This window comes from Lepidochelys olivacea (assembly GCF_965140295.1).
Source record: "Lepidochelys olivacea isolate rLepOli2 genome assembly, chromosome: 13".
In the NCBI taxonomy this organism is placed as follows: Eukaryota; Metazoa; Chordata; order Testudines; family Cheloniidae; genus Lepidochelys; species Lepidochelys olivacea.
In genome coordinates, this window is record NC_140423.1 from 34,902,351 (window position 1) to 34,972,642 (window position 70,292).

The 70,292-nt window shown below is 50.7% G+C and overlaps 2 protein-coding genes, 1 long non-coding RNA gene and 1 pseudogene across 6 annotated transcripts; all 4 read left to right on the forward strand.

Moving 5' to 3' along the window:
• The first annotated feature begins 2,275 nt into the window (after positions 1–2,275).
• On the forward strand, positions 2,276–7,497 carry LOC311529554. The gene is made up of 2 exons (XR_014713838.1): positions 2,276–2,596; positions 4,520–7,497. It is a non-coding gene; the product is annotated as an uncharacterized lncRNA (long non-coding RNA).
• A 7,785-nt stretch (positions 7,498–15,282) lies between these two features.
• LOC311529649 (uncharacterized protein) lies at positions 15,283–19,375 on the forward strand. The gene is made up of 2 exons (XM_084645780.1): positions 15,283–15,300; positions 16,790–19,375. The coding sequence occupies exon 2, from the start codon at positions 16,801–16,803 to the stop codon at positions 17,830–17,832; it is 1,032 nt and encodes a 343-aa protein (XP_084501906.1). The 5' UTR covers positions 15,283–15,300; positions 16,790–16,800; the 3' UTR covers positions 17,833–19,375.
• A 9,262-nt stretch (positions 19,376–28,637) lies between these two features.
• LOC311529602 (ribonuclease-like) lies at positions 28,638–37,849 on the forward strand. Of its 3 annotated transcripts, XM_084645658.1 has the most exons (5): positions 28,638–28,695; positions 30,850–30,936; positions 35,147–35,307; positions 35,785–36,002; positions 37,046–37,849. In XM_084645658.1, the coding sequence occupies exons 4-5, from the start codon at positions 35,988–35,990 to the stop codon at positions 37,499–37,501; spliced, it is 471 nt and encodes a 156-aa protein (XP_084501784.1). In that variant the 5' UTR covers positions 28,638–28,695; positions 30,850–30,936; positions 35,147–35,307; positions 35,785–35,987; the 3' UTR covers positions 37,502–37,849. The 3 variants fall into 3 exon arrangements, 2 of the variants coding, with proteins under 2 accessions (XP_084501784.1, XP_084501785.1); XR_014713847.1 differs by lacking the exons at positions 28,638–28,695; positions 30,850–30,936; positions 35,147–35,307 and adding an exon at positions 36,897–36,965 and having other exon boundaries at positions 35,616–36,002; positions 37,046–37,134; XM_084645659.1 differs by lacking the exons at positions 28,638–28,695; positions 30,850–30,936; positions 35,147–35,307 and having other exon boundaries at positions 35,639–36,002.
• A 4,638-nt stretch (positions 37,850–42,487) lies between these two features.
• LOC311529709 (ribonuclease pseudogene) lies at positions 42,488–45,230 on the forward strand (annotated as a pseudogene). Its single transcript, XR_014714550.1, has 2 exons — positions 42,488–42,625; positions 43,582–45,230. The product of XR_014714550.1 is annotated as a ribonuclease pseudogene (transcript).
• Positions 45,231–70,292: the final 25,062 nt, after the last annotated feature.

Here is a 70,292-nt window from a genome sequence, read left to right on the forward strand (position 1 = left end):
TTCTGTCTTCTGTTTGTCTTGTGGCCAGAATTGCTGTTTTTAATTTTTCATAGGACAGTTTAGTTTAAAACTAAATAGAAGGGTTAAATCAAAATGCAGATACTTGTTTTATTCAACTTGGAATACAAAGTGTTTGGATAATATCAGGAAAATGTGATATACTAAAGTTTAATACATTTGCTTAAGTAAGAAAAAGAAATTTCATTGGCCAGATCTTTTAATTGAAAAAATTGTTGTTAAAATTCGCACACCAACAGTCTTTGGAAGCAAGGACATGAAAGGTTAACCCACTCCCCATATTACACATGGGATGCTTCTGGCTACCTCAAATTTCTAGCCAGAGGGCTGGGGAGGGAGGAAAGCTACTGAACATCAGAGGTTGTACCAAGTGGATTCCTCAAAAGTGGGTGTGCTTGTCCTGGCTTGTTGCTCCAAAGCTCCGTAATAAAGTCATTTTCCTAGAAGGGTGTATGTGGCATACATTGAACAATAAGACTAAAGTGCTGTATAATGTTCATTTTTGAACAAAGGTGTGTGAGTGGAAAGTGAAAGTTTCCTTTGCAGGTTAATAGAAGCCAAGAAGGGGAGAAGAAAAAGAATGGAGGACGAGTTAACACGACGCTGTAGCTGGCAGGCTCGGTCCAAAGATAAGATGCTGGCCTGCCCAAGGACACTACTCACAGCTAGGATTTGGCTGACAGCCAAAAAAGAGGGGGGCTTGAATGTGCCCAAGCACCTGTGAAATCTGCAAAACACTGCCAGACAGTAACGAAATGTGTTAGGTCTCTGTATTTACAGGTGAAAGAAGTCCTGCTCCAAAGATCCTGAGCAAACCTGCCATTTGTTAAAACCAGGTGACTGGGTCTGCATAAAGGTCCATCAACAAAAGGCTACTTTGGCTTCACTTCGACTACTGATCAGCCTGTCCCTCCTTCTGGGTTTTTTCTTTCCTCCTTTTGGACAGCAGGGGAAAGGACAAGGTGAAGTGCTAGTAACCTCTCCCTTGTCCACTGACAGAGCTAACCTGCATTCAGTATTTGCTAAAGAAACCAAAGCACTACAGGGTGATGTGCTAGTAACCTCTCCCCTGTATAATGCAAAACCGCGCCATAAAACAGGGTGTAAATCGAACGCAGTGTTGGATTTGTATTCATACTCCCACATATTTGGGTCAGGGGGTCCCGTTGGTAGGGGTACCTATCCCTCTTAATCGAACACTCCAAGCTAAGCTTATGGGCAAACACTACATTTAACTGGAATGTTACGATCCAAAGATGGTCTATTGATATGGTGGCCCAGGGTAATTATGCTTTATGCACAACGTAAGGGCATGGAAAATACAGTTTTTGTGGGGAATTTTGTGGGGTGCAAGGACACCACCCAGGTCAGCTCTGGTGCAGCAGGCCCCTCCACCTACTCCGGGGCCCCGTGGCTAGTCCCTGAGGGGGCTGGCTGGTATTGGTTATGCAATCACACAGCCTATAAGGTTCTCCCGACAGGATGGCGTGGTACATGTACCTTCGGGGCTATAGTACCCGCCGTGACAGTACACCAAACCCTGACCCAGGAAGAGATCCGCAATCTAGTAGGGAGAAACCGACGAAGTATTCCTTTAAACTCCCTTTCTCAATGGCCCACAGGCTTTCACTCTTTTGTGCATTGGTTTCTGCCATGGTTAGGAGTAAGCGAGCTAGAAAAAGCCATAGTTAACATTCCAGCTGCTTTGGAATTAATGGCAAATGCTACTGCAGACGCCTTATCTGCCCTTCAAATTGAACTAAATCAGCTATCCCAAACTACATTGCAAAACCGCCTAGCCCTGGATTATCTCCTTGCAAACCAGGGCGGGGTTTGTGCTCTGGTTAACTCAAGCTGTTGTGTATTTGTAAATCAGCACCATAGGGTGGAAACTGACATCTTTTATAAGAAAGGGCTTATATGCTATTTTATATGAATGTTTAATAAGTTTGTTCTTATAACTTAGCATAAGTTACTAGCTTAGCATAAGTAATTAAAGTAGTTGAAGCCTTAGGCCAAGGTTAAGCTGACCTGAGAGGAAGGCTGAAAAAGCAGCTGCAAAGCCAGTTGAAACTGCCTGTTATCACTGAAAATAAGGAAGAATGCAAGGAGTAGAACTAACTGTCTCCCGGAGCAAATCCAGCACCCGACAAATAGACTGTCCACTCAGCAACAGAACTGTCCAATGGAAAAGAGCAGAGACCCCTACTCAAATTAGGGGATTGGACTTTGGACATGGGTGAGGGCGGTGTTACCAACTGTAGAGGGTATAATTCCTTGCAATTTCTGAGGGGCGGTGTTCCCTCTCCGGAGGCACCCAGCTCGAGCTGTATTTCTGTACACCAATAAAAGATGCCTGTATAAACTGGACTCTGAATCTAGAATTCTGTGGGATCCTAGAGTCGAATCAAGCACCTAAAGTGGTATGAGAGGGGGCTAATTGTTCTTTTTCCCTAACACTTTGGCAACCACGGCAGGACTCTAGGCGACCATCGTCGGGGCCTCTCGCCTCCAAACATCCACTTGGCGCCAACGGGTGAGTTCACCTGGGACCTTTGGCAGCAGGAGGCACCGAAGGGTGAGCCTTAATTTCCCACATTCTAAATTCCAAAATCTGGTTTCTGGTTAAAGTGCACTTGGGAAGGGTGCGTGGCCTGATCAGCATAAGGCGCAGCCCAAGGAGAAAATATAGGATGGGTAATTCTTCAGGCGTAGAAAAGGGGATGCCCTTGTCTGAAGTGCTGGAAAATTGGAGGAGGATTGATGATACCAAGGGGCTAGGGAAAAAGAAATTGGTACACCTGTGTCAGGAGGACTGGCCGCTTTTAACCAACGGCGGTAATCCTGCGGAGCGATGGCCAGGCATAGGGACTTTTGATTTACAAGAATTAACCTTTTTATGCCAACAATTGGAAGATAGGTTTCCTAAACGGATGGATTATTGGTATGTGTGGGACAACTGGGCTTATGCGCGTGTGAAAGGACGTCCTCTTTCCTCCTCCTTTTCTTATTCATCTCCGGGGTCTCCAGCTCCACTCTGTGCTATGCCTGATTCTGCCCCTCCTCTGGCTTACCCTCGACTTTCTGACTTATGCCCCTCACCTCCTTGCTTGCCAATTGGCCATGCATTCTGTCCAGGTGACAAGCCTCACGGGGGAGGACTCGGGTAGCCCTTGTAAGTGAGAATATTTAAGAGAAGAGACCAGTAGGGCTGGGGGCTAGTTAAGAAGCCCACCCTCCTTGTTAAATTGGTAGTGGGACAAAGCTAGTGCTCATGGAAGGGACAGTTCAGAGAGAAAAACAGGATCGGGCCCAAGCGGGCAGGCAACAAATAGAGAGATTGAAAAACAGGTTGGAAACTTGGAGGCCATAGTGAAAGAAAAGGTCGCTGCGTGTTTAACAGCTGGAGTTAAAAGTAAAAGTCAATCAAAAGTTTGGTAAAGTTTATTGTGCCCTTTTTAAAGTAAAAATCTTTACTGATAGATCCAAAAATAGATCCAAGCTGTAGATCCAAAAGCAAGCCGGAAAGCATTTGTTTTAATGTAGGTTTCAGAGTAACAGCCGTGTTAGTCTGCATTCGCAAAAAGAAAAGGAGTACTTGTGGCACCTTAGAGACTAACCAATTTATTTGAGCATAAGCTTTCGTGAGCTATAGCTCACTGATAAGGTAAAAGCCACTGAAACCTGAGCTGCCTATGAAACAAATACAAGAAAATATGTGTAATTCCTCTGTTTTGCCTGCAATTAACAAGGGTATTTGTATAAAAAGGAAATATTTTAAGCAATGACTGACTGCCCAGAAGGGGTAAATCTGTGTTCTTTTTGTCTTTCAAAAAATCAGAGAAAACTGATGCCAGCTAAAAAGCAATTCAACATATCATGAATTTACTGGCACAATAGGAATTATGTTCTATGTTCTATGTTCTGTCTTGTGTTTGTCTTGTGGCCAGAATTGCTGTGTATAATTTTTCATAGGACAGTTTAATTTAAAATTAAATAAAAGGGTTAAATCAAAATGCAAATACTTGTTTTATTCAACTTGGACTACAAAGTGTTTGGATAATATCAGGAAAATGTGATATACTAAAGTTTAATACATTTGCTTAAGTAAAAAAAAAGAAATTTCATTGGTCAGATCTTTTAATTAAAAAATTGTTGTTAAAATTTGCACACCAACAGTCTTTGGAAGCAAGGACATGAAAGGTTAACCCACTCCCCATATTATACATGAGATCCTTCTGGCTACCTCAAATTTCTAGCCAGAGGGCTGAAGAGGGAGGAAAGCTATTGGACACCAGAGATTGTACCAAGTGGACTCCTCAAAAGTGAGTGTGCTTGTCCTGGCTTGTTGCTCCAAAGCTCCGTAATAAAGTCATTTTCCTAGAAGGGTGTATGTGGCATACATTAAACAATAAGACTAAAGTGCTGTATAATGGGCAATGTATATGTGTTCATTTTTAAAAAAAGGTGTGTAAGTAAAAAGTAAAAGTTTCCTTTGCAGGTTAATAGAAGCCAAGAAGAGAAAAGAAAAAGAACAAAAAATGAGCTAATTTAACTCTGTAGCTGGCAGGCTCGGTCCAAAGATAAGATGCTGGCCTGCCCAAGGACACTACTCACAGCTAGGATTTGGCTGACAGCCAAGAAAGAGGGGGGCTTGAATATGCCCAAGCACCTGTGAAATCTGCAAAACACTGCCAGACAGTAACGAAATGTGTTAGGTCTCTGTATTTACAGGTGAAAGAAGTCCCGCTCCAAGGATCCTGAGCAAACCTGCCATTTGTTAAAACCAGGTGACTGGGTCTACATAAAGGTCCATCAACAAAAGGGTACTTTGGCCCCACGCTGGAAAGGCCCTTATTAAGTCCTGCTAACTACCAACACTGCTGTGAAGTGCCAAGGACTGACTGCCTGGACCCATTCTTCTTACTGCAAAAAGACCCCTCCGCCTCGAGATGACTTCACTTCGACTACTGATCAACCTGTCCCTCCTTCTGGGGTTTTTCTTTCCTCCTTTTGGACAGCAGGGGAAAGGACAAGGTGAAGTGCTAGTAACCTCTCCCTTGTCCGCTGACAGAGCTAACCTGCATTCAGTATTTGCTAAAGAAACCAAAGCACTACAGGGTGACATGCTAGTAACCTCTCCCCTGTATAATACAAAATCATGCCTGTTCCAAGAGAGAAGAAGGAACGCCTGCTCTGCTGAAACCACCAAGATCCAAGGATTCCTGACTGAAAAAGACACTAAGAATTGGCCTTGGTGGCAAAGACGGAGCATTGTACACTGGCAGGGAGGGAGCTGCGGGATGTATTCTTGCGAATGTGGAGTGAAGTGGTGGGGTGAGTTTATTCCAGGAGCTGGAATCTGTGCTTGTGGGCAAGTACCATCAGAATGCACTGTCCTCCCTAACTGTTTTCCGGATAATGAATACCAAAAACACCTTACAGCCACGAACATTACTCCCACCATCTGCCACCACTCCTTTGCAGGTAAAGGTTCCTGGATCCATCATAGCTACATTAAGTTGGCGCTGGGACCCCCACCTGACCCAGACAAGCCATCGGACAAGCCACTTCAGGAATGAACGCCACTACCAACCCATGGACTGAGCTTTCCAGTTATTGGGACCTTTACAGCCCACCAGGACTTCTTGTGTTCCTGTTTATTGGACTTACATTGGTGGTTTTGTTTTTTGTATGGTATAGAGGAGAATGCCGACATTGGTATGGTTTGCCTGGGGGGTCCTCTCCCTATTCCCAAGTCCAGTACAAGGATGGGAGGGCAATAGCTTTTTGAATTTAACCCGCGCCATAAAACAGGGTGTAAATCGAACACAGTGTTGGATTTGTATTCATACCCCCACAGATTTGGGTCAGGGGGTCCCGTTGATAGGGGTACCTATCCCTCTTAATCAAACAGACTCGCCCTTTTGGGATAGAACGTCTTTACAGCAAGCCACCTATCAGGATCGGGAGTATTCAATTGCAATACTAACTAAGGGAGTATTTTGTTTTACCTGGAATCAATCTGACCAGTATGCGCGTCCTGTAGGGAAGAGTTCTTGTATTATCATTCAGTGGGCAAATGGGTATTAAATAAAGACCGAGGGAGGAGGCTGGCAATGTGGGAGTAGTGATTCTTCCCCTTTCAAAGAGACTCTTACAAATGACCTCTCCACAATAGGGAGTCGGACAGGTATAACTTGTCGTTTGATTAATGTCTCTGATATATCAGGCCAATAGTGGGTTTGTAGTAGTCCCTATAAAGAGTATAATTTAAATGGTACAACCAAAAACACCCCTACCCATAGTCAACAAGGAGGATGGGAAGCCCCATTGGGAGCATATAAGCTGTTTGGAAAAGCAGCATTAAACAGTGAAGGAATTTCCCTGAGAACCAGTCCTTATTGGGCCCTACAGGGTCATTATTTTGGGTGTGGCCAGAAAGCTTATAAGGTGTTACCAGCTAACTGGTAGCTGTTATATAGCCCATGGAATTCCCCATCTTTATGTTACTACTAGTTACCTAAAGGCAAAATTAGAAACATCCGGAATACCCCTATTGAATCACGGGGGGAAACTCTTCAACAGCTAAATGCTGCGTTGGAGGGCAACGCAAAGAATCCCCTCACGACAGGGAAGCTCATAGGGTGTTCCATCCATTCTGGGGATAGTACCACTACTAACAGGGCCAGACATGACATGCATAGGCCGTTACACCGTGAGACTTCAAATGGTACTTAAAAAGGTTGCCTTGGAGTTAAAAGACTCAATTAGTGGTTTGGAATCAGCGGTAAAAACATTAAATAAGAAAGTGCAACAACTCAGAACGTATTCCCTCCAAAACAGGTTGGCCTTAGACTACCTTTTAGCATCCCAGGGAGGGGTCTGCGCTCTCATTGGGTCCCGTTGTTATGTGTATGTAAATAATAATAGCTATAAAGTCTATAAGGAAGTGGTACGGGCAGAGGCCCATGCCCAAGTCGGGGCACAAGCTGCCTACACCGCTCCTGAAAGTGATTGGTTGCAAACTCTATTTTCGGGGTGAGGTTTATCATCATGCCTTAGTAGTTTATTCAGTTTACTACTTAAGATTCTCCTTCCTGTATTAATTGTACTAATAATATTATGCTATACAGTGTCATGTATTAGGGAGCTTTTGCAGAATATGTTAATCCATTCTTTTCAAGGCTATCGCAAAATGCTTATGCAAAATAAATTGTAGAATAAGTAGGCAGGGATGCCTACAAAATCAAAGGGGGGACTGTTACAAGAAAGGGCTTATATGCTATTTTATATGAATGTTTAATAAGTTTGTTCTTATAATTTAGCATAAGTTACTAGCTTAGCATAAGTAATTAAAGTAGTTGAAGCCTTAGGCCAAGGTCAAGCTGACCTGAAAGGAAGGCTAAAAAAGCAGCTGCAAAACCAGTTGAAATTGCCCGTTATCATTGAAAATAAAGAAAAATGCAAGGAGTAGAACTAACTGTCTCCCGGAGCAAATCCAGCACCCGACAATGGACTGTCCACTCAGCAACAGAACTGTCCAATGGAAAAGAGCAGAGACCCCTACTCAAATTAGGGGATTGGACTTTGGACATGGGTGAGGGCGGTGTTACCAACCGTAGAGGGTATAATTGCTTGCAATTTCTGAGGGACGGCGTTCCTTCTCCGGAGTAAGGTGTGAGCCATCTCTGTGCACCCCGTTGTAGCCAGGCATGGTGCTCCAAGTGTGACACGCTTTAATCTCTGCCAATTGGGGCAGTAATAGGGTCACTTTCACAGCCCGGGGCAAGGAAGGACCAACACGTACAAACAAACTAACATGTCCCCCGGGTAATTCAGCTTCCGGAGCGGAGTAATGATGAACAGGTCATAAGGTCCTCACCTCAGCTCATATCCAAAACTTAAAGGCCCCAGAACAAAGCCCCTGGTTAGGCTGGTCTCCTGGGGCTAGAGTCACAAAGGGACTTAGGTACATCAGAGGTAGTCAGGTGCCTGAATCCCAAAATCAGGCCCCAAAATCAGGCACAAAACCCCCACTCAGCTGCCTCCAAACCCTATAGGCCCTAAACTCACTCAGCACCTAGGGTCCCAGATATTATTGGGACCCTCCCACTATTCAGAGCTTTGACTTATATAGGTACTTAGTACCCCTCCACACACATACTGATTTTCCACACTTGCCATCTGGTCATCATAGCAACACCCAGCACCAGGGGGGGCCCTCTTCTAGTCAGGGTCTGTGCAGTGCCCCACTCTGGGGTGAGCTTGCAAACCTTGAGAAGCACTAGGAGTGGCAAAGACCACCAATGGTCTAAGATAAGAGTGATAAGTGAAGCACTTTTTCCTGGTGGTGCAGACGTCGCTCTGGTTCCAGGCGATGGAAGCAAATGCACCTGCTCTGGCTACGCAAGGTCTGGCTGATCACAGCCTCACAGGCACTTCCCAGACTCACCCTGGACAAAGGAGGGACTCTCAGCAGCACGAGTGTGCTGGTTCTCAGCAAAAGCGGTGAGCACAGAAACCCCCGGGAGGGAATCCAAAGATTGTTACCCGGCTCACATCGTGGTCGGAGCAAGACGTGAACTCGTGCACGTCTTACTTTCCTGTTCCTGTTTCTTGGCTGATTCCTGCCCCCTGAACTCAGTGTTGCGGTTCGTATCTTTCAGCAGGGGAAAAGGGTGTGTACGTAATGTTTAGGGGGCCCAGAAAGCATGTGTGCAAAGCCGGGACACTTGTTTTTCCTGGCGGGGGAATAATGGCATATATAAGACACAGCCCGAATAGCGGGATGGCACCAATAATATCTGGACATCCGGTCATCCTAACAGCATCGGGTGGGTGCAGCTACTCAGGACCTGCTGCTGCCTACCTGCTGGTGGGGCAGGTTTTGGGTTTCCGATCTGTTTTCTCTGGAATGCTTTGACCTTAAGGATAAAGGTGCTTCTTAGAAAGAAGGGAGCGGTAGTTTGACTGTGGTAATTATACACTTCACCCTCTCTGAGGAGCACAGTGAAGTAGGCTGACATTCCTGGGGATAGAGCTAGCAAAGGAGGGAGAGAGATGTGGGTCTCCACCCAAGGGAGGCAACAGCTGAGGAGCCAGAAGGCTGAGGGTGGGTGTCCTTGTTGGACCACGGAGTGGGGGACACAAATTGTGACACCCACACAACTTTACCGCTGCCCCCCTGGAATCGGCAAGCACCACAGGGAATTAGCCGTGTGCATGGCAGCTGCAGTCCCTGGGTTGGGTGCAGCCGAACGGTGAGGAGGTAAGACGGAGCGGCTTGGCAGAGCGGTGGTTGTGATATGAGGAGATTTGGAGATCAGTTTGAGGAGTGGGGCAGAGCTTGGTGATGGAGAAAATATGGAGGGGCCCTGCCCATCTTGGCTGGCCTCAGGTCCCTCGCCATGTGCATGATCACAGGACAGAGGCGCATGTGCAGCACCAGGGACCCGGAACCCCTTGTCCCAGCACAGTGTTGCGTAGGTGTCGTCAGCAGAGGAGTACAGGGGTCTCCTTGCCAGGGGACTCACCAGCAGAGGGCCGGACGGTGCAGAGGGCAACAGAGGGTGGGGGTGGGGATGGGGAAGGGGCAGCTATACTGTATAATGGGCACGAGGGGCAACAGAGTGTGGGGGTGGGGAAGGGGCGGCTATACTGTATAATGGGCACAAGGGGCAGCAGAGTGTGGGGGTGGGGAAGGGGCGGCTATACTGTATAATGGGCACAAGGGGCAGCAGAGTGTGGGGGTGGGGAAGGGGCGGCTATACTATATATTGGGCACGAGAGGCAGCAGAGGGTGGGGGTGGGGAAGGGACGGCTATACTGTATATTGGGCAGCACAGAGTGGACACCCCATGTCGATAAGCCGGCCTGGAGCAATAGCTCTGAGACATGTGAATGGCTCCATTCTGCTCAGCGGTTGTTCCCATTCCCCACCCCCAGTGGCACTGCTGCAGGGCCTGTTCCATGCACCGATGACGCCTGTTCTCAGCTCCTACCCCCGCTCGCAGCCCTGTGTGCCTGGTGCCGTTCCCTGCATGCCCTTTATTAGTGCACATCAGAGCACCGGAGCATCCTCACCTGCTGGGGAACCCGCTCTCCTCTGGAAACGGGGGACTTATTGCTGCTCACGGCTGTTGTTTCAAAAGTAGGGGCATTAGTCCGGGCAGGGAGCCAGCTGTACAAGGGGACGTCCGCCCTGTGTCGGGGCAGTACGTGTAGAGCTGTGGTTGAGCTGGGCCCCTGCAAAGATCAGTGTAGCCACGGCCAGAGAGGTTATCCCCCTGCGTATGTCTTCAGGGTCCCAGCTGGGATTGTGCCAGGGGCTGCCCATGGCGCCCTGGCTACACTGCTATCTTTAGCGAGCGGGTTTGATCAAAGCTAGTGTCTCCACACGCTGCATCCCGATTGCTCTCTGGACAGATCCCAATTGTACAGTAACTTCGAAGGGCTCGGAGCTAAATGAGGCCTCCTTACATTTCCTGGATAAGTAACTCTAAGAAGTAACCACGACCTGCACAAACCTCATGGCTCGATCACTTGCTCTGTCCGTTAAGAGCCAGATTTTTAAAGGTATTTAGGCTTGTAGTAGGATTTTCAAAAGCATGTGGATGCTTCATTCTGATTGATTTCAATGAGTGCATTTGAAAATCCCACTAGGCAATAAAATTCCTTTAAAAATCTGCCCCTTCCTGACTTGTTCAATTGCTGATTCAATATAACAGGACTGTCCATTTGTTCATTGACTGGCTCAGCCCCAGTTGTTTTCCCATTTTGAGCAATGTATCTTCTAATATTGGGTTAGTTTCATAAAGCTGAAAAGGAGCCAGCCTTAATGAGAAGTTTAATTGCTTTTAAAGGCTTCCTTGTTTACTGATTTTTAATAACCCCCATAAAAAGCACACAGAGCTGGTTTTTCTTTCACATTCATGGCTGGGCCAGTAACTCTGTGTATTTGAGGGCCCCCGCAGACTCTAGCTCTTACTCCAGGGTAATCCACGTGGCTTCGCCATCTCCTTAGACTGGACCCCTGGGCCTGAAGCCCCCCTGCTGCAACCCATGAGCTCTGCCCAGCAAGTCCATGAGAGACAGCCCCCGACGGAGACTTGGCCGCGCTGCTGGGATGAACGCACCTAGCCCAGCATTGGCAGTGACGGTCACACGGCGCTATCAGAACAGTCGGGTTCATGAGTCACCTGGACACAGCCTAGGACGTCCTTAGGGTAGCACAGAGAGATGAAGGGTGAAGTGTAGACCGTGCTGGGTAGTCCAGAGCCCTGCCAAGCTGAAGGGAACCCCTTGGTTCAAGCGCTACCTGACCTCCAGGTGAGAGCCCCGACTTCTCCCAGGCCCCAGCTCTCATCCTCCACCTCACACCTCCCAGTCCTTTCTTCTCCTGCTGGGGGGTTGTTCAACTTCCCTGCAGAGAGGTGGGGCAGTCCATGCCCCTCGCGGTCCTTGGGTGCTAGGTGTTGGAATCTATGCGGCAAAGAAGCTCAGGTTTTCTAAAGCCAAACTCTTCTCTGCCCTGGAGGTCGGGGTTGGACTCCCCAGTTGGGTCCGGGTGATCGGTGTCAATCAGTTAATCACCGACATGGCCCCTGGAGGACATGCTCCTTTGGGGATGCCGATGCCCCTCCAGAGTTCAGCCTCTCCCTGCGCTGGGGTGATGCAGCTGCCAGGGAAGAGGATAAATATTCACTGACAAAAAACCGACAGCAATGCAGTGTTCCGGCTGCGCGGCAGTATACGGCGCCCTTCCGGAACACCGCTTGCAGCAAAACCGGCACCTCTGACGAGTTAAGGGACCTGCCTCCCCGGAGAACGAAACTCTCACGCAGGTTAGGCTTTGATTCCTGCTCCCCCAAAGACCTGCGGGGGGTGCCATGCACTCACAGGGGGTATTCCTCAAAGGAGCGAGACCACCATGCCAGCACCAGAGCTGTGGTTCAAACCCCCAGGTCTGGGCAAAAAAAGAATAAGTTGCAAAAATACATCAACGGTGAGAAAAGCTGGTATTTTTTTCCAGGCAGCCTGTATCTCAGGAACGTCTGGGTCAAATAACCCCAAATTTGGATCAGTAACCCTAAGGGGTGCGCCTTGGCAGAGGGTGAGATTCCACCCTTGGAATCAGAGCTGACCCAAATGCCCCAGCATGGTGCTGGGGGGCAGAGAGTGGGATGGGTGACTCAGGAAGGGGTGCTGTGCCCTGTTCTGTGCTGATGTTTGTGCATTTTTCTACAAAGCGCCCAGCCACTCCATTAACTCTGCCCTGGCAATGTGGGTTAATTCTGCTGCCTGGGTTGCATCGCAGAATTAAGGAAATCTGCCTCCCACGGTGCCATGAGGATGTGACATCCTGACCCGGAACCGGGACGCCACCCAGTGCTAGTCACTGCCCCCGCCCAGAATCCCGGAGGGCACTGGGATGGGGACCCTAGTGCACAGCGAGGGGCAGGTCATTGTGAAAAGAGTGAGCAGAGTATGTCCCAACCACCCTGCCGTGGGTCAGGGCAAAGCTTCCCCTTTCGATGGGGCATTGCCGCATCTTGTGGGCCTGGATTATGAAATACTTAACGTCAGATATTTCTCTGCCACCAGTTCCCTCTTCTTTTAACTCCTATGCAGCCAGGGGGAGGCCAGCTCTGCAGACAGCTGGATCAATTCTCCGGAGGAAACAGAGGCACCAGCACTAGGGTGAGTGGGAGAGCATGGGAGAAGGGCACTGGTATAATCCAGGCAGGATTGTTCAGCAGTTTAGCTAGTAGAGAGGAATGGTAGGAAATGCACCAAAGAGGAGTTCAGACAAGGCTCTTCTCTCCTATACGTTCCAAAGGTTTGTACAAAGAAGGTGGGTGTTGTTTTAGGGGGGGGGGAACTGAGGCAAACAAAACTGAAGCCGCCTATAAGAGGTCAGTGGTTGAGCCAGGATGAGAATCTAGGGCTCATGAATCCCAGCCGGGGTCCCCCCCATCCCTTGTTCAAGGCTACTTGGGATCCTGAGGGAATGGGGGTCCCCAAGAAGGGGGGAACCTGAAGGATTGGGGAAAGGGGAGGTCCCTGGGAAGGGGGATGCTGAAGGGATTGGGGGAAGGGGGTCCTCTGGAAGTGGGATCCTGAGGGGATTGGGGGAAGGGCAGTCCCCAGGAAGGGGGATCCTCAGGGGATTGGGGGAAGGGCAGTCCCCAGGAAGGGGGATCCTGAGGGAATGGGGAGGGGGGGTCCCACATGAGGGGGGAACGAAGGTTAAGCCATAGCCCATGCTGCCCATATCCCCCTGTACCATGGGAACAATGCTCCTTTATCTTGTTGGGAACATTTACCAGCCTGACTCCTGATCGTTGGGGTGCTCTCAGTACCTTGGCTTGCTTTCTTGGAGCGCTGATCCCCCATTCTCCAGCTAGCATCGGGGAGCCTTGAGTGCGACTATCCCCCCCAAAATCAAGTTTTGAGCTGGCCCCCCCAAACCCAGAGGCCATTTCTGAAAACTTTGGTTTGTTGTTGCAGTGGGTTTGGGAGCTAAAACATCAGGGACTGAAGAAGGGCAAAGTCTTGTTCTTAAAGGTATCTTTTAGAGCTGCTCCTCCCCACCCTGATCTCAGCTCCCCAGCCCTCCTCCTGGAATAGAGTCCTGTTCATTGCAGGTTCATGCTGGTTTATGGAGATTGTAATCTCTTCTCGGCTGGGACCCTCTCTTACTACATGTTTGTAAAATGCCTAGCAGAATAGGGCCACGATCTCAGCTGGGGGGCACCTGGTGCCTATAGCTCTGGGCCAGGGGCAGCAGAGCCCGGGGCTGGGTCCAGCTGGAGAAAGTCCCCCCGGGGTGGGCACACAAAGACTTTCAATGAAAGTCTGTCCCTGGTGCAGGCCCCAGCTGGGGAAGGAGAAGCTGCTGAGCCTGGGCTCCCAGCTCCTCCTGGAGGCTACAAAGCTCCACCCCCGTGTCTCTGTTCATTCTTTTTCCTGCTTCCTTTCTTCCTGACGGTCCTCGTTCCCCCAGCCCATTCCTGGCTCCTTCTGCACCGACTTGAGCCGGGGTCCCCCATGCCCTTTTAAATTGCCTGGGCCTCTGGGCAGTTGCCCCCTTTGCCCCGCCCTGTCAGCGGGGCCTAGTTAAGGGGCTGATATGTATACTAAAGATTGCTAAAGACAGACTCTCCTAGCTTCTCCTGGGGATCTGGTTTCCTGTCTACTGTAGAGTCATTGTCAAAGATTGGGACTGGGGTTATTACCCGGTGTGTCTCCAGGCAGTAGAACAAAGAGGCGATGTCACATGTACATAGATGTTGTGACTAGAAACAACGCAGTGCTGCTCCTCCGTTACAGGTTTCCCTCGCCGCTGGTTGGCTCCCTTTTCTAAACCTGACAGGCATGAGGCAGTGGCCTCGTTTGCCTCGTTGGACTGGTCTGACTCCGCCTGTCCATGCCATGGAATTGCAATCTCAAAGACTTTGCATTTGCACACAAATCGAAATCCCCAGATGGAACAGGGAGGATTCTGAATTCTTCCGCTACCCTAGCTGTGCCCTTTGGGGAGGTGGATGAATTTCAGCGATGGGAGAACCCCGATGGAGAATTGCATAGCCGCAAGCTGTGGGAGTGGCGGGCCATTGGGACTGAGGTTATTACCCGGTGTGTCCCCAGGCAGTAGAACAAAGAGGCGATGTCACTGCGAGAGGACGACAAAGCACCAAGGAACCTTAATGCTGTGCTGACCTCATTGTTTTGGTCTGCTTTCCCCCACCGTGCTGTTCTCTCACATTAGAATCATAGAATCATAGAATATCAGGGTTGGAAGGGACCCCAGAAGGTCATCTAGTCCAACCCCCTGCTCGAAGCAGGACCAATTCCCAGTTAAACCATCCCAGCCAGGGCTTTGTCAAGCCTGACCTTAAAAACCTCTAAGGAAGGAGATTCTACCACGTCCCTAGGTAACGCATTCCAGTGTTTCACCACCCTCTTAGTGAAAAAGTTTTTCCTAATATCCAATCTAAACCTTGAGCTATTTCACAAGGCGGGAGGGAACAAAGACAAGATACACTGGGGTTGTGTCCTGGTACAGGCAGGGAGTGCTGTCACGTCCAGACTGGTATAGAATGTGGTTACCAAATCAGAGCCAGAAAAGGCATGCAACAAGTAACGGCTGGTGGGGGATATGTGCCATTCCCTCCAGCTAGTGGATATCAATACAGGCCTCCTAGATGAATGTGTGTGCAGCGCATTTGCTGTGGACGGTGCACACGCCACCAGATTAATTGCTTCCCAAGAAGGGGGGTATGTATGTCTCCGTCCTGCCCTGTGCTGCTTTCCTTCAGCTCATCTGGTTAGCTGGTTAGCATGGCAGTTTGGGCTCATGGACATTTTTAATATTGATTCGCAAGAGCAACTGGCTATATATCTGTCAGTCATCCTGAGGGGACTGGGGGAGAAGGGGGTCCCAGGACAGAGGGGATCCTGAGGGGATTGGGGGAAGTGCAGCCCCTGGGAACGGGGGATTCCTGGGACCCCCTTCTCCTCCTGAGAATCCCCCGTTCCCAGGGGCTGCATTTCCCCCAATCCCCTCAGGATCCCCTCTGTCCTGGGACCCCCTTCTCCCCCTGAGAAAGGGGGATCCTGATGGGATGGTGGGGAAGGAGAGTCCCTGGGAACGGTGATCCTGAGGGAATGGGGGAAGGGTGGTTCCCCGGGAAGGGGGATCATGAGGGGAAAGGGGGGTCCCTTGGAAGGGGGATTCTGAGAGGATACGGGGAAGGGGAGTTCCTGTGAAGGGGGATCCTGAGGAGATGGGCGAAGGGTGGTCTCTGGGAAGGGGTGACCCTAAGGAGATTGGTGGAAGGGCGGTCCCCAGGAAGGGGGATCCTCAGGGGATCGGGGGAAGGGGTTCCCGGGGAACAGGGATCCTGAGGGGACTGGGGGAAGGGGAGTCCCAAGAGAGGGGGGAACAAAGGTTAAGCCATAGCCTATGCTGCCCATATCGCCCTGTACCATGGGAAAAATGCTCCTTTATCTCATTGGGAACATTTGCCAGCCTGACTCCTGATCATTGGGGTGCTCTAAGTACCCTGGCTTGCTTTCTCGGAGCGCTGATCCCCCATTCTCCAGCTAGCATCGGGAAGCCTTGAGTGCAACTATCCTCCAAAAATCAAGTTCTGAGCTGGCCCCCCCACACCCAGAGGCTATTTCTGAAAACTTTGGTTTGAATGTTGCAGCGGGTTTGGGAGCCTAAAGCGTCAGGGACTGAAGAAGGGCAAAGTCTTGTTCTTAATGGTATCGTTTAGAGCTGCTCCTCCCCACCCTGATCTCAGCTTCCCAGCCCTTATCCCAGGATAGGGTCCTGTTCATCACAGCCGTAGGTAGGGTGACCAGACATCCCAATAAAATCGGGATTGTCCCGATTTTTAGGTCTTTGTCCCACATCCCGACCGACGCACGGTCGGGATGCCATTTGTCCCGATATTGTGGCTTTGGCCGTTCCGGTGTTTTTTTGGGTGTTTTTTGCTTCGGGAACTCCGGCCATTATTTTTTTTTTTTTTTTTTTTGCTTCCCCCATGTGTCCTGATATTTTCTCCGTTTCATCTGGTCACCCTAGCCATAGGCCCCACCATGCTGTCTTATGGAGATTGTAATCTCTTCTCAGCTGGGACCCTCTCTTACCACATGTATGTAAAATGCCTAGCAGAACAGGGCTGTGATCCCAGCTGCGGGCTCTAGGTGCCACTCCAATACAAAATAATTAATGGGAAGAAACTATTTTATCTTCTAGTGCTGAACACCATGCCTGCAATAGTCCCCAAGAGCAAAGCCCAGGGGGTCGATTTCTGCGGAGTGGGCGAGTATTACTACATCGTCCGCTCAGACCTGGGCTGCTACATGAGGTCGACCAATTTCAACCAAGGAAAAGATCTGAACGTGTATAGTCTGCACCCCTCCTGCCAGGGCGGGGAGCACTATCTCGCCTACCAGGATGACCTCTTCTACATCATCAAAGGAGGGTCTTATCGCCGTGTGTCCAACATGAACATGGACACAGCAGCCGTAGTCTACAATCTCCACCCCAATTGCCAGGGAGGAGACCATTATCTCTCAGCCTTTGGGCACTTCTACATTGTCTTCCAGAGCAAAGGTGTCTACCGCAAGGTCACCAACATGAACACCGATTCTGATGCTGTCGAATACAGCCTCCACCCGTCCTGCAGAGATGGCCTCTATTACTGGGGTGTCAGGGGCTATTATTATTTTGTCAAGCCCCATGACGAATGGGGGATCCAGTATTATCGAACCACCAATTTTCACGAGAACGTGGATGCCGTAACCTATTCCTTCCACCCGGATGTGGTCAACTTCCTCCCTGGTGGGTTGGCTATCACCCAGGGTTCAGCTTTCGGCACCTGGGAGGCCATCAAGACCATCTCCAATGATTCCAACACGCCCATCACCTGGAACAAGAAGATCACCAGGAAGGTGGGCTATGCCAAGGAGAAGATGAGCAGCATAGAGCACAACTGGAACGTGAGCATCTCAGCATCATACCAGTCAGGAGCCCTCACCGAAGCCATTGCCAAGTACCAGTTCTCCCTCACTACTCAATACGGCGGGAAAAGCGTCAACACGGAGAAGGAGAACTGGAGCGAGGCCACCGACGTGGAAGAGTCTGTCAGCCTGACCCTGCAGCCAAGAGAGAAGATCTACATATGGCAGTACCAGCTGGGCCTGGGCAAGAAAAGCGTCTTGTTCTGCCGTGACATGAAATTCAACGACAATCCAAACCCACCTACTGAAGTCCCCCTGCCGCCTTCTAACCAGTGATCTGAAATAGGGAGCTCCCAGGAATACCTAAGGGCCCGCTCGCTGCCTTGCAGTATTGCTAAGAATTGGGGTTGTCGGGGGTATATTTAGGGTTAGTATTTTACAGTAGTCGTAGTGGCTTTGCAGTGCAGGGTGTTTAGTGAGGCCCAGTCTGCCCTTAGGAATAGCAACTAGGATTAAGATACAGAGACACAACCCTGCAATCTACCATAATGATCGTACCATGGGCTTCCAGAAAACCGGTTGCCAACGGGTTTGCAGCTAACATGGCTGGAAAAGCATTTCCTGAGCCAGCATGGACAGAGCATTTTTTCACTCTTTGACTAGAAGGATCAACGCTGCAGCATCCCCACCCAGCCGAGCCATGCTGAGCACATACTATTACTCCCAGGGGGATTCTGCACCAAAAAATTAAAAATTCTGCACCAAAAAATTTAAAATTCTGGGCAGAATATTTTAAAATTCTGCAAAATATCACATATATTATTTATCAAAATAACACGATTTAATCACACCAGTTTCAATTATTTTCATAATTTATTTCAAAATACCTGTAACAACACAGACACACAAAAAATTCCCCGTTTCTCTGCCCCCTTCCCGGCAGAGCCAAGGAGAGGGGCCAGACACTCGCACCCCCTCCCCGCAGAGCCCAGGAATCCAGAGGGACAAACAGCCTGATGCTGGGTCCCGAGCTTGTGTGGAGTTTCCTGCACGCTGCCTCCTTCTTACACGGGGTGCGGGGAACTGCTGCTGCTGGGAACCCTCCAGTTCCTCCCCCACCTCTTACCAGCAATGTCCTCTATGTGCGAGCTGGGCTCTGCCGGGTCCAGAAGCCCGTAGTGGTGGCCAGCAGCTCTGCAGCCCATTTCTACTCGGGGGGAGGAAAGGAAATTCTGTGTGCACAACATTAATTTTTGTGCAAATTCTGCATTGCACAGTGGTGCAGAATTCCCCCAGGAGTAACATACACACCAGTTTCAGGCGGGTTTGTACTTAACAGGGCTCCACCGTGCCTCCGCTGCTACTCCCCGGGCTAACACAGGTGCATTGCTATTTGCACTCGCAGGAGTATATGTGCATGAGCGAATGACACCCCTACCTCATAGTGCTGCCGTCGCTCTGGTTCCACTCTCCTGTCACATGGGATCAAGAGGTTTGCTCAGGGAGCGCTGTGATTACGCCTCTGCAAGCTGGGATTTTAGGCAGGAGTTCGGTGGCTCACTCCCAGACATAAAATCAGCTCTGGGATTGGGAAGTAACCCTTACACAGCAGGCAGAGATCACCACCCTTCAGTGATCTGCACAGATCACAGGTGAAAAGGGTGGGGGAAGAGCCTCAGTGTGTTTTCTCAGTCACATAGGATTGTGTGTAGTTTTATTTTGTGCCTGTTGTTACTTCTGGCTATGAATTAGCCAAGTCAGTTTTCTCAAGGGCTCGTCTTTACTAGAAGCTGCGACCAAAGACTCCAATTTCACATAAATAACTTTGTATCAACAAAATTATCCGAAGCGTAAAATAAAGTGACTCCTGCCGTGTTTCTTCCTTTTGTTCGTGTGCATGTTACTTAACGGGAGGTGTGCTGGAGGGGAGGGATCGGGACTCATTGCCCAGACGGCTTCATAAATTCCGTTCCTAAAAACTGGACAATGCGTTGCAGCACGTGGGGCAAAACTGTCCACTAGGCAAGAGAAATGAGATCAGGACGAAGGACAAGTTTGGGGCTCTTTCCAATGAGCTTCAGAGCTCAGGGCATCTGGGGAATGGAATATGGAGCCTTTCATCTCTAGGTCCCCAACCTAGCTCCAGATCAGGGTGAAAGGCTCCTCCAGAGAGACTGGGCAGCAGACTATGCAGCCTTTCACCTCTAGGATGCCAAGTGAAATCCAGCCCAGCTGAGGATGTGCTGGCTCAGCGGAGCGTTTGTGTCAAGGAATGGGATACAGAGCCTTCCCTCTTACAGGCACCACTTCCAACCTGGCCCTGTGTTAGTGGCATTGGCTAGCTCAGAGGGGACTGAGGAATGGCATGTGCAGCTGTTGCTCCTTTTGCCCTGAGTGCTTCGCTAATATTGCAGCTGTGGCCCATTAAAATAAATCGGGGAGTTCCCACGTCAAGCTATCGTTTCAGGCTCTCTGCAAACTCAAGTAGACTTGGCTGCCTCAGTTGCTCTCAGGTCACATTTGGAAGGTTTCCTTCTGAACCATAACAGCTACAGACATAATTACACAAATATAGCCCTACCACATAATTAACAAACAAACAGAGGAACGCTAGCTCCAGCCTCGTTGCCTTTCTGGACACACATAAAAATGCAGCATGCATCACAAAGCATTAGCAAATCACACTGTACTCATTTTTAAAAGCAACACTACCCAAACTATTTCATAACGCTCTTCTTCCCCGTCATTCCCTAGATCATAGAATCATAGAAGATTAGGGTTGGAAGGGACCTCAGGAGGTCATCTAGTCCAACCCCCTGCTCAAGGCAGGACCAACCCCAACTAAATCATCCCAGCCAGGGCTTGTCAAGCCCAGGGCTGGCAGAATGGAGCGGGTTGTGGTCGGGTGGCTCCACTTCTTGCCACCTGGTGAGTACAGGGCGGGCCTGACCCCACACTCACGGGGCGGCGGGAAGTGGAATGACCCAGCCCCAGGCCGCTCTGATCTGCTCCCCTGGTTCCCAGCCTTCGGGTTTGGGGGGCAGAGGGAACCGCCCCCCAGCACTCACCAGCAGCTCGGCTGGGAGCCAGCGGCACAGAGCGGGCTGGGGCCGGGTCGCTCCAATTACCGCCGCCCAGCGAGTGCAGGGCAGGCACGACCCCTGCTGCAGTCCTCAGTGCAAGGGGTGGAGTGGCGGCGGGGCTGGGGCGGAGCAGAGGTGGGAAGAGGTGGGGCTGGGGCAGAGCAGGGGCCAGGGCCATGGGGAAGAGGCGGAGCAAATTTCCAGGAAATTTGGTGCCCTACACAGCTGCATATTTTCTGTATGGGTAGGGACGGCCCTGGTCACGCCTGGCCTTAAAAACCTCTAAGGAAGGAGATTCCACCACCCCCCTAGGTAACCCCATTCCAGTGCTTCACCACCCTCCTAGTGAAATAGTGTTTCCTAATATCCAACCGAGGCCTCCCTCCCCACACCGACCCCCGCAACTTGAGACCATTGCTCCTTGTTCTGGCGTCTGCCTCCACTGAGAACAGCCGAGCTCCATCCTCTCTGGAACCCCGCTTCAGGGAGTTGAAGGCTGCAAGCAAATCCCCCCTAACTCTTCTCTTCTGCAGACTAAATAAGCCCAGTTCCCTCAGCCTCTCCTCATAAGCCATGTGCCCCAGCCCCCTAATCATTTTCATTGCCTTCCGCTGGACTCTCTCCAATTTGTCCACATCCTTTCTGTAGTGGGGGGGCCCAAAACTGGACGCAATACTCCAGGTGTGGCCTCACCAGTGCCAAAGAGTGGGGAATAATCACTTCCCTCAATCTGCTGGCAACGCTCCTGCTAATGCAATCCTGACCCACAGGCACCTGCAAACACACCTCTTTTTTCTCCGCACTGCACCCCAGTGTACTCAGCCACTCATTCCCTCACCCCTCTAATCCCCCACCCCTCCCCTGGCTCCCCAACAACAACCTTTTCATGGCATGACCAGCGGCCCCTCTCCTGTGCCCTGGTGCCTGAAGCATCCATGTTCCCTCCTTACCTGGAAACATCAGCTCACAAGCACTTTTCTTCCTCCTCCCATTTACAGGTTGTGATTTTCAAAGGGATTTGAAAATCTCAATTCTCATTGGGCCTTCGAATTCCTTCAGCAGCTTTGCAAGTGGCAGGATTCACCGTGGAGGCCAAGGAATAAATAAACTTAGAAAACCAAGGAAATTAAAGGCAAAAAACATTGTGAGAGTGAAAATGTTATTCTTTTACTTCACAACTTCCTCCCTTTTCTCTGGGTCTTTTGACATCAAATGATCCCAAATCATGATTCATGCCCTGGGCAATACTAATTGACAGGAACATTTAATGGGACAACGTAAGTCATCAGGAGAACCTGTGATGGCACTAGAAGCAGTGGGGCTCTGTCAAGGTGTGAGCCATCTCTGTGCACCCCCTTGTGGCCAGGCATGGTGCTCCAAGTCTGACATGCTTTAATCTCTGCCGATTGGGGCAGTAATAGGGTTGCTTTCACAGCCCAGGGCAAGGAAGGACCAATACGCACCAACAAACCAACGTCCCCCTGTAATTCAGCTTCCGGAGTGGAGTAATGATGAACAGGTCATAAGGTCCTCACCTCAGCTCATATCCAAAACTTAAAGGCCCCAGAACAAAGCCCTGGTTAGGCTAGTCTCCTGGGGCTAGAGTCACAAAGGGACTTAGGTACATCAGAGGTAGTCAGGTACTAAAGCCCAAAATCAGGCCACAAAATCAGGCACAAAACCCCCACTCAGCTGCCTCCAAACCCTATAGGCCCTAAACTCACTCAGCACCTAGGGTCCCAGATATTATTGGGACCCTCCCACTATTCAGAGCTTTGACTTATATAGGTACTTAGTACCCCTCCACACACATACTGATTTTCCACACTTGCCATCTGGTCATCATAGCAACACCCAGCACCAGGGGGGGCCCTCTTCTAGTCAGGGTCTGTGCAGTGCCCCACTCTGGGGTGAGCTTGCAAACCTTGAGAAGCACTAGGAGTGGCAAAGGGCTCCCACCAATGGTCTAAGATAAGAGTGATAAGTGAAGCACTTTTTCCTGGTGGTGCAGACGTCGCTCTGGTTCCAGGCGATGGAAGCAAATGCACCTGCTCTGGCTACGCAAGGTCTGGCTGATCACAGCTTCACAGGCACTTCCTAGACTCACCCTGGACAAAGGAGGGACTCTCAGCAGCACGAGTGTGCTGGTTCTCAGCAAAAGCGGTGAGCACAGAAACCCCCCAGAAGGGAATCCAAAGATTGTTCCCCGGCTCACATCGTGGTCGGAGCGAGAGGTGAACTGGTGCACGTCTTACCTTCCTGTTCCTGTTTCTTGGCTGATTCATGGAGCAGGTCCTCAAAGAATCAATCCTGAAGCACTTACCTGAGAGGAAACTGATCAGGAACAGTCAGCATGGATTCACCAAGGGAAGGTCATGCCTGACTAATCTAATCGCCTTCTATGATGAGATTACTGGTTCTGTGGATGAATAGAAAGCAGTGGATGTATTCTATCTTGACTTTAGCAAAGCTTTTGACACGGTCTCCCACAGTATTCTTGTCAGCAAGTTAAAGAAGTATGGGCTGGATGAATGCACTATAAGGTGGGTAGAAAGTTGGCTAGATTGTCGGGCTCAACGGGTAGTGATCAATGGCTCCATGTCTAGTTGGCAACCGGTGTCAAGTGGAGTGCCCCAGGGGTCGGTCCTGGGGCCGGTTTTGTTCAATATCTTCATAAATGATCTGGAGGATGGTGTGGATTGCACTCTCAGCAAATTTGCGGATGATACTAAACTGGGAGGAGTGGTAGATACTCTGGAGGGCAGGGATAGGATACAGAGGGACCTAGACAAATTGGAGGATTGGGCCAAAAGAAATCTGATGAGGTTCAATAAGGATAAGTGCAGGATCCTGCACTTAGGACAGAAGAACCCAATGCACAGCTACGGACTAGGGACCGAACTAGGGACCGCAGTTCTGCGGAAAAGGACCTAGGGGTGACAGTGGACGAGAAGCTGGATATGAGTCAGCGGTGTGCCCTTGTTGCCAAGAAGGCCAATGGCATTTTGGGATATATAAGTAGGGGCATAGCGAGCAGATCGAGGGACGTGATCGTCCCCCTCTATTCGACATTGGTGAGGCCTCATCTGGAGTACTCTGTCCAGTTTTGGGCCCCACACTACAAAAAGGATGTGGATAAATTGGAGAGAGTCCAGCGAAGGGCAACAAAAATGATTAGGGGTCTGGAACACATGACTTATGAGGAGACGCTGAGGGAACTGGGATTGTTTAGTCTGCAGAAGACAAGAATGAGGGGGGATTTGATAGCTGCTTTCAACTACCTGAGAGGTGGTTCCAAAGAGGATGGTTCTAGACTATTCTCAGTGGTGGAAGAGGACAGGACAAGGAGTAATGGTCTCAGGTTGCAGTGGGGGAGGTTTAGGTTGGATATTAGGAAAAACTTTCACTAGGAGGGTGGTGAAACACTGGAATGCATTGCCTAGGGGGGTGGTGGAATCTCCTTCCTTAGAAGTTTTTAAGGTCAGGCTTGACAAAGCCCTGGCTGGGATGATTTAATTGGGGATGGGTCCTGCTTTTCAGCAGGGGGTTGGACTAGATGACCTCCTGAGGTCCCTTCCAACCCTGATATTCTATGATTCAGTGATTCTATGATTCCTGCCCCCTGAACTCAGGGTTGCGGTTCCTATCTTTCAGCAGGAGAAAAGGGTGTGTACGTAATGTTTAGGGGGCCCAGAAAGCATGTGTGCAAAACCGGGACACTTGTTTTTCCTGGCGGGGGAATAATGGCATATATAAGACACAGCCCCGAATAGCGGGATGGCACCAATAATATCTGGACATCCGGTCATCCTAACAGCAACAGCTGAGGAGCCAGAAGGCTGAGGGTGGGTGTCCTTGTTGGACCACGGAGTGGGGGACACAAATTGTGACACCCACACAACTTTACCGCTGCCCCCCTGGAATCGGCAAGCACCACAGGGAATTAGCCGTGTGCATGGCAGCTGCAGTCCCTGGGTTGGGTGCAGCCGAACGGTGAGGAGATAAGACGGAGCGGCTTGGCAGAGCGGTGGTTGTGATATGAGGAGATCTGGAGATCAGTTTGAGGAGTGGGGCAGAGCTTGGTGATGGAGAAAATATGGAGGGGCCCTGCCCATCTTGGCTGGCCTCAGGTCCCTCGCCATGTGCATGATCACAGGACAGAGGCGCATGTGCAGCACCAGGGACCCGGAACCCCTTGTCCCAGCACAGTGTTGCGTAGGTGTCGTCAGCAGAGGAGTACAGGGGTCTCCTTGCCAGGGGACTCACCAGCAGAGGGCCGGACGGTGCAGAGGGCAGCAGAGGGTGGGGGTGGGGATGGGGAAGGGGCAGCTATACTGTATAATGGGCACGAGGGGCAACAGAGTGTGGGGGTGGGGAAGGGGCGGCTATACTGTATAATGGGCACAAGGGGCAGCAGAGTGTGGGGGTGGGGAAGGGGCAGCTATACTGTATAATGGGCACGAGGGGGAACAGAGGGTGGGGGTGGGGAAAGGGCGGCTATACTGTATAATGGGCACGAGGGGGAACAGAGGGTGGGGGTGGGGAAGGGATGGCTATACTGTATATTGGGCAGCACAGAGTGGACACCCCATGTCGATAAGCCGGCCTGGAGCAATAGCTCTGAGACATGTGAACGGCTCCATTCTGCTTAGCGGTTGTTCCCATTCCCCACCCCCAGTGGCACTGCTGCAGGGCCTGTTCCATGCACCGATGACGCCTGTTCTCAGCTCCTTCCCCCGCTCGCAGCCCTGTGTGCCTGGTGCCGCTCCCTGCATGCCCTTTATTAGTGCACATCAGAGCACCGGAGCATCCTCACCTGCTGGGGAACCCGCTCTCCTCTGGAAATGGGGGACTTATTGCTGCTCACGGCTGTTGTATCCAAAGTAGGGGCATTAGTCCGGGCAGGGAGCCAGCTGTACAAGGGGACGTCCGCCCTGTGTCGGGGCAGTACGTGTAGAGCTGTGGTTGAGCTGGGCCCCTGCAAAGACCAGTGTAGCCACGGCCAGAGAGGTTATCCCCCTGCGTATGTCTTCAGGGTCCCAGCTGGGATTGTGCCAGGGGCTGCCCATGGCGCCCTGGCTACACTGCTATCTTTAGCGAGCGGGTTCGATCAAAGCTAGTGTCTCCACACGCTGCATCCCGATTGCTCTCTGGACAGATCCCAATTGTACAGTAACTTCGAAGGGCTCAGAGCTAAATGAGGCCTCCTTATATTTCCTGGATGAGTAACTCTAAGAAGTAACCACGACCTGCACAAACCTCATGGCTTGATCACTTGCTCTGTCCATTAAGAGCCAGATTTTCAAAGGTATTTAGGCTTGTAGTAGGATTTTCAAAAGCATGTGGATGCTTTATTCTTATTGATTTCAATGAGTGCATTTGAAAATCCCACTAGGCAATAAAATTCCTTTAAAAATCTGCCCCTTCCTGACTTGTTCAATTGCTGATTCAATAGCAAACAGGACTGTCCGTTCATTCATTGACTGGCTCAGCCCCAGTTGTTTTCCCAATTTGAGCAATGTATCTTCTAATATTGGGTTAGTTTCATAAAGCTGAAAAGGAGCCAGCCTTAATGAGAAGTTTAATTGCTTTTAAAGGCTTCCTTGTTTACTGATTTTTAATAACCTCCATAAAAAGCACACAGAGCTGGTTTTTCTTTCACATTCATGGCTGGGCCAGTAACTCTGTGTATTTGAGGGCCCCCGCAGGCTCTCGCTCTTCCTCCAGGGTAATCCACGTGCCTTTGCCATCTCCTTAGACTGGGCCCCTGGGCCTGAAGCCCCCCTGCTGCAACCCATGAGCTCTGCCCAGCAAGTCCATGAGAGACAGCCCCTGACGGAGACTTGGCCGCGCTGCCGGGATGAACGCGCCTAGCCCAGCATTGGCAGTGACGGTCACACGGCGCTGTCAGAACAGTCGGGTTCATGAGTCACCTGGACACAGCCTAGAACGTCCTTAGGGTAGCACAGAGAGATGAAGGGTGAAGTGTAGACCGTGCTGGGTAGTCCAGAGCCCTGCCAAGCTGAATTAACCCCTTGGTTCAAGCGCTGCCTGACCTCCAGGTGAGAGCCCCGACTTCTCCCAGGCCCCAGCTCTCATCCTCCACCTCACACCTCCCAGTCCTTTCTTCTCCTGCTGGGGGGTTGTTCAACTTCCCTGCAGAGAGGTGGGGCAGTCCATGCCCCTCGCGGTCCTTGGATGCTAGGTGTTGGCTCCTCGGGGTTGTCTTCTCAGATGCTCCCCTGAGATGGAGACTTAGGGTCAGATGGCTAGGGGACACCCACACATATGTGTCTCAGCCTGCCCAGAGAGCCAGCAGTCCCCTTCCACTCATGGTGCAACAACACAGCACATAGGGGAAACTGAGGCACAGCCAGGCCTCATAAACATATTACAGAATATTCCCACATTGTCACACGCTTCAGCGGGCAGATGCCCTGGGAAACGATCGGCAAAGGGAAGAGTTCAAGCAGCTGCTCTTGCGATTCCAGGAGATCTCAGCAAAAGACGCTTCTGGCTGTAGAGAACCCAAGTACCAGGCGCGCCGCCTGTTTTGGGGGCCAGTACAGGGTACCGGGCTGCTTACGGGGCTGTACAAAAGACACTGGATAGGCTCTTGGACAGGAGAGTTATACAGGAGTGTCACTGTACTTTGAATAGTCCAACCCAAAACCTAACGGGACCTGGCAACTTCTAGTAGACCACAGACAACTTGGTGGGACTTAGCTCCAGGGATACACTTGCCAAGGGCTGCGGTGGCAGCTCAGTCCCTGGCAGCTGGTTTTTGAAAAGCTCTGCCCTCGTTCAAACAGGAATCAATTTGGGGCAGCTCGCCATCCTGTGCTCTACAGGAGGTCAGACCAGAGGATCGCAATGGTCCCGTCTGGCTTTGGAATCTATGCGGCAAAGGAGCTCAGGTTTTCTAAAGCCAAACTCTTCTCTGCCCTGGAGGTCGGGGTTGGACTCCCCACTTGGGTCCGGGTGATCGGTGTCAATCAGTTAATCACCGACATGGCCCCTGGAGGACATGCTCCTTTGGGGATGCCGATGCCCCTCCAGAGTTCAGCCTCTCCCTGCGCTGGGGTGATGCAGCTGCCAGGGAAGATGATAAATATTCACTGACAAAAAAATGACAGCAATGCAGCATTCTGGCTGCCCAGCAGTATACGGCGCCCTTCCGGAACACCGTTTGCAGCAAAACCGGCACCTCTGACGAGTTAAGGGACCTGCCTCCCCGGAGAAGGTTAGGTTTTGATTCCTGCTCCCCCAAAGACCTGCGGGGGGTGCCATGCACTCACAGGGGGTATTCCTCAAAGGAGCGAGACCACCATGCCAGCACCAGAGCTGTGGTTCAACCCCCCAGGTCTGGGCAAAAAAAGAATAAGTTGCAAAAATACATCAACGGTGAGAAAAGCTGGTATTTTTTTCCAGGCAGCCTGTATCTCAGGAACCTCTGGGTCAAATAACCCCAAATTTGGATCAGTAACCCTAAGGGGTGCGCCTTGGCAGAGGGTGAGAGGGGATGCAGTAGGGGGCATTCCACCCTTGGAATCAGAGCTGACCCAAATGCCCCAGCATGGTGCTGGGGGGCAGAGAGTGGGATGGGTGACTCAGGAAGGGGTGCTGTGCCCTGGTCTGTGCTGATGTTTGTGCATTTTTCTACAAAGCGCCCAGCCACTCCATTAACTCTGCCCTGGCAATGTGGGTTAATTCTGCTGCCGGGTTGCATCACAGAATTGAGGAAATCTGCCTCCCACGGTGCCATGAGGATGTGCATCCTGACCCGGCACCGGGACGCCACCCAGTGCTAGTCACTGCCCCCCCCCAGCACCCCGGAGGGCACTGGGATGGGGACCCTAGTGCACAGCGAGGGGCAGGTCATTGTGATAAGTGTGAGCAGAGTATGTCCCAACCACCCTGCCATGGGTCAGGGCAAAACTTCCCCTTTCGATGGGGCGTTGCCGCTTCTTGTGGGCCTGGATTATGAAATACTTAACGTCAGATATTTCTCTGCCACCAGTTCCCTCTTCTTTTAACTCTTATGCAGCCAGGGGGAGGCCAGCTCTGCAGACAGCTGGATCAATTCTCCGGGGGAAACAGAGGCACCAGCACTAGGGTGAGTGGGAGAGCATGGGAGAAGGGCACAGGTATAATCCAGGCAGGATTGTTCAGCAGTTTAGCTAGTAGAGAGGAATGGTAGGAAATGCACCAAAGAGGAGTTCAGACAAGGCTCTTCTCTCCTATACGTTCCAAAGGTTTGTACAAAGAAGGTGGGTGTTGTTTTACAGGGGGGAAAACTGAGGCAAACAAAACTGAAGCTGCCTACAAGAGGTCAGTGGTTGAGCCAGGATGAGAATCTAGGGCTCATGAATCCCAGCCGGGGTCCCCCCCATCCCTTGTTCAAGACTACTTGGGATCCTGAGGGAATGGGGGAAGGGTGGTCCCCAAGAAGGGGGGATCCTGAAGGATTGGGGAAAGGGGAGGTCCCTGGGAAGGGGGATGCTGAAGGGATTGGGGGACGGGGGTCCTCTGGAAGTGGGATCCTGAGGGGATTGGGGGAAGGGCAGTCCCCAGGAAGGGGGATCCTCAGGGGATTGGGGGAAGGGCAGTCCCCAGGAAGGGGGATCCTGAGGGAATGGGGAGGGGGGGTCCCACATGAGGGGGGAACGAAGGTTAAGCCATAGCCCATGCTGCCCATATCCCCCTGTACCATGGGAACAATGCTCCTTTATCTTGTTGGGAACATTTACCAGCCTGACTCCTGATCGTTGGGGTGCTCTCAGTACCTTGGCTTGCTTTCTTGGAGCGCTGATCCCCCATTCTCCAGCTAGCATCGGGGAGCCTTGAGTGCGACTATCCCCCCCAAATTCAAGTTTTGAGCTGGCCCCCCCAAACCCAGAGGCCATTTCTGAAAACTTTGGTTTGTCGTTGCAGTGGGTTTGGGAGCTAAAACATCAGGGACTGAAGAAGGGCAAAGTCTTGTTCTTAAAGGTATCTTTTAGAGCTGCTCCTCCCCACCCTGATCTCAGCTCCCCAGCCCTCCTCCTGGAATAGAGTCCTGTTCATCGCAGGTTCATGCTGGTTTATGGAGATTGTAATCTCTTCTCGGCTGGGACCCTCTCTTACTACATGTTTGTAAAATGCCTAGCAGAATAGGGCCATGATCTCAGCTGGGGGGCACCTGGTGCCTATAGCGCTGGGCCAGGGGCAGCAGAGCCCGGGGCTGGGTCCAGCTGGAGAAAGTCCCCCCGGGGTGGGCACACAAAGACTTTCAATGAAAGTCTGTCCCTGGTGCAGGCCCCAGCTGGGGGGAAGGAGAAGCTGCTGAGCCTGGGCTCCCAGCTCCTCCTGGAGGCTACAAAGCTCCACCCCCGTGTCTCTGTTCATTCTTTTTCCTGCTTCCTTTCTTCCTGACGGTCCTCGTTCCCCCAGCCCATTCCTGGCTCCTTCTGCACCGACTTGAGCCGGGGTCCCCCATGCCCTTTTAAATTGCCTGGGCCTCTGGGCAGTTGCCCCCTTTGCCCTGCCCTGTCAGCGGGGCCTAGTTAAGGGGCTGATATGTATACTAAAGATTGCTAAAGACAGACTCTCCTAGCTTCTCCTGGGGATCTGGTTTCCTGTCTACTGTAGAGTCATTGTCAAAGATTGGGACTGGGGTTATTACCCGGTGTGTCTCCAGGCAGTAGAACAAAGAGGCGATGTCACATGTACATAGATGTTGTGACTAGAAACAACGCAGTGCTGCTCCTCCGTTACAGGTTTCCCTCGCCGCTGGTTGGCTCCCTTTTCTAAACCTGACAGGCATGAGGCAGTGGCCTCGTTTGCCTCGTTGGACTGGTCTGACTCTGCCTGTCCATGCCATGGAATTGCAATCTCAAAGACTTTGCATTTGCACACAAATCGAAATCCCCAGATGGAACAGGGAGGATTCTGAATTCTTCCGCTACCCTAGCTGTGCCCTTTGGGGAGGTGGATGAATTTCAGCGATGGGAGAACCCCGATGGAGAATTGCATAGCCGCAAGCTGTGGGAGTGGCGGGCCATGGGGCTTTTGTTAAAAAGGATATTGCCAGCACTGAGTGGAATATAACGCTGCTAATGCCGCTTTGTCCTTTACTAGCCTTAACAGGAAGCCTGTGGGTGAATGGGTTTGTACATGGAGGTGAACCAGGTTGGCAAAATAAACATTAATGGGGTGTATTAGGTAGCGCCAGAAGAGGACAGAGTTAAGGTTGTGCTGGCATCTTAACTTTTCATTGCCTGTTTTTCAGAAGACTGCCTTTTGCCCTGCGAAATGTTCTGCGAGAGGACGACAAAGCACCAAGGAACCTTAATGCTGTGCTGACCTCATTGTTTTGGTCTGCTTTCCCCCACCGTGCTGTTCTCTCACATTGAGCTATTTCACGAGGCGGGAGGGAACAAAGACAAGATACACTGGGGTTGTGTCCTGGTACAGGCAGGGAGTGCTGTCACGTCCAGACTGGTATAGAATGTGGTTACCAAATCAGAGCCAAAAAAGGCATGCAACAAGTAACGGCTGGTGGGGGATATGTGCCATTCCCTCCAGCTAGTGGATATAAATACAGGGCCTCCTAGATGAATGTGTGTGCAGCAGATTTGCCGTGGACGGTGCACACGCCACCATATTAATTGCTTCCCAAGAAGGGGGGTATGTATGTCTCCGTCCTGCCCTGTGCTGCTTTCCTTCAGCTCATCTGGTTAGCTGGTTAGCATGGCTGTTTGGACTCATGAACATTTTTAATATTGATCCACAAGAGCAACTGGCTATATATCTGTCAGTCATCCTGAGGGGACTGGGGGAGAAGGGGGTCCCAGGAAAGGGGGATCCTGATGGGAGGGAAGGAGAGTCCCTGGGAACGGTGATCCTGAGGGAATGGGGGAAGGGTGGTTCCCCGGGAAGTGGGATCATGAGAGGATTGGGAGAAAGGGTGGGGCCTGGCAAAGGGGGGGTCCCTTGGAAGGGGGATCCTGAGAGGATGGGGGGAAGGGGAGTTCCTGCGAAGGGGGAGATGGGCGAAGGGTGGTCCCTGGGAAGGTGTGACCCTAAGGAGATTGGGGGAAGGGCTGTCCCCAGGAAGGGGGATCCTCAGGGGATTGGGGGAAGGGGTTCCCTGGGAACAGGGATCCTGAGGGGACTGGGGGAAGGGGGGTCCCACGCGAGGGGGGAATAAAGGTTAAGCCATAGCCCACGCTGCCCATATCCCCCTGTACCATGGGAACAGTGCTCCTTTATCTTGTTGGGAACATTTGCCAGCCAGACTCCTGATCGCTGGGGTGCTCTAAGTACCTTGGCTTGCTTTCTCGGAGTGCTGATCCCCCATTCTCCAGGTAGCATCGGGGAGTCTTGAATGCAACTATCCCCCCAAAATCAAGTTCCAAGCTGGCCCGCTTTTCTTCCCGATCATTCCCTAGATCATCCAATCATAGAAGACTAAGGTTGGAAAAGACCTCAGGAGGTCATCTAGTCCAACCCCCTGCTCAAAGCAGGACCAACCCCAACTAAATCATCCCAGCCAGGGCTTTGTCAAGCAGGGCCTTAAAAACCTCTAAGGAAGAAGATTCCATAACCGCCCTAGGTAACCCGTTCTAGTGCTTCACCACCCCCCTAGTGAAATAGTTTTTCCTAATATCCAACCTAGGCCTCCCCCCGTCCCCCTGCAACTTGAGACCATTACTCCTTGTTCTGGCATCTGCCTCCACTGAGAACAGCCGAGCTCCATCTTCTCTGGAGCCCCGCCTCAGGTAGTTGAAGGCTGCTATGAAATCCCCCCTCACTCTTCTCTTCTGCAGACTAACTAAGCCCAGTTCCCTCAGCCTCTCCTCATAAGCCATGTGCCCCAGCCCCCTAATCATTTTCATTGCCTTCCGCTGGACTCTCTCCAATTTGTCCACATCTTTTCTGTAGTGGGGGGCCCAAAACTGGACGCAATACTCCAGGTGTGGCCTCACCAGTGCCAAAGAGTGGGGAATAATCACTTCCCTCATCTGCTGGCAACGCTCCTGCTAATGCAATCCTGACCCACAGGCAGCTGAGAACACACCTCTTTTTTCTCCGCACTGCACCCCAGTGTACTCAGCCACTCATTCCCTCACCCCTCTAATCCCCCACCCCTCCCCTGCCTCCCCAACAACAACCCTTTCATGGCATGACCAGCGGCCCCTCTCCTGTGCCCTGGTGCCTGAAGCATCCATCTTCCCTCCTTACCTGGAAATATCAGCTCACAAGCACTTTTCTTCCTCCTCCCATTTACAGGTTGTGATTTTCAAAGGGATTTGAAAATGTCACTTCTCATAGAATCATAGAATATCAGGGTTGGAAGGGACCTCAGGAGGTCATCTAGTCCAACCCCCTGCTCAAAGCAGGACCAATCCCCAACTAAATCATCCCAGCCAGGGCTTTGTCAAGCCTGACCTTAAAAACTTCTAAGGAAGGAGATGCCACCACCTCCCTAGGTAACGCATTCCAGTGTTTCACCACCCTCCTAGTGAAAAAGTTTTTCCTAATATCCAACCTAAACCTCCCCCACTGCAACTTGAGACCATTGCTCCTTGTTCTGTCATCAGCTACCACTGAGAACAGTCTAGATCCATCCTCTCTGGAACCCCCTTTCAGGTAGTTGAAAGTAGCTATCAAATCCCCCCTCATTCTTCTCTTCCGCAGACTAAATAATCCCAGTTCCATCAGCCTCTCCTCATAAGTCATGTGTTCTAGTCCCCTAATCATTTTTGTTGCCCTCCGCTGGACATTTTCCAATTTTTCCACATCCTTCTTGTGGTGTGGGGCCCAAAACTGGACACATTACTCCAGATGAGGCCTCCCCAATGTCGAATAGAGGGGAACGATCACGTCCCTTGATCTGCTGGCAATGCCCCTACTTATAGATCCCAGAATGCCATTGGCCTTCTTGGCAACAAAGGCACACTGTAGACTCATATCCAGCTTCTCGTCCACTGTAACCCCTAGGTCCTTTTCTGCAGAACTGCTGCTGAGCCATTCGGTCCCTAGTCTGTAGCGGTGCATGGAATTCTTCCATCCTAAGTGCAGGACTCTGCACTTGTCCTTGTTGAACCTCATCAGATTTCTTTTGGCCCAATCCTCTAATTTGTCTAGATCCCTCTGTATCCTATCCCTACCCTCCAGCGTATCTACCTCCCCTCCCAGTTTAGTGTCATCTGCAAACTTGCTGAGGGTGCAATCCACGCCATCCTCCAGATCATTAATCGAGATATTGAACAAAACCGGCCCCAGGACCGACCCTTGGGGCACTCCACTTGATACCTACTGCCAACTAGACATGGAGCCATTGATCACTACCCGTTGAGCCCAACAATCTAGCCTGCTTTCTATCCACCTTATAGTCCATTCATCCAGCCCTTACTTTTTTAACTCATTGGACCTTTGAATTCCTTCAGCAGCTTTGCAAGTGGCAGAATTCACCATGGAGGTCAAGGAATAAATAAACTTACAAAACCAAGGAAATTAATTCAAAAACTTTGTGAGAGTGATTCTATGATTCTAGGAAGCTTCAAAGCTTTGTACAAAGAAGGTGGGTGTCGCTTTACAGGGGGGAAATTGAGGCAAACAAAACTGAAGCCGCCTACAAGAGGTCAGTGGTAGAGCCAGGACTAGAATCTAAGACTCGTGAATCCCAGCCTGGGTCCCCCACATCCCTTGTTCAAGGCTACTTGGCTCTGAGATGGTGCCCACTAGCTGCAAAGACCTGAGAGTTGGGGCGTTCAGAGCTGTAACAATTCTCTCACGCCTGCCGCCATGGGTCGCTCTCAGAGCAGCTCGGGCGTGGGCACTCCAGCAGCAAAGACCTGCTCCAAAGGTCTCAGGACTGAGGGGAGTCTCAAGTGCTATTGAAGTCTCCTGGTGCAAAGTTGGGGTTTTGCCAAGGGAGGCCCAAAATACAGCACCCCCAGAAGCAACCACTTTTTAAAAATACCCTCCTGCTTCCACACTGCTTTTTTCCCCACTCGCTGCTGGAGGGTAAAGCTCCAGGCAATATTCACGTAAAACAGACTGTTGTGCTCAGGTAGCACCAGGAACCAAGATCCAGTTTCCAGACCTATGATTAGGGCCCTACCAAATTCACGGCCCATTTTGGTCAATTTCACACTCATGGGATTTTAAATATCCTAAATTTCATTATTTTGGAAATTTAAATCTTAAATTTCACAGTGTTGTAACTGTGGGGGTCCTGACCCAAAAGGGGGTTGTGCGGGGGCCACAAAGTTATTGTATTGGGGTTGCAGAATTGCCAGCCTTACTTCTGCGCTGCTGCTGGCGGTGTGCTGCCTTCAGAGCTGGGCAACTGGAGACCAGTGGCTGCTGTCCGGGCGCCCAGCTCTGAAGGCAGTGCAAAGTAAGGGTGGCAATACTGAGACACCCCCCCCCCTAAGAACTTTGCAACCCTCTCTGTGACCCTTTTCTGGGCCGGAGCCCTCCCCCCACCCAGTTTGAGAAATGCTGGTGAAATCTGTATAGTATAGGGTAAAAGTACACAAAAGACCAGATTTCAGTCTGTGACACATTTTTCACAGCTGTGAATTTGGTAGAGCCCTACTTATGATTCCAAAATTAGTGTCTACGCTGCAATGTAAGGCCGTGCCTCACCCTGGATTCAAGCCAACCACCCCACTCCTTTGCATCTACACTGCAACTGTGCTAACCCAGGGCTCAGACCCAGGACCCTGCAGGGCAGGTGGGCAATGTTCCCTCTAATTTTTTACATCCATGTGCAGAATGAATTTTGTTATGTGCACCAATATGGAGGTGATGTGTGGCGGGGGGTGGGGCTGAGGGGTTTGTAGTGCGGGAGGGGGCTCAGGGCTGGGGCAGAGAGGTGGGGTGCAGGGGGGTGAGGGCTCAAGCTGGGGGTGCAAACTCTGGGGTGGGGCCAGGGATGAGGAGTTTAGGGTGCAGGCTGCCCAGGGGCTGGGCTCAGAGGACTCCCCCCAGCCCTCTCCCTGTTGGCAGCAGCTCCGGGGCTGGGGCTGGGGCTGGGGGAGAGACACCTCTCCCTGCCGACAGCAGCTCTGGGGCCAGGGCTGAGGCACCTCTCCTCCGTGGCGGCAGGAGCCCCGGGGCCAGGGGAGAGGCCCACGGCAGCCCTGCATGCCCCAACTTGCTCTGCTCCACTCCCCAGTACCCATCCACCTCCGACCTCTCTCCTCTCCAGGCCCGTGTAGCTATGCTCCTGTGCAGCCCTCAGCCGTGCAGGTTAGAGGGAACTTAGCTGGAGGGTCCCAGCTGAAGTGAAGCTGGGACCCAGAGGCTGAGCCCTACTGCTTTACAGTGTAGACGCAGCGCCGCTTGACTCAGGTCCTGGGAATCAGCTGGAAGTATCCCACAGTTCCACAGGACAACTTCCTTACTCCTCTCATGGCCACAGCTCAGGTCAGTGTGGACCCGTTCTCTTCTGACCACATGCACTATCAGAGAGCTGCCTGGTTTGGCAGCAGAGAACGAACCCAGCAAGCCTTTTGCAAAGCCAGCTGCTTCCTGCTCACAGTCAGGGCAGGCAGAAAAGTTTTCCCATGGGCCCTAGGGCTAGAGCGGCCATATTGTGGGGTGCTAGGGGGTCTGCAGGCTGCAGTGTGGGTGCCAGATCCCCAGGTTTGAGCCCGAGTTAGAAAAGCCCTTTGGTTAAAATACCACATAGACGCCCAAGCTCAGGGTTCCCAACATGGCTCGGCTGAGTGGTGTCCCACTAACCCTGAGCTTACACTGCAATGTAGACGTACCCTTAGGAGCAGGGGAAGTTTGGCAGCACAATCCCTGGGATTGGCAAGCATTCAAAACACTCTAAATCCCACCCACCTGGGCAGAGCGCCTGGATGTTTGGTGTGGCACATCGGTGTCTGGGGCATTGCCAGGGTCACTCGGGCAAGGGGATCCCTTCCAAACCACTCTGCTTTACATGAACGACTAGCAGACTGGCTTGGAAATGGCTGGGCCATGGTTGGGGTGAAGAGAAACTAGGGGAAGGGGGTTTCAGAGTAACAGCCGTGTTAGTCTGTATTCGCAAAAAGAAAAGGAGGACTTGTGGCACCTTAGAGACTAACCAATTTATTTGAGCATAAGCTTTCGTGAGCTACAGCTCACTTCTGCTGTAGTTTCCACGGTATGCATCCGATGAAGTGAGCTGTAGCTCACGAAAGCTCATGCTCAAATAAATTGGTTAGTCTCTAAGGTGCCACAAGTACTCCTTTTCTTTTTAGGGGAAGGGGGGGAAAGCTAGGGTAATGCCACTGCCATGAGGCCATTTAAATACTGTATGTTATGTGATAGAGTGACACTGGCATCCTCTAGTCGCCGCAGCCTTCGGCGAGGACAAGCCCTGAAATCACTGCAGCGGAGGTGAGTCGCCCAAAGGGGGTCCATGCCGTGCTGGTCTCACATTCCCATCTCACACCCACCTCCCGCTTTCTCCCCTCCAGCCAACGATGAAGAAAAGGATGGGTCCAGGCCTTCTGCTGCTGATTTTCCTCTTGCTGGCCTACATGGCCATGGCCAGGAGGGAGACGCCGTACGAGAAGTTCCAACGGCAGCATGTCGACACCTCCAGGAGCTGGGAGCCCGACCCCAACCGCTACTGCAACCTCATGATGCTGCGGAGGAACATGACGGTGTCCAGCTGCAAAGAGCTCAACAGCTTCGTCCACGGGGTGCTGGCGGGGGTAGTTGCCATCTGCAGCTCAGAGGGGACATGGCATCATGGGAACTTTTACTACAGCAACTCACCCTTCCCAGTCACAGACTGCCAGACCACAGGGGCGTCCCTCTGGCCCCGCTGCATTTACAGGGGAGTCGTCAGCCATAAGAGAATTTGTGTCGCCTGCACAAATGAGCAGCCTGTGCACTATGCCCTGCCATCGGTGTGCAGCGGCCCGTGAGCCGTGGGGTGGACATGGAGACCTGCAACTCCTCTGGGCTTTGGCAATGCTGGCAGCCCTGCGCGCCCTTCCTCCTCCCCAACAGGGTATTTGGACACCGCACTGGGGACAGCAACAAAGGCTGTTATTCCTTTTTCTATGGCAAATTATAGCTGCCCCTTCCCCTCCCCCACCCTCTGCTCCCCCTAGTGCCTATTATATAATGTGGGCACCTTTTCCCCATCCTTTATCCATGGAGGGGGAGGCGAGGGAGGGGTCAAAGTGCAGTGGAGATGTTACCAGCCTGAGCCCTGGATGCTGTTTTCTCTTGCTTCTTCCTGCAATAAAATACTTTTTGCAAGTGCAGAATGGCTGAGGGGGGGTTGTGGGGGATTTGCTATAGGCAAGACAGCACTCCCTATTTCCAGTGCTTCAGTAGCAGCTGACAAACATGACTGTCTTGCTCAAAAGGGGCAGGGAATGGGACATGGGACCTTTCTCCTCTATGGGGTGCTGGTTCCAGACAATTTTCCTTTCCCATGAGACGCCAGGTGGGAGACAGCCCATGAGAAAAGCTGGGTGTGAAAATCTCCCGACATGGTGCAAATCCCCTTGGGTTTAATGTTGCATATAAAATATAGCCGATACACAGGGACAAACCAAAGCACCAGTGTCTAGGCAGGGCTGCAGCGTGTGGAGACACCATCAGTCCTGGGAGAGGGACGGCACAGCTGGGAATTTCATGGCAAGCCGCCAAACGGCCCACGAAAGATGTGAATGCCTGATCCTGCACTTCACAAGCCCAGGGCAGGAACCCCTGGGTTACAGGATTAAGTGTGTTGTTTTTCCTCATTAAACCCCCTTTTCCTTATCCCCTTTGCATCTACTCCACCTTTCCACTGGGGTTCTGGGGAGGCTCCTGGCTGGGCCTGGTGGGGCTGCTCCAGATGGAGGGCCCTGAAAATAGGATCCTGTAGCAGCCAGCCCCCCCACACACACTAGCCTCCTGGTCCAGATGTGTCAATTCCCAGATGGGTTTGGGGAGGATGAGACAAGGAATTCATGGCCCGGGCCCCCAAAGCATGGGGCTCCTGGCAGAATTTGAACCCACAACGGTGAAAAAGTGCTACCCCAGAAAGTGCTACCAAATCCCCCCTCCCAAATGAGGTGACTCTCTCGTTCCTCTCTTACGGGAGCTGGCGTCTGGGCAGACAGACTTCTGGTGGTTCCTCCCATCCGATGACAGACACAAGTGAGCTCTGTCAGATGAGGGTTAATTTCCTCCCATGACAGTAAACAATTAGAGCTCACGGCTGCTTCTAACCAGGATTTGAACCCATGACCATGCACACGGTAAACAACGTGCACAGCCCCAGACTTGGGCACTCCCTGTGCCCAGCTAAATGGCTCTGTCCTAACCCGCTCATGGCCTCTCCTGGTGCCAAAGGCGTTTCCTGTACCAAGCAGCCACAACCTTGCAATGGAGATACACTGATGGTCTCTGTTCCTAGCTGCATGGCTTTACGTTTAGCTGGATCCAAACACACATTGCTTGCTTAGGCCCAGTTTACCAACCAATCCACATTGTCCTCTAGCAGTGACCCCCGGCCCTTGTTATTTACCATCCCCCGTCTTTGCTGAAAACTTGATCTGTTTTTTCCAGTCCATTGATACAACCGGTCAATAGCCCAGAAGATCCACCTGGCCACAGGGGGCCCAACCCGGCAAGAGCCAAGGGCCCGAACCCTGACACTGTCTCGGGGAGAGGAGGAAAAATGAGGCCCCTGGAGCTGGGCATCGTCACCCACCACAATGGGGGCCCTGATCAGGTCAGGGTCTGGGCAGTGACCAGCACAACGGGGGCCCTGATACCAGTTGGGTTCTGGGCAGTGCTTGGCACAATGGGGGCCCTGATATCAGTCGGAGTCTGTGTAGTGCCTGGCACAATGGGGCCCTGATCTCAGTCGGGGACTGGAAAGTGCCTGGCACAACGAGCCCCTGATCTCGGTCGGGATCTGTGCAGCTGTGACCCTTAGCGCCCCTGCATGCCACCTGGCAGAAGTCCCTCTGTTCTATAACTCCTCTGAGGCCCAACACACTCACTGCCCCTAACAGGGTGCAGTCATAGTATTTCTCTGCAAGGTGTAACAAAGGAAAGCTGCACACACTGCTCAGTAACACCATGGCCTGACATAGGCACAAACGGTGCACAGAGTTATGTGTCTGTGCCACACAGATGGTCCTCACACGTGTTTCAAGGACAGACTTGATCTGCAAGTTCATCCTGACACAGGAATGTGGCTTTACCACTCTGACTAAGGCCAGAGACTTGGGAAGTTACATGTGCCTGAGTCAACAGGAAAAGCCAGCTGAGAGCCGGGTGAGGGAGCCGGGAGTGTGTCAGCTGATTGGAGAACAGTCAGCGGGGCTGTCAAGGTTCCTTCCGCACTCTGACCTCTAGGGTACAGATGTGTGGACCTGCATGAAAACCTCCTAAGCCTACTTTTACCAGCTTAGGTTAAAACTTCCCCAAGGTACAAACTATTTTACTCTTTGCCCTTGGACTTCCACTGCCACCACCAAACGTTTATCTGGGTTTATTTTTATTAGGAAAGCGTTGTTTGGAAACGTCTTTCCCCCCAAAATCCTCCCAACCCTTGCACCCCACTTCCTGGGGAAGGTTTGGTAAAAATCCTCACCAATTTGCATAGGTGACCACAGACCCAAACCCTTGGATCTTAAGAACAATGAAAAAGCATTCAGTTTCTGAAAAGAAGGATTTTAATAGAAGTAAAAAGTAAAAAAGAATCACCTCTGTAAAATCAGGATGGTAAATATCTTACAGGGTAATTAGATTCAAAACACAGAGAATCCCTCTAGGCAAAACCTTAAGTTACAAAAAGACACACAGACAGGAATATCCATTCTATTCAGCACAACTTAATTTCTCAGCCATTTAAAGAAATCATAATCTAACGCATATCTAGCTAGATTACTTACTAAATTCTAAGACACCATTCCTGTTCTGTCCCCAGCAAAAGCATCACACAGACAGACCCAGACCCTTTGGTCTTCCCCTCCTCCCAGCTTTTGAAAGTATCTTGTCTCCTCATTGGTCATTTTGGTCAGGTGCCAGTGAGGTTATCCTAGCTTCTTAACCCTTTACAGGTGAAAGGATTTTTCCTCTGGCCAGGAGGGATTTTAAAGGTGTTTACCCTTCCCTTTATATTTATGACAGGGGCAGAGACCTTTACCTAAGGGTGCCCGTCTAAGGGCAACTGGACTATAAGGCGAAGGGGAGAGATCCTCTTTGTGCCCATCACTCCAAGGGGCTGGCTCTGGCTGTACAGTGGATCCCCTGCCATATGGGAGTGTGAACCTGAAAATTTGCTTTGGGTCAGTGTGACCTGCTGCAGGAGGGGCAATCCGGAGCACTGAAGACTCGTGTCCCCTTTTACCTGTCTCTGCCTGGGATGCCGGCAGGCCGCAGGGAGCAGCCTCTTCGCGTCTATGCATTAGGCAGTCCTGAGCCAAAGTTTCGGGTTCAGGAGCCTGCCTGCAGCGCCACAGCTGGCCACTGGGCCCCCAGCATTGGTTAACTCTTCCCAGCCCCAATTTTCCCCAGATGGTGAGTTGTGCATCGTCCGTCCCTCTCCTGGGCAGCTCAGATATTGAAGATCCATTGCCCTCCCAACCCCCGGGAGGATCAAACCAAGTCTATTCTTTTAACTGGAGTTATCAAATGGTTCACATGAAACACAGCACTGGATGGGTTCAGATTAAAGATAAAGCAAGTTGATTTACAGATGCACTGAGAGCTTTCAAGTGAGTTCGAGCATCGGGCATGAAAGTCAGGAAAGACAAGAGAAATGAAGATAAAATGCTTCCCCGCAGCAAAAACTTAACAAGCTAGACTTGGTTGAAGGGAAAATCCTTCCCACATGGTCCCAGCAACCTGGCAAACCAGATTCTCAGATCAGGATCAACTCCCAAAGCCAAAAAGCTGGTCCCTTTAGCTTCTTAGGGGACTAAGAGATGATCTGGGGTGTTTTTGCCCCTCGCTTTAATAGTCCGGTCACCCTCTGAAATGCAGTTTCTGGACAGTTACCCCTCGTAAAGGTCATTCCCACAGTGAGGATGGAGACATGGGGTCTCATGGGGACAGAGCCCCCCTTTCTTGGCAAAGACAGGCCATTTGACAGGTGAGGGCCCATCAACTTTGCTGACTCCTGACCAGAGGCATGAGCTTGTGCTTTGTCTTTGTGAACGCAGTTTAGCCTGCCCCCAGACTCGCCTGGCAAACACGTTGCAATCATAATCTCAGCTCATGTTCATAACTCTGGCTATGCATTTCGTGCACACATTTCACATGAATATTACCCATCAGGCTGTCATTACTCTTTAAATGCTACCTTGCATGGAATCCTTGGCATGGAGATTATTACAATAAATGCAGGGTGTGAACACGGGGATTCAGGGTCACACTGAGGTGCTTAGCTATGGGTTGTCGCTGGCTGAAGGCAGGTTGAGTCACCAAGAAGAGAGTTTATACTTGTGGTTTATCTGTGATCATTTTCTGTCTCTATTCTCTTTGCTATGTGGCACTTGAAGCTCTGTTCTTTAGTCCTAAATGTACCCTGGTTTTGTTACAAATTCATCTCACTGCCCCTAACACTGCCACAGTATTTCTCTGCAAGGCACAGCAAAGGAAAACCGGTGACACACTGCTCAGTAACACCATGGTGTGACGTAGGCACAAAAGGTACATAACGAGGTATGTGCCACACAGATGGTCCTCGCATGTGTTTCAGGGACACACTTGATCTACAAGTTCATCCTGACACAGAAATGTGGCTTTACCACTCTGACTAAGGCCAGAGACTTGGGAAGTTACATGCGTCTGAGTCAACAGGAAAAGCCAGCTGAGAGTCGGGTGAGGGAGCCAGGAGTGTGTCAGCTGATTGGAGAACAGTCAGCGGGGCAGAGACCTTTACCTGGCCCGTCTAAGGTCAGTTGGACTATAAGGAGAAGGGGAGAGATCACCTTTCTGGCCACCACGTGAGGACAGAGCAGCTGGGTCTCTCTGAAGCTTTGCATAGAGGGTTCCTAGCCACGTGGGAGAGGGACACCGAGAAGTCACATTAGGTAAGACAGGGAGCTTCGCTGTGGATTCTGGCTGGCTGAGGGCAGGTAGAGTCACTGGGGCTGGAGGTCGTATGTGTGTCTTCTCTGTGACCATTTTAGCCTCTGGTCTCTCTGCTTCATGGCACAGAAAGCTCTGTTCTTTAGTCAGGACTAGACCCTGGTTCGTTATAAATGCATCTCAGTGCTGTGATATTGAAGGGAAGGGTGAGGACCCAGCAGAGCCACCAGGCTGGCCATGTCCTGGCTCTTTCGGGGTGGCGGCCTGGGTGATTTCTCTGCCTGTCCAGGCTGCCTGCTGCAGGGAGATGCTTCTGAAGAGCTGGGGAACTGGAGAGCCCCAAGGGCTACCTGTAAAGCAAGGCCAGGGTGTGCCAGGACCAGAGGAGTGTGCCGGGCCACCCAGCCGACGGGAGAGGCAGGGAGCAGACTCATTTTAGCAGCTGCAAATCTCTCTTGCTTTGAGGCAGGGGGGTGACGCGGTGATTTACAGCTCCGGACACCTGAAGAAACATCACAACAGCACCCAGTACAACAGGAGCCCTGATCTCAGTTGGGGTTTGGGCAGTGCCCGGCACAATGGGAGCCCTGATATCGGAGGGGTCTGTGCAGCACCCGGCATAATGGGGGCCCTGATTTCAGGCGGGGTCTGTGCAGTACCTGGCACAACAGGTACCCTGATCTCAGACTGGGTTAGGGTGACCAGATAGCAAGTGTGAAAAATTGGGCCAGGAGGTGGGAGGTAATAGGAGCCCATATAAAAAAAATCCCCAAATATCGGGACTGTCCCTATAAAATTGGTATATTGGGACACCCTAGTCGGGGTCTGTGCAGCACCCGGCACAACAGGGGCCCTGATCTCTGTCGGGATCTGGGCAGTGCCCAGAAGGTTCCGTGGAGAAGGCAGATCCCCACCCTGCACTGTCTCCATCCATCTCCTCCCTCTTTCCCCACTGCAGGTTGATCCAGGGACAGACTCAGCCATGGCCCTGAGGGGAACCCGCCCCACACTCCTGCTGCCCCTCGTCCTGCTGGTTGCCAGTCTGGCCCTGGCCCAAGAGGAGTCACGTTATGAGAAGTTCCTGAGGCAGCACGTAGATGCCTCCGACCCCAGCCCTCCGGACGCCCGGCGCTACTGCAACCTCCTGATGCGGCGCCGGGACATGGCCACTGCCCACAAGTGCAAACACCTCAACACCTTCATCCACAGCAGCGCCAACCAGATCAAGCCCGTCTGCGGGGATGGGGGGGAGCCGGCAGGAGGAGACCTGCGCCTCAGTGAAGACCCCTTCCCCCTCACCGTCTGTGAGCTCCAAGGAGGAGCCAATCCCCCCAACTGTGACTACAGCGGGTCCAGTAGCACCAGCAGGATCGTCATTGCCTGCGTTGATGGAGAACCAGTCCACTTTGAGACACAGGTTGAGAGTCAGGCAGGGGAGGGGAATGAGCTGTGATCCCTCTAAGGGACACTGAGTCCTCCCACCAAGTCCTGCATCCAAACCCAGACCTTACCAGGATCAATCCCCGAATCCTCCTTCAATCCAGCCTCCAACCCCCCTCAGATCCCCTCCCAAATCCTTCTTAGATCCAACCTCCAACCCTCCTCAGATCAACTGCCGAATCCTCCTCAGATCCAACCTCTGACCCTCCTCAGATCCACTTCCAAATCCTCCTCAGATCCAACCTCCGACCCTCCTCAGAACAACCGCCAAATCCCCCTCAGATCCAGCCTCCGACCCTCCTCAGATCAACCCCCGAATCCTCCTCAGATCCAAACTCCGACCCTCCTCAGATCAACTGCCAAATCCTCCTCAGATCCAACCTCCGACCCTCCTCAGATCAACCCCCGAATCCTCCTCAGATCCAAACTCCGACCCTCCTCAGATCAACCGCCGAATCCTCCTCAGATCCAACCTCTGACCTTACTTATGTGCCAACTCTCTGGGGCAGGCCTGTCTCTTTGTTCTGTGTTTGTGCAGTGCCAGGCACACTGGGTTGCTGGGCAACTGCAATATGGATAATGATAATAATAATAATGGGCACACTGGGTGCAACTGCAATATGGATAATAAACCACGCCCAAGGAGTTTTATGGACAGTCCTTCCATATTGGGGTTTGACTCCGGTTTTGTCATTAGCCCAGACTAATGGCTCAGGTGGGGGCGGGGTTTTCCAAATGGGATCTGAATGCCCAGCTCCTATTAACTTCCCAGAAGCGCTGTCTCTTCCCAGTCTCTGGTCTGACTGAGAATTAGAAGTGGAAAATTCTCAGCGACAGCCAAGCAGCCACATCCATGCTCAGGCTTGAGGAACGCGGCCTGCTATTCAGAAGCACCAAGCAGCCAAAACTTCTGCTGACCCAACAGGAACGTATGGAGCCCAGCAGCTCTGGAAAATGATGCTCAGGAAGTTTTCTCACCAGGCTTCCTCAGGAATTTGAACCCAGGAGTCCCAATATACCAGCGAACCTGCAAGAATTGAAACTTTAGGAAATGGTCCTAAGCCTTAAATTTTCTGTCCCAGTCTCCCTAGTTCCAGTTCTTGGCCCCACCTCCGTTTCCAGTAGCCAAATGGTACTGTTGCTTGAATAAAGTAATTATTCATTACAGACCCCCTTGAGGACCTAATCAGAAATGAACCCAAATGCTGCTTGATCTGCAAGGAGGCCATGTCTCTTCGGGCTCTGCCACGGTGGTTATAATTCGGAGCCCCCTGAGATGTGGCCATGAGGGTTTTGGGTGAACACCCCCCTGAACTTCCTCATCCTCCTCCCCCAGTGGTCAACCAGTTACATCAGTGTTGCCAATTTAGTGGTTTTACAATCCCCAACCCATACATTTGAACTCCCCCTCGTATTTCAATCCCTGGGGAAAACACTAGTTTGGGCTGAATCCTAATTCTAAGAGGTGAAAACTCTATGCACCGAGTTTAGCTAAAGTTTGTGGACAGGAGACCATGGTTAATTGCTGCTAGTAGGAGTCATTCAGCCATGCCTAGAGCATAGTAACAGGTTTCAGAGTAGTAGCCATGGCAACAAAAATGATTAGGGGACTGGAACACATGAGTTATGAGGAGAGGCTGAGGGAGCTGGGATTGTTTAGCCTGCAGAAGAGAAGAATGAGGGGGGATTTGATAGCTGCTTTCAACTACCTGAAAGGGGGTTCCAAAGAGGATGGCTCTAGACTGTTCTCAATGGTAGCAGATGACAGAACGAGGAGTAATGGTCTCAAGTTGCAGTGGGGGAGGTTTAGATTGGATATTAGGAAAAACTTTTTCACTAAGAGGGTGGTGAAACACTGGAATGCGTTACCTAGGGAGGTGGTAGAATCTCCTTCCTTAGAGGTTTTTAAGGTCAGGCTTGACAAAGCCCTGGCTGGGATGATTTAACTGGGAATTGGTCCTGCTTTGAGCAGGGGGTTGGACTAGATGACCTTCTGGGGTCCCTTCCAACCCTGATATTCTATGATTCTATGATTCTATGTTAGTCTATATCCGTAACAAGGAAAGGAGTACTTGTGGCACCTTAGAGACTAACAAATATATTAGAGCATAAGCTTTGTGAGCTACAGCTCACTTCATTGGATGCATACAGTGGAATATATAGTGGGAAGATTTTATATACACAGAAAACATGAAACAATGGGTGTTACCATACAGACTGTAACAAGAGTGATCAGGAAAGGTGAGCTATTACCAGCAGGAGAGCAGGAGGGTGGGAGGGGGAAACCTTTTGCAGTGATAATCAAGGTGGGCAATTTCCAGCACTTTACAAGAACAGTAGGAGGGGAAATAAACAAGGGGAAATAGTTTTACTTTGTGTAATGACACATCCACTCCCAGTCTTTATTCAAGCCTAAGTTAATTGTATGCAGTTTGCAAATTAATTCCAATTCAGCAGTCTCTCGTTAGAGTCTGTTTTTGAAGTTTTTTTGTTGAAGAATTGCCACTTTTAGGTCTGTAATTGAGCGACCAAAGAGATTGAAGTGTTCTCCGACTGGTTTTTGAATGTTATAATTCTTGACGCCTGATTTGTGTCCATTTATTCTTTTACATAGAGACTGTAGGTGCTTAACAACTCAGGTCTGGAGCTCCACAGCCAGCTGACAGTCCTTTGGTATGTCTACACTAATCCCGGGCACTGATTCAGGTTTGAGCCATTCCCTCCTTCTGTCCACACACAAATGAGCTGGCATGACCAGGTGACGACTTTCAGTCTTCACAGGGGAAAAACAATGCTCCTTAACCAAGAGCAAGGCTGGGGGTTCTCCTTCTCAGGATGACAGCTGAGCTGCAGTGCTGGCAGGGCAGGGAAGAGCTGCGGGAAGATGAGGCGAGACAAGCTGGGCTGGAGGACGAGCTGAACTGATCGTGTGTTTTATCAAAGCCTCTTTTTAGGAAACCCAAAAAGGGGACAAGTGGGCAGCGTACTTCACCCCGCTCATTATTGTGTCCCCAAATTAGTCACACCAATTTTGGTCTATTCATTTCTGGTTCCACATCTTCTGTGTTTCACCATGCATGATTTCAGCAATCCTCAAATGGTATCTGTGGGGCCTTTTTGCTTGGATGAATCCAGCTTCTTCGTGTGGGTCACTTGCACTTGTTACAACATTCAGCATTGTTAATGATTTGGCCTGTTTTTCATGGCGGATGTAATGTCTTACACACTTTCCCATACTCTTTACATTTGAGCTCCCAACAGGGGTACACTTTGTAGGCTCCGTGGTCACAACAGAGGTCAAAGAGACATGACTGCAGAGTGAGGCATGTGTAGATTTACAGACTGTGTAGATTTACAGGGGTAGTCGATTATTTTTTGTCAAGGTCCAAATTACTTGGTCAAGGTCTAGTCAAGGTCCAGACTCCAGAGAAAATAAGAAAACAATAATTATAATAATAAGTACAGGAAAAGATTTTGGAGTCTGTTCAAAAGCATCTGGCAGGCCGGATCTGGCCCGCGGTATGCCTATTGAGTACCCCTAGTGTAGAAGGCTCTGCCAGCTGGCTTGTGGGACGGGGTATAATGCTTGCTTTGGGTGTTAAGCAGTTGTGAGCTTGAGCTAGAACCGGTTGTTAAATTTAGAAGCCCTTTTAGAACCAGTTGTTCCGCGAGGGACAACTGGTTCTAAAAGGACTTCTAAATTTAACCCGTCAAAAGTGGCACCTTAGGCGCCGACTCCATGGGTGCTCCAGGGCTGGAGCACCCAAGGGGAAAATTTGGTGGGTGCAGAGCACCCACCGGCAGCTTCCCACCCCACCCCCGGCCCCAGCTCACCTCCGCTCCGCCTCCTCCCCTGAACACGCCGCACCACTCTGCTTCTCCGCTCCCCCACCCCTGGCTTCCCATGAATCAGCTGTTCGTGCGGGAAGCCGGGGCAGGCTGAGACGCAGATGGCGGCTTCGCCCTCAGGCCCAGGGAGGCAGAGGTGAGCTGGGGCGGGGGGGCGCGAGGAGGGCCACCCGCACCACAGCAGGTAACCCGGGGGAAGGCGCGCAGGGGAATCGCTCCTCGCCCCAGCTCACCTCCGCCACCCTCAGCCTGAGTGGGAAGCTGCCCCCTGCTTCTCAGCCCTCCCTGGCTTCCCGCCAAACAGCTGATTCACAGGAAGCCGGGGGGGGGGGGTGGAGAAGCAGAGCGGGGCAGTGCATTCAGGGGAGGAGGCGGAGCGGAGGTGAGCTGGGGCCGGGTGGGGCAGGGAGCTGCCGGTGGGTGCTCTGCACCCACCAAATTTTCCCCATGGGTGCTCCAGCCCCGGAGCACCCACGGAGTCAGTGCCTTAGGCGCCACTTTTGGTGTGATCAGTGGGGGGAGCAGTCGCTCCCCCTGCTCCCCCCTAGCTACGCTACTTCGCCCCTAGGAGCCAGAGGGACCTGCCGGATGCTTCCTGGGAGCTGCCCCAGGTAAGCACCCCCAGGACTCCCCACCTCACCCCCCGGCAGGTCCCTCTGCCTCTTAGGGGTAGGGTAGGCACCCATGACGGTGGCCCATGAGACCCTCCTGCCCAGTTCTGGGGGCAGTCAGGGAACAGGGGATGGGGCTGGATGGGGCAGGGGTCCTGGGGGAGAGTCAAGGGACGCGGGGGGTTGGATGGGGCAGGAGTCCAGGGAGTCATGGGTGGGCAACGACCCCCTCGTGGGGTGAGGAGGGAACCAGTTGTTAAGATTTTGGCAGCTCATCACTGGTGTTAAGTGGGTCAGGGTTCCAATCCTGGATCAGACCTGTTTTGCAAAGAGGCTAGGTTTGGGAAGAGGAGCAGACATGCTTGGGCAGCAACCGTTGCTAAGACGGGATGAAGAGCGCTGGAGAGGCTGAGCGTGGGTTAGAAAGTCCTGCTTTAATTGGTGAATATATTGAGTGCCTAACTCTAAAGCTGGTTTGAAAACAACTCGTGTAAATCAGTCCCGTCCCCCTGCCCTTTACACCAAAGTCTGTGAAACCCCCTCACACAGGGAGCAATTGGCAGCAGTGGGATTTGAACCCACACCTCTAAAGGCACAGCCACCCAGCCCCTCCCACCCCCAACTCTGCTCCGGTCCTGCCCCGAGCCGTGTCCTAGGCTCCTGGCCCAACAGCTGGCCTCTTCCCCAGCCTCGGCGAGGTTCCACTCCTGCCCCAGCCTCAGTCCCTGGCTGCAGACTCACTTCTGGCCCCAGAATCACCCCCAGCTGAGGCCCCAGCCTCGGACCCCTTACCCTTGTCTGTTCCCCCAGACACACCCCGGAGCCATGGCCCTGGTCCTGGTCCCAGTCCTGGCTCCGGGGGAGCAGGGGCCATGGACAGAGGTAAGGGGGGGCGCAACCCCCAAAGTTTGGGGACCACTGTTCTAGCATATCCTCTCTCATTCGTCTCCTTTTACAGTCCCAGCCTTTTCCATCTCCCTTCATACAGACCTCTCCCGCTCTGCTGCCTTGTCTCAGAGCCCTCTCTGCTGGCAGCTAGAGATTGTCCTTAGTGACAAATAACACTATTCAGTCTTTAATAAAAAATCTGGCAATAGCCCGAGGGAGCTGGGCTGGGGCTCTCCCATCTCCTGAGTCTCTGAGAAACAAACCTGAGCACAGGCCCTTGATGGGATGATGGAGAGGATAAGGAGCAAAGAACTGGATTTGACAGACTAAAAATTAACTAAAGGAGCGATACGATCTGTTGATTACACAGAAGTAACTGTACTAACATTGAGTATCGAGTCCAGCCCAGTATCAAAGGCGAATGTACAATAAAATGATTAACTAAGTCTAAAGAAATAGGATTACAAAGTCACTCTAAGTCCTCAGGTCACCTCAACAACAGGACAATGTTGTTCAATTCGCCATTTATGAAATAAAATCCCTTGGAAGAATGATTGAAAAGAAGCCAACCCTGGACGGAGGCAGGGAAACTCTCCACAGCCTTAGTACTGCTCAGCCACTATCCTAACGAAGCTGAGCAGGATGTTGTGGGTAACTAGAGATGGGACAGAGCCATCTGACAGGTTGAGGCTGAGCTGTCAGCCTGATCAACATCCAGTGGCAGGGAGTTCTGTGGGCTAATGTCAACACCAGATAAACCCATGAGAGGCGGAGCCTGCAGGGCAGAGCCAGCTATAAAAGAGCCAAAGATGCCAGAGTGCGGAGTGACACAACCCTGCTCAGAGACAACATGATGTCTGCTGTGGGGGGGTAGTGGCCTGAGTCTCATGGTGCATGTGAGAGGAGTGGGGTCCAATCCCAGATGAGCCCAGCAGTGCTAGTTTTTCAAATTGCCTTTAGGAAGCAGCTAGATCTGGGACAAGGCGCAAACAGGGGTGGGTGAGCTCAGTTGTGAAGGTGGGATAAAGAGCTCTAGAGGGGGCCTGGCACCTCTGGGCCTGGCAGTTCAGAGCCCCGACCCCTCCAGGCCTGGCACTTCAGAGACCTGGCATCTCCGGGCCTGGCAGTTCAGAGCCCCAGTTCATGTGGTCTTGGCACATCAGTTATAAAAGTAAAAACATTGTTTGAGCCCCAGCACTTCTTTCATTACAAATTAAGCACTGGTGAAATCCCTCCCAAGAAGGGTACATGGCAGTACACAACCAGCTGCAGAGGTGAACTGTTCTCTGGTTAGTGGCCCAGTGGTTAGCTTCTAGCTCTGGACATAAGATGTTACAGATTCAAATCCTGCATGACTTAGATTTGACACACTGGTTTGATGTCCTCTTGTTCTTGTGTTAAAAAAGAAAGGTTCCAATCGATCTCCTCTAGGCAGTTAGTCATGTCACGTCCCCTTTCAATTGTCTTGCTTTACAGGGCCAGCATTTTTAATCCTATTTGTACAGACATCTCTGCAGCCCTGTTGCCTTCTCTCTGAGCAACTCCTCTCTGGTAGTAAGTAGAGATTATTCTTCAGTGACAAATAGCACTGTCAGTTTTTTAATGAGAATCTGGCACGAACCAGAGGGAGAGTGATCGGGGCTTTCCTGTCTCTGACTACCAAACCTGAACACAGGCCATTGGGCGGATCAAGGTATTTGCAGGCTACATAGTTCACTGCGTTATTCTCAGCAGAAGAGAGCCTGCCTAAACAGGCCTGCTTGCTTTCTCTTCTGAGACTAACAGAGTCTTTGCCAACAATTACGACTTACCACTCAGCACTTCCTGTGCAAGCCTATTCCATCCCCGAGGTCAAAGCAGTCCAGAGAAAACATATCAGAAACAACAGAAGAACCGAGACGTGCTAATAACCTCATGGATGTCACCCTGGTTGTCTCCAACTTTTGCTCTAGTGAATCCTTCAAATGCCCACAAGGGGGCCTCTTTTGTGCTGACAAGTTCAGAGCAGCCTTAGTACAAAAGTAGCCTGCTCATGGAAAGTCTAGTCTGTCCTTTGTACAGTTCGGGGATCTTTGATCTGGAGTTTCCAGGAGCAGGTCGCCAGTAGATAATGGGTCTCTCTCTCCAGGGCATAGCTTCAAAAGGTTGTGGAGAATGTGCATTTCCCTTCTCTCAGGTGCTTTCTAGGAAATCCACTTTGCATGCATTGTTGTCTGAAGCCCTTTCAAGTTCCTACTGCTATCCACAGATTGCACTAGTCATTCACCTGGAGGAATTATGTGCAATTCCGCCAGCACACACACACAATTTCCTTTGCAATACAATGGACCCTGAAGGGATTAAACTTAATTCAGTAATTGTCTTAGTCCCATAAATTTGGCTAGCATATTGTCAGACATTGTTAGATCTGTCAGTTTGTGGGCTCATATTCCCCTGTCCTGTCTCTAGGGAGTCTTGCAAACTGGTGAGTTACAAAAGGAAAACCAAACCCACATTTTCAAAATTGCTAACTGGGATAAACTCCAGTCTCCCACAGGGAATTATTAACTCATTGCTTCTCCTATGACTAGTTCAGGGGAAATAAGATCAAAGGGGACTTGAGGCTACTGGTTAATTTTGGTTTGGCTCTGTCAAGGCTGATTCCCCACTCTGGCACTTCGAGTGCAGAAGGTGGGGGCCCGCAAAGATTCTAAAAATTAATACTGGCCACTCCAGGCTTGTATTAAACTCCCAAGGTTACAGCTTTTCTCTGACCTTGAATTGGTAGATGAGGCCACCACCCAAATGCAAAACCCCTTTGAGACCCATTAAAGCACACTTGGGAATTCCTTCTTTGGGGTATCCTCAAGCCCTTTCATACCCCCCTCCAGGGAAGAGCTGAGGAAAAAAACCAAAGGAAATCAGCTGTTGCCACCAGCTAATTAAACAACATGTGCACAAACCTCTTAAGACACAAAAATCCAATTCTGTTCTTAAAAAAGGTAATTTTGGGGGTTAGCACAGAGGAGTCCACAAGCCATAAAGAAATAAATCTAATGGTGTCTTCCTAGACATTTCCTGATTTACTTACGTATCAGGGGTTTCAAATGAGTAGTTTCTAGATATGATACCTAGGATTTTTCATACCTGGCCCCAAGCTTCTTACAGCATAGTTACTCCCTGTCTGCCTTTCCCCCAGAACAACCACAGACAGACAAAGGGGAAGTTTTTTCCCAATTTTAAAAAGTTCTAGCCTTCCCATTGGCTCTTTTGGTCAGGTGCCCACTCCCTTCCTTTTACCTATGCATCGCAGGGAGACTTTTTAACCCTTTACAGTTAAAGCAAGTAGAGAACAACTACTAAGAGGGATTTTATACCTAACCTGAATGGCTGGCGGTTCAAAAAAGGGAGATACCCCTGCCCCCCCCCCCTTTCGTTTATCACAGGCTCATTCTGTCCCCGGAGATTCCGGTGCCCGCACTTGGGGATTCCAACCAAAGGAATTTAGCTTTGAAATAAATCAAAATGTTTAATTAAAATGATACAGGAAGAAAATGAAAATGAAGGAAAGAAAATATGATAATGTAAACTATACAGAGGAAAGAAATGGATTGAAAACTGTAATATAAGGTAACTAAAGGAGAGATACAATGTATTGATTACACAAAAGTAACCATACTGAGTATCAATTCTAGCCCAGTATCAAAGGTTAATGTGTGATAAAATTATTAACTAGGTCTAAAGAAACAAATCACACAGCCAGTGCAAGGTAGCAGGTTGCCCCACTGACAAGAGGATGTTGTTCAATTAACCACTTGTGAAATAATCTTGCTTTGAAGAATGACTGGAAAGGAGCCAGTCCTGGGCAGAGGCAGGGAAACCTTCCACTGCCTGAGTACAGCTCAAGCACCATCCTGACAGAGCTGAGCAGGATCCTGTGGGTAATTAGAGACAGGAATATGCCCTTTGATGGCCTGGGGCTGTGTCAGCCTGAGTAACTTCAAGTGGCTGGGAGTTCTGTGGGCTGATGCCAACAACAAAGACACCCATGAGAGGTGGAGCCTGCAGGGTGGACACAGCTATTAAAGGTGCCAAGGTGCCTGAGGGCCGAGTGAGACATCCTGGCTCAGAGAGGGTGCCATGGGTGGAGGGGTTTTGGCATGTGGCTTGTTGCTCTAGTGGTATGATTCTCGCTTTAGGCGTGAAAAGTTCTGGGTTCAGACCCTGGATGAGCTCAGCTGTTTGGGCTTTGCAAATGGCCTGTAGAAAGCAGCCAGAGGGTGGGTGGGCACAGTTCCGAAGCTGGGAAAAAGAGATTGACGGGGCCCAGAACTGAGGTCTGCTGGAGAGGCTATGGATGGGTTAGAAAGACCTGCTGTGTTGGTGACTATATGGGGTGCCTAACCCCCTTAGGCTCTTTTGAACACAGCTGTGAGCGTCTAGCTCCCTCCATCATCCCCTTTATATCTGTGTGTGAAGCGGCTGTCAGTGACCTCGACAGGTAGGTTTGAACTGACATCCCCGAAAAAACAGGAGCCCCAAGCCAGCACCTCAAACCCCTCACTGCTCTGGTCAGCTCCTGCTCCCGATGGAGTGATTACGTTGCAGATTTAGCTATAAGAAGTTATAGATTCAAAATCCCCAGTGGCATAAATTTTTGCTACCAGCATTCAGGGCCCCCTTGCTTGGTCTCCTTTGCCTTCTCTAGGTGGTCGTTCCTTTCCAGCCTCTGTCACATTCCTTCTCATTTGTCTTCTTTTACAGCCCCAGCCTGCTCCATCTCTCTTTGTACAGCCCTCTCTCCCGGCCTGCGGCCTTCTCTGAGCTCTGTCTGTTGGTAGCTAGAGATTCCTCCTCAGTGAAAGATCCCAATGGTAAGTCTTTGATCACAATCTCACAGGAGCCTTAGGGAACTGGGTGGGGGCTTCCCCATTTCCCGAGTCCCGAGAAGCGGGAAGGGGGTTTTATTCCCAGGTGGATAGTTTACCTGGCTGACAATTCAGCTGCAGTTTGGCCGTTGGAAAGACGGAGGCATTTCCAGCAGCAGCAGCTGTTACTCCAAGGTCGAGATAAATGAAGATTTCAGTGAGCAGGTGGACCCGACAGCTCCATCGCTCAGGCCTGTGCTGTGTAGAGCAAGGATTGGTGGCTGCATTCTCCCTTTGGCTGGGGGTCTTATTCCCCTCCATCTGCCAAGCTCTGAGCAATGCTGGTCATCCATCCATCCCTCAGTTCATCCCTAGGCACCCCATCCACCTGTCTAGCTATCCCCACCCGCACCCGCCCATCTCTCCATCTCCATCTGCACCCACCTGTCTCTCTAGCTCTTTCGGGGGGGGGGCATCCCATGAGCTTTTGCCATCTCCTGAGTCTCTGAGGGGAAAGAAATGTTGCTTATGGCAGAAGTTTGAATCTCCCCATTTAATATTTGGCACTTTTCCCAGCTGATTTAAAGTAGTGGAGCCTAGAGCAAGATTCGAGCCAGAGTGTGCCTCAAGGATGCATTGACGCTAGCAGCAGGACGGTAACTCGCACCTGAGGTGGCTATGGGTCCCCTGCGGACAGGAGCTGCTTTTCAAAGTCTTCCATTGAACATGTGGCTCGCTGCTTGCTCGGGATGTGTGAGTTCCAGATGTCAGTGCCTGGCCTCATCTTCCTTCTTAAAACAGCCTCGGTGCACAGCTGCAGACATGACCTAAGTTTCTTCTAAGCTGCATGGTCACGCAGCAGCCTCTTAATTGCCACGCAGGCAGGGCCGTCCCTAGCTATTCTGGGGCACTACGCAGCCCCCCTGCAGGGTGGGGGAGTGTGGGACCCCAGGCCTCTGCGGGAGGGAGTGGGGGGGCTGGCTTGGGAGGTAGGGGGGAACCTACCTCCCAAGCACTCCCACCCACCCCCCCAGCACTCACCGGCAGCACAACCCACCCCCCCAGCACTCACCGGCAGCATGGCTGGGGCCAGGCTGCTGCACTTCCCGCCACCAGTGAGTGCAGGGGCTGGAGCAGCAGGCAGCTGTGCAGGGCACCAGGAAATTTGGTGCCCCAAATTTCCTGGTGCCCTGTGTTGCGGCGTACTTTGCATATGGGTAAGGACAGCCCTGCATGCAGTAGAGACACCTCTGCCCCAGCCCCTGACCTGCCACAATGGGGAGAGGTGCCTCCCCTCCAGCCCCAACCCAGCCAAGCCCTGGAGCTGCCGTGGCAGGAAGAGGCACCACTCCACCCTAGCCCAGGTGCTCCTGCGGGGAGACAGAGCTGTGGGGAGTCCTCTCTCCCAGCCGTAACCCTGGGGCAGCCTGTACCCCAAAGCCCACACCCCCACACATCACCTCCATATTGGTGCACATAAAACAATTCATTCCGCATCTGCGTGGGAAAAATTAGAAGGAACACTGGACACAACATGTGAATCTCCCCCTGGACTCTTCTTTAGATAAACCCAAGCAAATTGCCCCCTTGTTTCCCAGCTGAATTGCTGGATCTGGAGGTTGCCAGTCCTCTCTCCACATTGGTCCAGAAGCTGAAGGGTTTTAATGGTGAGTGGAATTACCCATTGGCACGACTTACCAAGGGTCGTGGTGGATTCTCCGGGACACACAACAGGCAGGTTCACCAGAGGGTCACACCCTCCACAGCTTGTGTTGGCCGAGCTCCTTGCATCTCTGCATTCCCCACCCAGGACTTTCTCCTCCCACATCCCCTGTATTTCAGAAGCTGGGGCGTGGGCATTCATCAGGTCGGAGGCTGTCCCAGGAAGGGGATCCTCCTTTCTGCCCCCTTGGTTCGTTAGCATTGTTTTGAATCATTGCTGTAGCACCTCGGTGCCCAAGTGGGGGCCCAGGACCCCATTGTGCCAGGTGCTGCACAAAAACAGTTCAGAAGAGTGGGTCCCTGCCCCACAGAGCTTGCAATCGAAGCATAAGACAAAAGCTGAGGGATGGAAATAGGGGAGGAAAGGGAACCCACAGACAATGTTGTTACCTGTGATGGGCACTGGCCTCAGCAGCCGAACTGCTGTGCTGATTTTTGGGGGCCTCTTGGCAAAGGTGAGTTGTGAGGCGGTATCCCAAGGAGGGTGAAGAGGCGGCTTTGCCGCCATGCCCAGGGAGCACGGCCCCGGTGGGAGGGGAGGTGTGGGAGGAAGCAGGAAGGGGCCTCTTTGAAAAGGGGACCAGTGGAAGAAGGTGGGCAGTGACGGGGAGTGAGAGGAGACAGGTTGGCCAGGAAGGGCCTTGGAGGTGGAGCCAGGCATCTGATGGCTGATGCAGCCCTGACAAACCCAAGGGATTGGCTATTGGCATTAATGAAAACTCATCAATTAAAATGGTACAGGAGGAAAAGGAAAAGGCAGGAACGGAAATAGGTGCTGAAAAGCAAGCAGAGGAAAGTGACGGACTAGCCAGGGTCTAAGGCAACTGACAGAGCGCTCCAATCTGATCACATACAAGTCACCGTGTGAACAGCAGGTACCAAGTCCAGCCCAGGATCAAAGGCGAGTGGGTGATAAAATGATTAAGTGGGGCTGAGGGTACAAATTCCACAGTGAGTGGGAGTCCACAGGTCGCCCCAGCGACAGGGGAAGATGGTACAATTCAGCATTTATGGAACAATCTCGTTTGGAAGAATGTCTGGCAAGAAGCCATCTCTGGATGGAGGCAGGGAAACCTGCCACAGCTTTAGTACCGCTGATGCACCATCCTGACAGAGCCAAGCAGGACCCTGTGGGTCACTTGAAACAGGAACAAGCCTTTTGATGGCCTGCGGCTGAGGTGTCAGCCTGAGTAACTCGGTTTTATATATTCGAGTGTGTGTGTCCCCACAGAAAATGCTCTAAGTGCATTAAGTGCATTAACTCGGCGGAGCGCTTCCACAGTACCGAGGCTAGAGTCGACTTCCGGAGCGTTGCACTGTGGGTAGCTATCCCACAGTTCCCACAGTCTCCGCTGCCCATTGGAATTCTGGGTTGAGATCCCAATGCCTGATGGGGCTAAAACATTGTCACGGGTGGTTCTGGGTACATATCGTCAGGCCCCCGTTCCCTCCCTCCCTCCGTGAAAGCAAGGGCAGACAATCGTTTTGCGCCTTTTTTCCTGAGTTACCTGTGCAGACGCCATACCGTTGCAAGCATGGAGCCCGCTCAGGTAACCGTCACCCTATGTCTCCTGGGTGCTGGCAGACGCGGTACGGCATTGCTACACAGTAGCAGCAACCCCTTGCCTTGTGGCAGCAGACGGTACAGTACGACTGGTAGCCGTCATCGTCATGTCCGAGGTGCTCCTGGTCGCTTCTGTGAGGTCGATCAGGAGCGCCTGGGCAGACATGGGCGCAGGGACTAAATTTGGAGTGACTTGACCAGGTCATTCTCTTTAGTCCTGCAGTCAGTCCTATTGCACCATCTTCTGCCGAGCAGCCCTGAGATGTGGATGGCATGCAGTCCTTCTGCACTGTCTGCTGCCAGCCAAAGATGTAAAAGATAGATGGAGTGGATCAAAACAAGAAATAGACCAGATTTGTTTTGTACTCATTTGCTTCCCCCCTCCCCTGTCTAGGGGACACATTCTTCTAGGTCACACTGCAGTCACTTACAGAGAAGGTGCAGCGAGGTAAATCTAGCCATGTATCAATCAGAGGCCAGGCTAACCTTCTTGTTCCAATAAGGACAATAACTTAGGTGCACCATTTCTTATTGGAACCCTCCGTGAAGTCCTGCCTGAAATACTCCTTGATTGAAAGCCACCCCCTTTGTTGATTTTAGCTCCCTGAAGCCAACCCTGTAAGCACCCCTCCCGGCGTCAGAGCAATGGCAGACAATCGGGCATCTGAGAGTGCTGTCCAGAGCAGTCACAATGGAGCACTCTGATGGGGCTAAAACATTGTCGCAGGTGGTTCTGGGTACGTATCGTCAGGCCCCCGTTCCCTCCCTCCCTCCATGAAAGCAAGGGCAGACAATCATTTCGCGCCTTTTTTCCTGAGTTACCTGTGCAGACGCCATACCACGGCAAGCATGGAGCCAGCTCAGGTAACCGTCACCCTATGTCTCCTGGGTGCTGGCAGACGCGGTACGGCTTTGCTGCACAGTAGCAGCAACCCATTGCCTTCTGGCAGCAGACGGTGCAATACGATTGGTAGTCGTCCTCATCGTGTCCGAAGTGCTCCTGGCCACGTCGGCTGGGAGCGCCTGGGCAGACATGGGCGCAGGGACTAAATTTGGAGTGACTTGACCAGGTCATTCTCTTTAGTCCTGCAGTCAGTCCTATTGAACCGTCTTATGGTGAGCGGGCAGGCGATACGGACTGCTAGCCGTCGTACTGTACCATCTTCTGCCAGGCAGGCAAGAGATGAGGATTGCTAGTAGTCGTATTGTACCATCTTCTGCCAGGCAGGCAAGAGATGAGGATGGCTAGCAGTCGTACTGTACCATCTTCTGCCGAGCAGCCATGAGATGTGGATGGCATGCAGTCTTTCTGCACCTTCTGCTGCCAGCCAAAGATGTAAAAGATAGATGGAGTGGGTCAAAACAAGAAATAGACCAGATTTGTTTTGTACTCATTTGCCTCCTCCCCTGTCTAGGGGACTCATTCCTCTAGGTCACACTGCAGTCACTCACAGAGAAGATGCAGCGAGGTAAATCTAGCCATGTATCAATCAGAGGCCAGGCTAACCTCCTTGTTCCAATAAGAACGATAACTTAGGTGCACCATTTCTTATTGGAACCCTCCGTGAAGTCCTGCCTGAAATACCCCTTGATGTAAAGACACCCACTTTGTTTATTTTAGCTCCCTGAAGCCAACCCTGTAAGCCGTGTCGTCAGTCACCCCTCCCTCTGTCAGAGCAACGGCAGACAATCGTTCCGCACCTTTTTTCTGTGCGGACGCCATACCAAGGCAAGCATGGAGGCCGCTCAGCTCACTTTGGCAATTAGGAGCACATTAAACACCACATGCATTATCCAGCAGTATATGCAGCACCAGAACCTGGCAAAGCGATACCGGGCGAGGAGGCGATGTCAGCGCGGTCACGTGAGTGATCAGGACATGGACACAGATTTCTCTGAAAGCATGGGCCCTGCCAGTGCATGCATCATGGTGCTAATGGGGCAGGTTCATGCTGTGGAACGCCGATTCTGGGCTCGGGAAACAAGCACAGACTGGTGGGACCGCATAGTGTTGCAGGTCTGGGACGATTCCCAGTGGCTGCGAAACTTTCGCATGCGTAAGGGCACTTTCATGGAACTTTGTGACTTGCTTTCCCCTGCCCTGAGGCGCATGAATACCAAGATGAGAGCAGCCCTCACAGTTGAGAAGCGAGTGGCGATAGCCCTGTGGAAGCTTGCAACGCCAGACAGCTACCGGTCAGTTGGGAATCAATTTGGAGTGGGCAAATCTACTGTGAGGGCTGCTGTGATGCAAGTAGCCCACGCAATCAAAGATCTGCTGATATCAAGGGTAGTGACCCTGGGAAATATGCAGGTCATAGTGGATGGCTTTGCTGCAATGGGATTCCCTAACTGTGATGGGACCATAGACAGAACCCATATCCCTATCTTGGCACCGGAGCACCAAGCCGCCGAGTACATAAACCGCAAGGGGTACTTTTCGATAGTGCTGCAAGCTCTGGTGAAGCACAAGGGACGTTTCACCAACATCAACGTGGGATGGCCGGGAAAGGTGCATGATGCTCGCATCTTCAGGAACTCTGGTCTGTTTCAAAAGCTGCAGGCAGGGACTTTATTCCCAGACCAGAAAATAACTGTTGGGGATGTTGAAATGCCTATATGTATCCTTGGGGACCCAGCCTACCCCTTAATGCCATGGCTCATGAAGCCGTACACAGGCAGCCTGGACAGTAGTCATGAGCTGTTCAACTACAGGCTGAGCAAGTGCAGAATGGTGGTAGAATGTGCATTTGGACGTTTAAAGGTGCGCTGGCGCAGTTTACTGACTCGCTTAGACCTCAGCGAAACCAATATTCCCACTGTTATTACTGCTTGCTGTGTGCTCCACAATATCTGTGAGAGTAAGGGGGAGACGTTTATGGCGGGGTGGGAGGTTGAGGCAAATCGCCTGGCTGCTGGTTACGCGCAGCCAGACACTAGGGCGGTTAGAAGAGCACAGGAGGGCGCGGTACGCATCAGAGAAGCTTTGAAAACCAGTTTCATGACTGGCCAGGCTACGGTGTGAAAGTTCTGTTTGTTTCTCCTTGATGAAACCCCCCGCCCCTTGGTTCACTCTACTTCCCTGTAAGCTAACCACCCGCCCCTCCTCCCTTCAATCACCGCTTGCAGAGGCAATAAAGTCATTGTTGCTTCACATTCATGCATTCTTTATTAATTCATCACACAAATAGGGGGATGACTACCAAGGTAGCCCAGGAGGGGTGGTGGAGGAGGGAAGGAAAATGCCACACAGCACTTTAAGCACAGCACTTTAAAAGTTTACAACTTTAAAATTTATTGAATGACAGCCTTCTTTTTTTTGGGCAATCCTCTGTGGTGGAGTGGCTGGTTGGCCGGAGGCCCCCCCACCGCGTTCTTGGGCATCTGGGTGTGGAGGCTGTGGAACTTGGGGAGGAGGGCGGTTGGTTACAGAGGGGCAGCAGTGGCAGTCTGTGCTCCAGCTGCCTTTGCTGCAGCTCAACCATACACTGGAGCATACTGGTTTGGTCCTGCAGCAGCCTCAGCATTGAATCCTGCCTCCTCTCATCACGCTGCTGCCACATTTGAGCTTCAGCCCTGTCTTCAGCCCGCCACTTACTCTCTTCAGCCCGCCACTTACTCTCTTCAGCCCGCCACCTCTCCTCCCGGTCATTTTGTGCTTTCCTGCACTCTGACATTATTTGCCTCCACGCATTCGTCTGTGCTCTGTCAGTGTGGGAGGACAGCATGAGCTCGGAGAACATTTCATCGCGAGTGCGTTTTTTTTTCTTTCTAAGCTTCACTAGCCTCTGGGAAGGAGAAGATCCTGTGATCATTGAAACACATGCAGCTGGTGGAGAAAAAAAAAGGGACAGCGGTATTTAAAAAGACACATTTTATAAAACAGTGGCTACACTCTTTCAGGGTAAACCTTGCTGTTAACATTACATACATAGCACATGTGCTTTCGTTACAAGGTCGCATTTTGCCTCCTCCCACCGCGTGACTACCCCCTCAACCTTCCCCCCTCCCTGTGGCTAACAGCGGGGAACATTTCTGTTTAGCCACAGGCAAACAGCCCAGCAGGAATGGGCTCCTCTGAGTGTCCCCTGAAGAAAAGCACTCTATTTCAACCAGGTGACCATGAATTATATCTCACTCTCCTGAGGATAACACAGAGAGATAAAGAACGGATGTTGTTTGAATGCCAGCAAACATACACTGCAATGCTTTGTTCTACAATGATTCCCGAGTACGTGTTACTGGCCTGGAGTGGTAAAGTGTCCTACCATGAAGGACGCAATAAGGCTGCCCTCCCCAGAAACCTTTTGCAAAGGCTTTAGGACTACATCTAGGAGAACCGCAAATGCCAGGGCAAAGTAATCCTTTCACATGCTTGCTTTTAAACCATGTATAGTATTTTAAAAGGTACACTCACCAGAGGTCCCTTCTCCGCCTGCTGGGTCCAGGAGGCAGCCTTGGGAGGGTTCGGGGGGTCCTGGCTCCAGGTCTAGGTTGAGAAACAGTTCCTGGCTGTCGGGAAAACCGGTTTCTCCGCTTGCTTGCTGTGAGCTATCTACAACCTCCTCATCATCATCATCTTCTTCGTCCCCAAAACCTGCTTCCGTATTGCCTCCATCTCCATTGAAGGAGTCAAACAACACGGCTGGGGTAGTGGTGGCTGAACCCCCTAAAATGGCATGCAGCTCATCATAGAAGCGGCATGTTTGGGGCTCTGACCCAGAGCGGCTGTTCGCCTCTCTGGTTTTCTGGTAGGCTTGCCTCAGCTCCTTCAGTTTCACGCGGCACTGCTTTGGGTCCCTGTTATGGCCTCTGTCCTTCATGCCCTGGGAGATTTTCACAAAGGTTTTGGCATTTCGAAAACTGGAACCGAGTTCTGATAGCACGGATTCCTCTCCCCAAACAGCGATCAGATCCCGTACCTCCCGTTCGGTCCATGCTGGAGCTCTTTTGCGATTCTGGGACTCCATCATGGTCACCTCTGCTGATGAGCTCTGCATGGTCACCTGCAGCTTGCCACGCTGGCCAAACAGGAAATGAGATTCAAAAGTTCGCGGTTCTTTTCCTGTCTACCTGGCCAGTGCATCTGAGTTGAGAGTGCTGTCCAGAGCGGTCATAATGGAGCACTCTGGGATAGCTCCCAGAGGCCAATACCATCGAATTGTGTCCACAGTACCCCAAATTCGAGCCGGCAACGTCGATTTAAGCGCTAATCCACTTGTCAGGGGTGGAGTAAGGAAATCAATTTTAAGAGCCCTTTAAGTCGAAATAAAGGGCTTCATTGTGTGGACGGGTGCAGGTTTACATCGATTTAACGCTGCTAAATTCGACCTAACGTCCTAGCGTAGACCAGGGCTGAATGTTAAAATCCGTCCTCTGTACACACTAGGCTGTGAAATCCCTCTAAGGCTCGGGAGGGATCTAGGGATCTCCAGGCCTAGCAATTCCCTTCCTTCACTGTGTTATCCTCAGCACAACACAGTCTGTCTGAGCAGGCCCACATCATGTGCCCTCCCTGCAGAGGCCCGGTCGTCGCCAGAAAATTGTTTAACTACGTCGCACAGGGGTGTGAAAGATCCACACCTCTGAGCAATTTGGTTAAGCCGACCCATGTGCCTATGGAGACAGTGCTGGGTTGATGGAAGAATTCTTCCCTCAACCTAGCTCCCGCCTCTTGGGGAGCTGATTAACCACGCTGCTGGGAGAACTGCTCTGGGAGGCGTAGGTGCGTCTACACTGCAGCATTATGGCTGCGCAGCTGTGACGCTGTCATGTTTTCGGTGTCGCCAAGCCCAAGTACAATCACACACCCCCAAACACATTGTTCATACAGAGGCCCCCAAAAGGAATTCAGCTAGGGTCAGTGATGGTTGTCATAATTCCATTAGCTTGGCCCAGCACATGGCTGGATGTTCTTATAGCTGTCACAGGTCCTGTGTTCATATTCCCCTTTCCTGCCTCAAGGGGCAAAAGGGGGTCCTTCAAACTGGTGAGTCCCTGGGAATTTTAACATTCAAAATGAATACTGCAAATGCAAAGCCAAACCCAAATTTTCCAAATCACTGACCGGTGAGAAGTCCCAGTCTGGCCGGTGGAATTATTAACTCATCTTGTCTCATCCGACAAACATGCACAAAGGCTGGAGTTGGGGCTAGCGGTTAATATCTGTGCCTGGTTCATTCTCCCCCTGGAGGGGCTAGTCCCTGCACTGTGATCCTCCAAGCAAAGGAACTTACCTTTGAAATAGATGATGTTTAATTCAAATGCTACAGGAAGAAAATGAAACTGAATGAAAACAAACACGATGACATGAACTACAAAGAAGAAAGAAGGTGATTCCGTGGTATAAATTAAGGTAACTAAAGGAGCGATACGATCTGTTGATTACACAAAAGTAACTGTAGGAAAACTGAGTCTCAATTCCATCCCAGTATCAAAGGTTAATGGATGATAAAATGGTTAACTATGTGTAAAGATTCAAACGAAGCCAGGGTAAGTCCACAGGTTGCCCCAATGACAGGAGAATGTTGTTCGATTTGCCATTTATGGAACAACCTCTCTCTGCAGAGTGACCGTCCAGCCCTGGACGGAGGCAGGGAAATCCTCCACAGCTGGTGCAGCATCCTGAAAAAGCAGAGCAGACAGGTGTGGGTCCTAGAGATGAGAAGGAGCCTTTTGACAGACTGAGTAACATCCAGGGGCAGGGAGTTTCATGGACTGATGTCAATGCCAGAGACACCCAGGGTGGAGGCAGCAATTAAAGAGGCAAAGATGCTTGAGTGCAGTGGGAGCCATCCTAGCTCAGAGAAGCCCCAATTCATTCTTTCCCTGTTTAGATAGTTAGTCTAGGGGTATGATTCTCACTTTGGGTGCTGGGGTCCTGCATTCAAATCCCTGACAAGCCCAGAGGTTTTGATTTTGCAAATTGCCTTTAGAAAGCAGCTGGAGCAAAGAGCAGACACCTGTGGGATGCTAATGTCACTAAGGTGCACTAGAAAGTACTGCTCTTTGGGTGCCTGGCTCCCTTAGGCTGTTATGAATGTGCTTCTAAACACAGCTTGTGATGTTTGCACATGTATGTGAGAAATGCCTCTGAAGAGAAGAGCATGGCAACAATGGGATTTGAACCCATGTCACCAGACTGACTAGAACCCACATTCCCCGAAAACTGCTGAGTCACACTACCCTTTGCAAGGGTGTTTAGTCACCAGGGCGTGGGTTAGAGCCTAGATTGCAGTTTTGGCCATAAAAGGTCACATGTTCCTGTCCTGTGTCCATTCCATTTGTTGCACACTTTCCATGACCCCTTGCCTGGTGTTAGACGTGGAAGGCCCTGTTCTACCTCCTCTGAGCTGTCATTCATTTCTAACCTTTATCACAGCCCCTCTCCTTCATCTCCTTTTACAGTCCCAGCCTTTTCAATCCCAGTGACATCTCTCCAGTCCTGACGCCTTCTCTTTGAGCCCTCTCTGTTTGCAGCTAGAGATTAGTCCTTCATGAAAAATAACCATATTTATTGATTAAGTAAATCTTGCATTAGCTGCAGCACGCTGGATTTCAGGTTTTCCCATCTCCTGAATCGCTGAGTAACAAACCCTTAAATGGGAAACACGTTTTTATTCTATGATGTAACATTTTGAACTGCACTTTCCAATTACTGCCTTGGCAAAGAATTTAACCGCAGCTTGCCGAGGGGATAACACATTTCCAGCCACAGGTAGAGCGAAAACTCTGTCTGTAGAGATGGCCACAGTTGCACTGTGGCTAGAAATGAGCCTCACAATAAGTACCAGCTCTGTGTCTGGTAGATTTAAGGGTATGTGTCTTGTTTTGGGCAGAAGTGGCCTTGGCATCATCTGCCTGGTAAAAGTGGGCCCCGTTCCCCTCTCACGTGTCAAGAATTTTCAAAGAGCCAAAGTTGTTCTAAATGTAAAAGGAATTTTTTAAACCAAGTTTCTTTACCTTGTTCTTGAAACGTCGGTTTGTCTGCAACGTCGTCTGCAGCTTGGGAGCAAAGGATAGTCCTTCTGACAAAAGAATTGCCTGAAAAACATTTTTCGCTGGTGCAAAATAAATGGATGACAATTTTTTCAGGGCATCATCGATAGAACAACCCCCCCGAAGCCAATATTGTACCTTCTCATTCAGGAGGTAAAAACTAAACTTAGTCTGGAAAATGTTTCTGTTTTTTCAAAAAAACCTGATTTTATTTTTGACAAAAATGGAATTTTTTTCTCTTGAAAATTGAAGGTTAATGGAAACTGTTCCCATACATTCCTACCTGTCTATCTACACACAGCCATCTATCCATCTCCACACACTCCCATCTATCTAGCTACACACAGCCATCTTTCCATCTCTACACACTACCATCTGTCTATCTACACACAGACAGCTATCCATCCCCAGACACTCCCATCTGTCTATCTACACACAGCCATCTATCCATCCCCAGACACTCCCATCTGTCTATCTACACACAGCCGTCTATCCGTCCCCACACACTACCATCTGTCTATCTACACACAGCCAGCCAGCCATCCCCATACACTCCCATCAGTCTATCTACACACAGCCATCTATCCATCTCCATACACTCAGGTCTATCTACATAAAGGCCCCCAAAGGAAGAACTTAACATAGCTCCCTAAGAATATCAGAATTGTTGTAATTATATGTTTAAAAAAATAGAAAGTTTCTCCACCTGGGAAGCAGTTTATATAGGAAATGTTTCGTTGTTTAGACAGCAAATGGGACCATTTATCTTCTTTGTTCAAAATCCTTACTCTGAAATCCAAAAAACCTGCAAGCTACAATCTTGGACAATTTGGGAATTGGTCCTGCTTCGAGCAGGGGGTTGGACTAGATGACCTTCTGGGGTCCCTTCCAACCCTGATATTCTATGATTCTATGATTCTATGAATCTAAGATCTGGAACAGTTGGTCATATTTGGGGAAGTACTAAAATAATTACCCTTCACCTTTCAGTTCTAGACATACCAAACTCTCTCATATCACAGGAGCGTTTATCTTTCTGATCTTGTTCCAATGTTGGGGGTATAAATTTGCAAGCTTACCCCACAATGATTTCATATGGATAAGTAGTGCCATGCGGTATCTTGGAAAGTTCATTTAATTCAGTGAATGAAAAATGGAATACAAATCAAACAGGCACCCTGAAGTCTTGTTTGGCATTTTCTTCTCTTCTGCTGGAGCAAATTCAAGAATAAAAAAGTCTCCCTTTGGCTAGCATAGGTGAGGCTTTCGAATAGTCCAGCTCCAATCTTCACCGGAGTTCAGCTTTTTCATTCACTCCCAAGGCTATGGACAGTCCGTTGCTGTTATAAAGATTTTTTTTCCCTTCTTCTTCCAAAACAACCTCCCGAACTCATTAGGTGTCTTCAGCAACACCATCTAGGAATCTATGCAGCGTGAAGCTGGTGGCATAAGACCATAAGAACGGCCCTACAGGGTCAGACCAAAGGTCCATCTAGCCCAGTATCCTGTCTTTCAACAGTGGCCAGTGCCAGGTGCCCCAGAAAGAATGAACAGAACAGGTAATCATCAAGTGATCCATCCCCTGTCGCCCATTCCCAGCTTCTGGGCACTATAAGAAATTCCTCCAGCTGTGAGGGCACATAACACTGGTAGGACTTTCCTACAATACTCACTAAAATCTGGTACCAGCATCCAAGTCTCAGTTATGGCCTCCAATTTAGCTCCCATTGAAGATGTTAATAAAGCACCCATTGACTTTAAAGTGAACAGGACCAGGCTCTGCTTCAGTAATTCCCACACATATTTGACTGTTAGATCTTTTGCCGGTGGGGTTTTTATCACGGCTTTCAGGTCATTGACAGATTTTCCAGAGTGCTCAGTGAGTTATGCAAGGGAGTTTTTCATTCTCCAGGCCGAAGCTCTTGGAATAATCGTGCGTGCGTTTCAGCAAGATGGGAACATTAAAAGCAAGAGAGAGACTTTTGACATGAGGACCAAGAATCACAGCCACATCTCTAGAAGCAGCTCCCAACAGGAGGGTTAATTTCCACATCTGCTGTTTTAGGGTTTCCTTCTTCTTTTGTAAGGTCTGTGGAGAAATGTTTGGCAGGCTGAGCAGGAAATCCTGTCTCTTGTGACTGGGAAGTTCATGATCCAAAGTGTCCACCAGGTCATGGAAATCGTACTTCTCTAGATCAAAGCTGGAGAGAAGGAAAACCTTAGGATAGGTCATCCCTTCTGCTTCCAGGTGCAGTATGCAATTCTCTTTCATTTCTTCCAAGATTTTCTCCTTGTAAGTGGAGGGTCGTTGCCTCTTGGCATTATACAAGTTGGCATCTACTTCGGCGCGCACAAAGTAAAACTTCTTTCCCAATCCCTGAATCTCCCTAGCGAGCTTGTCATGGCTGGATTTGAATCACTCAGAAGTGATAATGATGAAGAAATCATAGCTGTCAAAGTTTACTTTTTCAGGATATTGGTCTAGCTGAAAATCTAGGTGTTTCAAACCAGGTGTTTCAACTCCTGGTATGCCCCAGAATGTTACTTTGGAGTATGTCTCCCCAGTCGCAGCCGCATTTTCATCTTTATGTCCCACATCCTGGATGGCGTTGATGAAGGATGATTTTCCAGCACCTGTCTCTCCCGTGATGGCAATATTTAGCGTGGCATTTTCAAATGACTTCAATTCCTCCTTCATTTTGTAAGCTGCTTCTGATGGGTCTTCAGTTTCGAAATGAGCCAGGAGGTTTCCATAGCTCTGTAGACCCATCTCGACAACTTCCTTTTGGTCTGAGTCCAGATCCAGGGCCATCATGAAATTTGTGAGAGCTTCCATCTGCCCCAGAAAAGAAAGGGAATATTTCACTCATTGTTTGTTTTAAAAAGGCAGAATAAGAAAACCCTGGATGGTGTAAGAATCCACAAATACAGGCCCAATTCGCCATAGTTCTTCATCTTTGTTGTAAATATAAAGGGAAGGGTAACAACCTTTATGTATGCAGTAACATCAAATCCTCCCTGGCCAGAGGTACAGAATCACTTACCCGTAAGGGGTTAATCAGTTCAATTAACCTAGCTGGCACTTGACCAGAAGGACCAATGGGGAAAGAAGATACTTTCAAATCTGGGGGGGGAAAGGGGGAGGTTTTGTTTGTGCTCTCTTTGTGTTCCCTCTTGAGACAAAGAGAGAGACCAAGTAGGTAATCCAGCTCCTACTGAATTGATACATCTAAAATTACAGAAATTGTAAGTAATAGCAAGGAAATGCATTAGATTATCATTTATTTTAGCTTGTGAATTTTCTCTATGCCAAGAGGGAGGTTTATTCCTGTTTTTGTAACTTTGAAGTTGAGCCTAGAGGGGAATCCTCTGTGTTTTAAATCTTTTTATTACCCTGTAAAATTACCTTCCATCCTGACTTTACAGAGGTGCTTCTTTTACTTTTTTTTTTTATAATAAAGTTCTTCTTTTAAGAACCTGATTGGTTTTTAGTGTCCTAAAAGCCCAAGGGTCTGGTCTGTGCTCACCTTGTTAACCTATTTGGTTGGTTTATTATTCTCAAGCCTTCCCTACAAAGGGGGTGAAGGAGCTTGGGGGGATATTTTGGGAGAGATAGGGCTCCAAGTGGCCCCTCCCTGAATGTTTGTTTAAATCACTTGGTGGTGGCAGCAATACCATCCAAGGACAAGGAAAGGAATTTGTGCCTTGGGGAAGTTTTTAACCTAAGCTGGTGTAATATAAGCTTAGGGGGTCTTTCATGTGGGTCCCCACATCTGTACCCCAGAGTTCAGAGTGGGGAGGAAACCCTGACAATCTCGTATAGTGCAAATAAATGCAAAGTGGGTATAAAATGGTATGGAATTAGGCCCTGATTTGTTTGGGGAATAGGTTTATTTCAACCACCTCAGTCTGTCTCTAGATGACCAAAAAAGTGCTTTTTAAATTGAGTTATCCAATAGTATGTTCACAGAGAACTTAGAAAAAAACCCAGATATTCTTGCTTAGAATCCAAAGCCCTAACACACAAGAACTCAAACCAGAGAGAGACAAAGCAGGGTGCTCCCTAAGGCAGAGCAGCACAACTCACCTGCCTTGCTCTAGACCAGGGATCTCAAACACACGGCCCGTGGGCCACATGTGGTCTGCGGAGTTATTTCCTGCTGCCCGCCATAGGCACTGACTCCATGGGTGCTCCAGGACTGAAGCACCCACAGGGAAAAATAAGTAGGTGCCCTGCACACACAGACAGCCAAGCTCCCCTTCCCCCACATCCCCACTGAGCACGCTACGTCCTCGCTCCTCTGCCTACCTCCCAGCGCTTCCCGCCACCAAGTGGAGTGCCCCAAGGGTCGGTCCTGGGGCAGGTTTTGTTCAATATCTTCATAAACGATCTGGAGGATGGTGTGGATTGCACCCTCAGCAAGTTTGCAGATGACACTAAACTGGGAGGAGAGGTAGATAGGCTGGAGGGTAGGGATAGGATACAGAGGGACCTAGACAAATCAGAGGATTGTGCCAAAAGAAATCTGATGAGGTTCAACAAGGACAAGTGCAGAGTCCTGCACTTAGGATGGAAGAATCCAATGCACTGCTACAGACTAGGGACCGAATGGCTCAGCAGCAGTTCTGCAGAAAAGGACCTGGGGTTACAGTGGATGAGAAGCTGGATATGAGTCTACAGTGCGCTCTTGTTGCCAAGAAGGCCAATGGCATTTTGGGCTGTATAAGTAGGGGCATTGCCAGCAGATCG

What these genes read in the sequence shown, in the direction of transcription:
- LOC311529649 (XM_084645780.1), top strand. Translation starts at nt 16,801, where the DNA reads ATGCCTGCAATAGTCCCCAAGAGCAAAGCCCAGGGGGTCGATTTCTGC.